Source organism: Piliocolobus tephrosceles, chromosome 11 (assembly GCF_002776525.5).
Source record: "Piliocolobus tephrosceles isolate RC106 chromosome 11, ASM277652v3, whole genome shotgun sequence".
Lineage (NCBI taxonomy): Eukaryota > Metazoa > Chordata > Mammalia > Primates > Cercopithecidae > Piliocolobus > Piliocolobus tephrosceles.
In genome coordinates, this window is record NC_045444.1 from 124333609 (window position 1) to 124403641 (window position 70033).

At 48.4% G+C, this 70033-nt stretch overlaps 3 protein-coding genes across 7 annotated transcripts in view; 1 reads left to right on the plus strand and 2 right to left on the minus strand.

Moving 5' to 3' along the window:
• The first annotated feature begins 2062 nt into the window (after nt 1-2062).
• ERFE (erythroferrone) lies at nt 2063-11680 on the plus strand. Its single transcript, XM_023228710.2, has 8 exons — nt 2063-2278; nt 4751-4873; nt 5894-5996; nt 6881-7140; nt 7220-7328; nt 7416-7506; nt 8436-8514; nt 9778-11680. Exons 1-8 carry the CDS (start codon nt 2084-2086, stop codon nt 9874-9876), a joined length of 1059 nt encoding a protein of 352 aa, XP_023084478.1. The 5' UTR covers nt 2063-2083; the 3' UTR covers nt 9877-11680.
• A 1468-nt stretch (nt 11681-13148) lies between these two features.
• Nucleotides 13149-45907, minus strand: ILKAP (ILK associated serine/threonine phosphatase). Of its 3 annotated transcripts, none has more exons than XM_023228709.1 (12): nt 45655-45904; nt 37166-37254; nt 36658-36714; nt 32231-32350; nt 30503-30629; nt 27773-27879; nt 26290-26383; nt 25914-26001; nt 24343-24464; nt 16230-16349; nt 13690-13771; nt 13149-13422 (listed from the first exon to the last, which is right to left on the minus strand). In XM_023228709.1, exons 4-12 carry the CDS (start codon nt 32322-32324, stop codon nt 13282-13284), a joined length of 975 nt encoding a protein of 324 aa, XP_023084477.1. In that variant the 5' UTR covers nt 32325-32350; nt 36658-36714; nt 37166-37254; nt 45655-45904; the 3' UTR covers nt 13149-13281. The 3 variants fall into 3 exon arrangements, with proteins under 3 accessions (XP_023084477.1, XP_023084476.1, XP_023084475.1); XM_023228708.1 differs by having other exon boundaries at nt 13152-13422; nt 26290-26380; nt 37189-37254; nt 45655-45907; XM_023228707.1 differs by having other exon boundaries at nt 13152-13422; nt 37189-37254; nt 45655-45905.
• A 21168-nt stretch (nt 45908-67075) lies between these two features.
• Nucleotides 67076-70033, minus strand: part of LOC111553783 — a 7685-nt gene continuing 4727 nt past the window's right edge. Inside the window, exons 2-3 of one of the 3 annotated variants that reach the window (XR_002735057.1) lie at nt 69626-69715; nt 67076-67456 (exon numbers count right to left, since the gene is read on the minus strand). Coding sequence is in view for 2 of the 3 variants with exons in the window: in XM_023228788.1 (XP_023084556.1) it covers nt 68032-68556; nt 69626-69715 (615 nt within the window). In the remaining variant the exon portion in view is untranslated. Of the gene's footprint in view, nt 68557-69625; nt 69775-70033 lie in introns of all 3 variants that reach the window. The other 2 variants (XM_023228789.1, XM_023228788.1) reach the window with 2 other exon arrangements.

Consider the following 70033-nt stretch of genomic DNA (forward strand, 5'->3'; position numbering starts at 1 on the left):
CAAGCTGTGGAATGTTTGCAGGTGAAATAAGTTCAGATATCTTGCTGGGCACATGTGACCTAAGCCAGTGTTTCTCATATTTCTCAAATGTGTCTTAAAGACTTGCATGTTTTATAGGAATTGAAATGTTTTCGTTGTATTGGTTTTAAAAAAAAAAAAAATCATTTGTGGCTTTTTGTTGAGATGGAGTCTGGCTCTGTTACCCAGGCTGGAGTGTAGTGGCTTGATCTTGGCTCACTGCAACCTCTACCTCCCAGGTTCAAGCAGTACTCCTGCCCCAGCCTCCTGAGTAGCTGGGATTACAGGCACTCACTACCACGCCCAGCTAATTTTTGTAGTTTTTGTAGAGACGGGGTTTCACCAGGTTTGTTCAGGCTGGTCTCGAACTCCTGACCTCCGGTGATCCACCTGCCTCGGCCTCCCAAAATGCTGGGATTACAGGTGTGGCCACTGTGTGCTGGGCCCATTTGTGGCTTTTAAAGGCAGGACTTCTCTCTTGTGTCCTCACCTGTCATTGAAAGACATCTTCATAGAGTAAGTCCATGGGACTTACCCCTGCTGGACAGATTCTCATGCTGGGCAGGGTATGTTTCTCTTTAAACGCCCTCCCCACCCAACTCTACACCATTCCCATATCCTATGGGAAAAGGGGTGGAATCACTGGGAATAATTACCTTCTGATCCCATGCTTTTCCTAAAGTATTAAGTATTTCCTGGTTTCCCCACCTGTCAGGGATGAGGCCAGCCAGGTGGAACATCGCATGAGTGGCCAGAAAAGGCAGGCGACAAAGGCCAGCTTGCATCTGAGGACTGACTTTGGCCCATCCCCAAGCCTGGGCGGGTACCACCTGCGGCTGCTGGTGCCCCTTTCAGTCCCTGCTGCCACATCCTGTGAACCAGGACAGGGTAAGGCCTCCTTTCCCAAGCGGGCTCTTCTCAAAAGAGGGGAACAGCAGCCCTCCGTGTGAGTGGGAGGTGCTTTTCCAGCGGAGCCTTCTCCGGTTCTTTAACAAAACGCACTGTGTACCCACTGGGGCAGGTGCCTCCGGAGTGGGGCAGGCGAGCCAAGCGTGCGACCCTCCTCGGCGTAGCGTCTTAGTGGCGGGGCAGATAGCCAAAAGGGTATGCCATATAACAAAGCCAGGGGTGGGCGGGGCTGGGGGCTGCCTCTTTCCTGGTAGGGGTGCCCAGAGGCCTGCCACCTTCTCAGGCCTGCAGGGTCTGGTCCACCTCTGGGGGCACCGACTCTGGTAGGCGGTGGGCAGCTTGGCTTCTGGTCTAGTCTGTCCCCACACCCCCACTAGGGCACAATAGGGGTCAGTTCTCCCAGCCCAGGCCCCACCAGGGCAGGGCGGTTGTCCTGAGTTGTTTCTCGGCTCCCTGCGTCCCCTTGGTCCCTGCAGGTGAGCCGGGTGGGGAAGAACAGTGAGTCTCTGCGCTCGGAGCACGCCAGCCATGGAGGGAGGGCGGCCTAGACGGGGGAGTTCCCCCCTGGGAAAGGGGAGCTGAGAAGGGGCCCGGAGGGTCTCCCGGCTCCGATTTGCTCCACCTGTGTCGTAGAGGCCTGGCCCTCGCGGGGCGCGTCCAGGAGAATGGGGAGGGGATACCTCGGGGGTCCCTGCAGAGGATGTGGGGGATAGAGAGGGGAGAAAGGATCCTCGGGCCCGCTGGGAGGAGGCAGCGCCTGGCTCTCCGCAAAGAAAATGGGGTCGTGAGGGCTGAGGGTCCAGGGCCGGGAGAAGAGGCGCCTCGCTCCCCAGGAAGCGGAAGCGCTGGAAGCGCGGAGGGACCCCAGAACTGGGAGTTGCAGGGGGGACGCGCACAGCAGGGGAACACCCCTCCCTCTCCCTGCCCTGCTCCCCGTGCCCCCCTCCCCCACCCCCCAGCCCCCGCCCCCGCCCCCACCCCCGCCCCCACCCCCCATCCCCGAGCCCGGACACTCCCCCATCCCCCTGCAGCGCGCGCGGGAGCCGGGAGGGGGCGCGGGCGGGCGCGCGGTCTCGGGCGAGGCGGGGGATTCAAGCGCGTTATAAGGCGAGGAGCCCGGGACGCCCGAGACGCCGCACTCGGAGCCGCCGCCCGCATGGCCTCGGCCCGCCGCCCCGCCGGAGCCCGCCTGCTGCTTGTCTACGCGGGCCTGCTGGCCGCCGCCGCGGGCCTGGGGTCCCCGGAGCCTGGGGCGCCCTCGAAGAGCCGCGCCCGCGAGGAGTCGTCGCCCGGGAACGAGCTGCCCTGGGGCCCCGGGGAGAGCCGCGCGGGGCCGGCCGCCCGTCTGCCGGTAAGACGCCCGGGTCCGCTCCGGACCCAGCCCGCGCCCACAAGCTCCGGCCCGGGAGGAGGACGGAGAGGCCGAGCCCGCCCTCATCCCCCAGAGCTGCTGCAATGCTCGGCTCCGGGGCTCCGCCGAGACTCAGGGCCGTGTAGACGCTGTCCTCAGCCCGGCGGGGAGCCTTGACTTTGGCTTTGGGGTAGTTAGACTTAAAGCAAGGTTCTGCTAGGTCGGCGAAAACCCCCTTTTCTTTTGGGACAGAAGGAAGTTGGGAAATAGATAAAGTGTAAATAACTTGAGTTGAGGAAATTGGGAAGAACGCATTTGTAAAAAGTGTAAGCGAATTACTGCCACCGCCCCCAATCTATTTGGTGCAGTTCTCTGAAAACAAAGTGTTTCCCTGCGGGTCTGGGGTCAGGGGGCTGTTCAGGGTGGGGAATGACATGTGGCTTTGAGTCAAGTAGCTTCTGGCCGTGAAGGGGTGATCTTGAGCTCTGCCCTGCCCCCTCCTCTCCAGGGTTTTGGAGCCTGGACTGCTGAGCGGAGGGCGGTCCGGTTGGGGAGGTGTGGCCCAGGCCTGAGGAGAGGAGAACTTCAGAGGAGCCCTTAGTGTGGCCGGGCCTTGGGTCAGGGAGGCAGGGCTGCTCCAGGGAAGCCGGGATGGGTGGCAGGTGCTCTTTACTCTGAAGATGCTCAGGGACAGTAGAGGGGAGAGCCAGGAGGGCATCTACTAGAGGGGACAGGGGTGCAGCTAGGCCTGGGGTCCCCCAGAGTTCTCTATCCCAGCCCTACCACCCCCAGCTGCTTTCCAGGGACTGAGAGCACCCTCTCCCCCTGCAGTTGGCCAGACCACCCAGGTGGGCACAGCAGCCAAATGTCAGGGCACGGTCAGCAGGAGGCAGATGGGGCTCAGGTGCTTCCAGATGGAGTTTTGGTTGGACCCTGTAGGGGACACGGTGACACCAGAGGTCCTCCTAGGCTCCAAGGCTTGTTTCTGAGAGACCCCTTGTAGCTGGAACCAGGGCAGCTGCCCAATACCCACCCTCACGGCTGGGGCCATCTCCTGGTATGCCAACTGACATGGTTCTGCCTGTTAACAGCTCTACCCCCAAACCAAACTGGGGTCAGAGACCATCCACAGGCTACAGGTACAGCTGGGCAGGTCAGCTGGGCACACCCCTCCTGGCTGGTGTGCGGCATCCTCACCGCATGTTTCCGCAGAGGACACACGCGAAGTGGAAGAGGGTCCTGGGAGGGGGTAAGTGGAGAGCAGCCAGCAGGTGGTACAGTTGACCCTCCAAGGCACAAGGAAGCGCTGAGGGCCCTGGGCACCCTGAACCCTTTCTCCATCCAACCGCAGGCTCCTCTGGCACCGCAGCCCCGTCTTCCCACCACAGCACCCTAGTCTGTGCATTGGTCAGCCAGCTCCCAAAAGAAGGCCCTACGTCCCCCCAGAGCAGCCAGGAACCAAACGCAGTGACTTGGCAGCCGGCTTTGTCTCTGATAAAAGGGCCTGGTCAGCTATAAAATCCCAGGTCCTTCTGTCAGCCCCCAGCGTCAGCACCCGTGACCTCATCTAAGCCCTCTTGGGCTGCTTTCCTTCCCGGCTGGCAGCCTTGCGTGGAGCCCAGATAGCCCAGTGGGTCCAAGTCCTCTCCCAGAAAGCTCCCTCCCAAAACTGTGCTCAGTGTCAGCATCAGTCAGGATGCAGCAAGGACAGGAATGGGAACTTCCAGAAGCTTCACTGTCCGTGCTTGAGTCAGTGTCTCAGAAGTGCTGAGGCAATGAATGTACCACGCAGAGGCCTCATGTCATGACAGCTCGCCTGGTCCTCTCCCCACTGGACTGTAACCCGAGGCAGCTGTGAGGGCTGAATGTGCCTCAGAACTTCTGACAGTGGGGGATGGACAGAGGAGCAGCTCACCTGGTCCTCCCCTACTGAATTGTAACTCGAGGCAGCTGTGAGGGCTGAATTTGCCTCCTTAGAACTTGACAGTGGGGGATGGACAGAGGAGGGCTGGCTAGTAGTTGGGCTCCCTGATAATCACAGTTGCTTCTTCCTGAGCACCTATAGCTGCTCTCGTGGTTGGATCTTCCTGGTGACTGGAGGATGGTGTGATCACTGCGGCTCCTCTGGAGGAAGGAGGCCCAGCAGTGCAGGGATTCACCCCTATACCCGAGCCCTGCACCCCATCTTCCTTCCAGGCATCTTGGGTCTGCCTCTCCCATGAGTGCCAAGTCCAGGCTGAGGTGTGGCCTGTTCCCTAGGAGTCGTCCTCCACGGGCCAAGGGGAGAAGGTGCGAGGGGTGGGGGCCCCTTTGGGAGCTGCCTTTGAGGCACTGCCTTTGAGGGCACCACAGGTGACAAGGACCAGGATCCCAGAGTACAGAAGGCCACACAGTCACCTCCTGCAAAGTGTCCCACCTGCTTGGTGGGAGCCCAGTGAGGCCAACCGCCCTGCTGGGCTGGCTGTGTTCCAGGAGCCCACCGCCGAGCGTGCACACAGCATCGATCCCCGGGACACCTGGATGCTTTTCGTCAGGCAGAGTGACAAGGGTGTCAATGGCAAGAGGAGGAGCAGGGGCAAGGCCAAGAAGCTGAAGGTGAGGCCGGCATCCCGTCAGCACCAGGCCGTGGGGGGCTCCACCTCCTCTCTCCTCATCCACTCCCACTCCTACATCCTGAACGTTTCTAATAGCACACCCCTCACGCCTCGGCCTGGGGACAGAGAACACAGAGAAGGAACCCAGGGGAAGCCCTGAGTTAGGGGCCTGGTCCCAACCATTTCCCCATACCCCTAAAATGCCAAGCACTCCCTCTTTTCTCCTCCCTCTGCATCCAGGCCAGGGAGGCTGGGCTAGCCCAGGCTGTGGTGAGAATGTTGTCCACGCTGGCGGGGGGGCCTGCAGGAGTACCTGGTTCCCAGGGACCAGGGACCAGGGGCACAGGGTCCTGGCGACTGCTGTGCTCTCACCCTCGCTCAGCCTTGGGTCTTGGCCTGAGCGGAAACTTGGTGCTTGGTCCTGGTGCTGCCTCCTACTTGGAGCCCCCAAAATGGCACATACGGGGTGTGGGCTTCTCTGTCCCCTGGGGGGGCCAGTCTCACCTGCCTGGGATCTGACCACATGATGGAAGGCCAGCTCAGAGCACATGAGGCAGGTGCCACAGGCTAGCCTGTCCCCATGGCCTGGCCTTCCACCTCTGCCCCAGCCTCCTGGCCCTGCCCTAAGCTTCTCCGGACAGGGGCTCACTGGCTCCTATTTCGGGTCCCAATCCAGCCTGGTGGGGACTTGCTGATGGTGGACTCCGGCCCAGTGCAGACCCTGAGATGCAAGTCCCCAAAAGCAGCCTGGAGCCTTCTTCCCTCCAGGAGGCCTGGCTGCAGGAGTAGGCTTCAGCCCTCTGCCTCCCCACTCACAGCAGAGCCCTTCCCTGCCAAAACCCCGCCTTCCCTGAGGGCCCCCACCTTCAACACAGTCCTTGTACTCACTCCAGGAGAAGCTTTCACTGTTGAAGGTAGATCCTCGGCTGGAGGTTGGAGCCCACTGGGGAGCTCTCTTGCCTGCCTCTTAGTGGCCAGAGCCTGCTCCTCATATGTCCTCACTGGCAAGGTTCCCTTTCAGTTTGGCTTGCCAGGGCCCCCTGGGCCTCCCGGTCCCCAGGGCCCCCCAGGCCCCATCATCGCACCCGAGGCGCTGCTGCAGGAGTTCCAGCTGCTGCTGAAAGGTAGGGGTGTGCACTGGCTGGCACACACCCCCCCCCACTGAGCCGGGCCTGGGAGGGTGTCCCGTGGAGCCGACAGGGCCAACCTCAGCACTTCCGCAGGCACCCAAGGAGGCACCTGCTCTGGGCTGGACTCAAGGACAGTGGAGCTGGCCCAGGTCCGGTCCCTGCCTTGTCTTGGCCCATGTCTGCCAAGGGTCTGGGCTGGGGGTGGGGGACCATGGCCAGGAGAAGGCTTCACAGAGGAAGGTGGACCTGGCCACTCAGCATGGCAGGTGCTCAGGGACCAGCGCCCATGCCCTGCCTGGAAGTCAGGAGAGCTCAGTGAAAGGCAGAGGCTAGCATATGGGGCAGCACCAGGTGGAGCTCGGCCTGGCACCCACAGTCACCACTGGCCCAGGCTGGGGCAACCTGCGCTGGAGGACGCAGAGGTGAGTCGAGCTGCGGAGTCCACACTGAGGCCTGCTGCCAAGCAGCGGCTCACATTAGTCATTAGAATTGAGCCTTTTTTCCCTTTTAGTTCAGTGTCCTGTTCGTTTAAATATAGCACCCTCTGCGCTGAAGAACCTCCTTGTACTTCCAGTAAAGTCCCAATCCCTTATTTTACCCTCAGCTTCTTTGGAAAATGTGGGTGGGGTAGAGGTGAGGCTGGAGACCAGGGGCGCTGGGGCACTTCTGCCCGAGCTTCCCAAATGGTGAGGGAAACGGAAGCCGCTGCAGGGTCAGGAAGCAAAGCCTCCGAGGCCCTTCGGGCCGAGGGGGCGTCGCCCTCGCCCCACCCCTGCGCCGGGCAGGCCCCTCGTCCTGCTTGCACCTGTCCCGCTTGCACCCACGCGGCGGGCGGATGAGGGGTCCCCGGCGCGCGGCCACCGCTCGCTCTGTGCCAGGCGCTGTGCAGCAGCGGGAGAGTGTGGAGTACGAACCCTGCACGCGCGGCCGCGCCGGGCCCGTCGCTGCGAGCCTCGCCCCCGTCTCGGCCACCGCCGGGGAGGACGACGACGCGGCGGGGGACGTGCTGGCACTGCTGGCCGCGTCCCTGGCCCCCGGGCCGCGGGCGCCGCGCGTGGAGGCCGCTTTCCTCTGCCGCCTGCGCCGGGACGCGTTGGTGGAGCGGCGCGCGCTGCATGAGCTGGGCGTCTACTACCTGGTGAGTGCTGGCGCGCGGCAGGGCGGGTGGCACCATGCGGCCAGGCGGGAGCCGGGATGACCATCCGTGCCCCTCGCAGCCCGACGCGGAGGGTGCCTTCTGCCGCGGCTCAGGCCTGAACTTGACCAGCGGCCAGTACAGGGCGCCCGTGGCTGGCTTCTACGCGCTCGCCGCCACGCTGCACGTGGGTGAGGCCCGGGGCGTGGGGGAACCGCCCGCCCTGTCGCCCACCCCGCCGCCTGCCCCAAATGACCACGTCCCGCCCTCCCCAGCAGCGCTCGGGGAGCCGCCGAGGAGAGGGCCACCGCGCCCTCGAGACCACCTGCGCCTGCTCATCTGCATCCAGTCCCGGTGCCAGCGCAACACGTGAGTGCATCCCGGCCCTGCCCGGACCCCACACCCGCATTCGCTTGGCCCCCACAAGCTGTGCGTGGTTAAACGAGGCACTGGACGGGGCTTCCGCCCGTTCCCACCCCGCCATGGCCTGGGTGACCCCACACCTTCCAAGTCTCCTGGTCTACTCCTGCCCCGATCAGGCCTTCCCTTCACAGCAACCAGGGGCTGTTAAAAATGACCTTTCCAGGCCACTCCCTGCCCAGACCTTTACCTCCTCCCCAGGTCCTAGGAGGCCCGGCTCCTCCCAGCCTCCGGCCTCCTTCCCACCTCAGGGACTTTCATGTTGGGGCCGGAAGCACCAGTGTTACTCCAAGAGGCCTCTCCAGACAGCTTTCTGGAGGGCCCCTCCTCAGTCGCCCTCCCACCCCTCACCCGGGAACTTTCTTCCCCATGATCGCATCCCTTGCTCCTGCACCATCTGGCTCATGAGTGCCGTGACTGAGCTCCCTGTCTCCCCACACCCAGAAGGCAGCCCAGGTACAGCGGAGATGCCCTGCCGATACCTGGAGCAGATGTGAATGAATGGATCAAGTCCAGAACTTCTTAGTCTGCCTTTGAACCCCCAGAGTGTGCTGGCCTGAACCAACTTTTAGCATCACCTTCCACCACACCCCCACTTCCGGCTGTATCAGCCAGTGTCCTGTTTCCCATTGGAGCCAGGGCTTTGCTGCCCCTTGCTGAGCCCTGGCCTTGCCTTTCCCAATACAGCAAGCATGCCTCTGGCCCTGTATCCTTCCTCCTTTTGGGGACTCGGTTCAGACACCACCTCCCACTGGAAGACCTGGCCAGGGCCAGGCACTTTGCTGGGCATGTGTTGGCTGCTGGCAGGATTGTGTGTTGTGGGTAAAGTTGGTGGGGTCTCATGGGGAAGGCTGACCCTCCTTCTGTTTTGGCTACAGCTCCCTGGAGGCCATCATGGGCCTGGAGAGCAGCAGTGAGCTCTTCACCATCTCCGTGAATGGCATCCTGTACCTGCAGGTGAGTGGGGCAGGCTTGGGCATGGAGGGGCACCACCTGGGCATGGCCACGGGTGGCTGGGTGCAGAAGGGTGCTGTTAGATGTTGAGGATCACCGGGTGTAGCACCCTCAGACTCCAGGCCTGGGAGAGGGTCCAGGACATGCCAGGCGCTCACCTTGGTCTGGGCACAGCCAGGCTTCAAGTCCTGATCTCCTTCCTCCAAACAGCCTTTTTCCCAGGGTGCCTGCCCACTTGAGCAGCTGCTCTGCTCTGCAGTCCCAATATTCAGACTTCCTGAGCACCTCATTCTGAGGCCCGGTACTCCCGGCCGCCACAGGTCTGCTGGAGGGAGGGAATGGAGGCCAGGCTGACTCTGCCCACGCTGACGCCCTGAGTCTCCTGTGACTGTGGGAAGCCAGAGATGTTGTTTTCCTATCTAAAACCCTAAGTGACTGTCTCTTTCTGCCACTGGGAATTTTGGCAAGTGGTAGAGAAATGGACAGAAAGGTGGAATTTACTGACAGAAAACAACTGAGTGCAGGTGTGTGGAGTAACAGCTGCTATTGAATTCTCCCAGAGCCTTGGAGAAGGTAGTGCTACTCCCCGAGTTAGCACGAGTTCACACAGCAGAGCCAGAAATGGAGGCCAGGCCACTGGCTCCAGAGTCTGTGCTTGCTGATGGGCATTCGGTGTTCCCGTCTGGGTGCCGCACAGCGTGCTTGGTGAACTGTCTTCGCCGCACCTGGCTCTTAAGATGCAGATCCTGAGGCAGCTCTGGGGGGATCCCGGAGTATGCATTTCTGGGAGTTCCCAGAGAAGGTGACGCTACTGGTACATGACCACGTTTGGAGCAGCCAGGCTAGAGTGCTGGTTTCATGGAAGGCCCTGCCAAATGACTGCAGGGCCAGGCCTGTGGGGAAGGGCCACCCTCCCACCTGACTTGGAGCCCTTACAGGCTCCGAGAAGCCCTGCAGCTGAGAAACCTGTTGGATTCCTGCATCCCACTCTGGCCCTGAGCAGGGGCTTGCTCCCACACGCGCGAACCACAGGGCACTGCGGGGAAAGCAGGAGAGGTGCTGGGTGGGGCACAGGGCCCAACCCGCGCGGGCCCTTGCTCTGTGACCTTGGCAGCCACATTACTCTTTGGGCCTGAGCCCTTCCCATATGCGGGGCTTGAGTGGGCAGGAGGGAGTGTGGCAAGAGGGAGTGTGGCTGGCTGGCCCCTGGGTCGCCTCTGCAGGCTGTTGGGGTGGCCCAGTGCCTCAAAGGCACCCTCTTTGCAGATGGGGCAATGGGCCTCCGTGTTCTTGGACAACGCAAGCGGCTCCTCCCTCACAGTGCGCAGTGGCTCCCACTTCAGCGCTGTCCTCCTGGGCGTGTGAGCAGCCACCACAGTCCCTTCCTCTCGGGTGCAAATGGAGCACAGGTCTAGACAATGTGTGGACAGTGTCGGAGTAGCAGTGGCCACATGCAGGAAGAGGCCCACCCGGAACTCTGCCCACGCTGGCCACTGCAGTTCAGCCCACAGAGCCACGGCAGGCAGGCCTACGAACGTGACGTGCAGCTGGTGGTCCCGGAGCCAGGGGTGATTCAGGACACCATCTTGAGCCGTTCTCCCGGAAACAGTCGGCAGGCCTGGGGACACCTGCTAGTCCCCAGCTGCAGGCCGCCTCTTTCCCGGCCTGCTCAGCACCTGCCCAGATGGCCTCTGCGTCTTTCCTGCGCCCAGCCCCACCTTTTTCACCTCTCTTCATGTTCTCATGGAGTGCAGAGCACCCCAGCCAGGGCCTCCACCTGGAAGAGGGTCAGCTGATGCAGGGCTGAGGGGGCTGCCACAGGGAAGTACGCCGTGTGTTCTTACTGCTCAGAAGGGACAGGGTCTCCCACCAAGCCCCTGGTCTCCATCTGGGCTCCTTGGTCTTTCCTGCCCCTCCCCTAACTCTGTTCCACCTGCCAGTGGAGCTGAGCACTGCTTAGCCTGGGCCAGAGGGACACTGGACAAGGGCCTTTGGGGGACAATGAGTCTGGGCCCAGCTTCCAGTTCTAATGTATGCAAGATTAACTCACAAATTCACCTCAGAAGGCCTTTCCAAATGAGAGCTCTACTCTTCCCCTCCTCTGCCAATCTTTTCACAGCCAAGGCCCCTTCCACCCTCTCCAGAGGAGGATGAGATCCCTTTCCCCCTCCCCTCTGAGGTGCTGACTCACTGCTAGGATCCACCCACCAGAGGAAAGATCTAGAACGTCTTTACAGATTGGAGACAGCCAGGCCTGCTGACCCATCCGAACAGCTGAAGCAAGAGACTTCCACCAGGGATGCCAGGGCCTGGGTTGGTCCAGCGGCTCTGGGATGAGCCTCCCAAGCATCTTTCCCACTTGGGTGGCGATGCGGCTTTGACATTGGACTGGTGGTGGATGAGAGACGGTCCCGAGAAAGGGTGGTCTCGGGAGGGCTGGTCTCAAGCCTGCTCTGCTCCTGTGGCAGTGATGGGACCTGGGGATGGGGACAGCAGCTCTCATGAGGAGACCTAGGCTGTGAGCCTGCAGCCTCCCACATTTTCCCTAAAGTGCAGGACTGTCCGAGAGTAGGTAGTGAAGAGGACAAGGCCCTCAGCGGTGACCTCCACGGCCTTCTACCTGCTGAGGAAGAGTTAACCCACTGTGTCCCCCACACAACAGGCTACGAAGAACCTGGTGCCTCAGGACCTCCTGGGAGCCAAGCTGGTCTGGCAAGGGTGCTCAGGCCTGGGAAAGAAGGGAGCAATGGCCAGTCACCTTCTAACTGGCCTTTGGATGAGGTGACCACCACCAGGCCTGAATGATCCCCAGGAGCCCACCTTCCAAACCCCAACTCCGAACCAAACATCTCCATCCCCAAGTGCAGTAATACACAAAAACCAACCACTCTGCCCTGGGGCAGGCCTGGCGCGATTCTCAGTAGGACTCATACCCACCCTACCTAGAAGTACTGGGCTGGCCTGGGTATTGCATCCCGTGTGTTTTGATAAGGGGGTGATGTGGCCACACCCTTATCTAGATTTCACTTTGTATCCACTGGGCACAGATATTTTAGAGAACTTCATCTTTTGCTCTTAAAAAAGCCACATATCCCCATCTCTTTCATTTTCTCAGTGTGTTATGCAGCAATTTATTAAAGTATTTATTGTCTAATACTGCCAGGTGGAATATCTATAACTGACTTCGTGGGGTGGTTCAAGTACTTAAGAACTGTGTGATACAACAGTTACAAAAGGCAGACTTTAAGATCCAGAATCAATCAATCCTTTAGCCCAGGTTCACTAAGCACGGTAAGGAGAAACCTGCAAGGTGAAGTGGAGATGGCCTCCAGCCTCTATGTGGGAGGGGCTCCCTTGAAGGCTGGGAGTGAACCTTTCTGGGAAACTAGGGTCAAGCCTTTCCGGGACGGTGGGACATAGGGATGTATGAGGCACAGACACCTGGTTTGCTATAGGAAGTTATTTACCAAATAAATGGTTCCATTTCCCGATTCTGGGGTACCAGGGCTCTTTTCTTCAATGATGCCACACTGGACAATGTCCCAGTCCTCAAACTAAAATGGGTACTTGGCTCTTAAAACTCCCTGGGGAAGGGGCAGCACCAACACTTCAGTTTTTATTTGTGGCTTTTACACAACAAACCCACAAGAGTCATCTAAGGTTTACATGAAGCATTTACCACTGAGGTCCTTGTAGCATGGATACCAATTCCACTCAATCAACTGGGTGATAAAACCATGTGTGTCAGTTGGGTGGGGGCCAGGGAACATTACAAAACAGATTCTGAAAACGTAAATTTTTAGCATCTTACATCATCCTGAGCCAAACACTTACACAAAAGGATCCAAGAGCTGCTTTACTAAAAACTACTTAGTCGTAATGATGACATGTTTTCTATATAAACAAGTGCTTGAAAAGTATTTTAAAGCTTATTCTTCTGAGATTATTCATGCACTCTTTTCATGCTTTTAACATCTTTCACAGAAAGGCTGAGGTGTTACTGCAAAGATGAACCTCATTCCAGCACAGGGCCAACTCCCCACACCTACTTCATGTGGGAAGCAGAATTGCCGGGCCATGCTCAGCAGCAGGCTGCCTGCTCCAACAGGAAGGTGCACACCTACACCCAGGGCGGGTCCAGATGGAAGCCACTGAACCTAGTCCTCCACAGACTCCTTCTGCCAGACTGCAGTTCTCACCAATGGAATCAGAATCGCTCATTCTGTACTGTTTCTGGAGGGTCTGATGCACAAGTAACCTTGTGTATCAGTCTATTTCCTGGCTGAGCCTGAGCTTATGCTATGCAACATTTTCCAACACTATTTCCATAGGGAAAACTGAAAAGAGGTAGAGGGTTCCAAAAGCCCCGGTCTGGTCCTAGCCTTGTCTCTAACCAGTCACCTCCTCGGTCTCTTCACTACAACATGCCACTTCCCTGACCAGCGTCATCATGAGAGTGAAAGCACAGCAAAATGCCTGTGAACTATAAAACATCACACAACCAGCAGCTTGCAGGCCGCTCTGAGCCAGTCCAAGATGCCTATAATGGTTTTCACAAGGGAAGACAGCATATTCAAAAGCAAACACAATCGCTGAAGGGTCAACAGGTGCTCACAGTGTAATAACTCAAAAGACTAGGAAAAAAAAAAAAGAAACCTTTATTTACAACCATGGGAGTCCCACAGGAGTACACAAAACACACAATGTGCACACACACAAAATGAACCTTTTAAGTCAACAGCATGCGTGCTCCTAGCCGCACACCACCGCTCAGTGCCCTATCCGCACCACCATCACGGTGACGTTGTCGGCCGAGCCCCGCTGCACCGCCTTGTTGGCCAGCCTGTTGCAGGCTGCTTCGTAGCGGGCATCGACTGCGGACTTCCCTTCCCGGGTCTGGATCTTCTCATCCTAACAGATGAGAACGGGAATGGGTGAATGCGGTGACCCTGCACCCTGTCACTTTCCTGAGACACTACTGCCAGGAAGAGGAGCTGCTCTGGTCTCCATCAGGGCTGGCAGGACGAACTGACTAGTGAGTCAGCAGGCAGAGTTCACACTGGAAAAAGGGCACAAGGGCTGTTCCACAATGGGAGGACATGGGGTCTCAGGACTTATACTTCTCTGAAAACTAAGACACAGTTGGGACAACCACCACTCCCATGTGAGATTTCTCACCTCGAGACAGGACAAGATGAAGTTCACGGCTTCTTCTGGGGTAAAGACCTTGAAGAGCCCATCACAGGCCAACAAAATGAACCTACACCACCAGGGAGAAATATAAATGGGTTTTAGGTCCAACCAAAAAAATAAAAAATAAAAAAAAAGGCCTGGAGATAAAATAAATATTTGTCCAACTATTCAAAGGCTAAGGATTTTTTTTTTTTTTTGAGATGGAGTTTCACTCTTGTTGCCTAGGCTGGAGTGCAATGGCGCAATCTTGGCTCACTGCAACCTCCGCTTTCCCAGTTTAAGCTATTCTCCTGCCTCAGTCTCCTGAGTAGCTGGGATTACAGGTGCCCGCCACCATGCCCGGCTAATTTTTTGTATTTTTAGTAGACACGGTCTCACCATGTTGGCCAGGCTGGTCTCAAACTCCTGACCTCAGGTGATCCACCTGCCTTAGCCTCCCAAAGTGCTAGGATTACAGGTATGAGCCACTGCACCTGGCCAGGCTAAGATCTGTTTAAACCCACTAAATTTCTGAGACAAAGGTTTCAACTTCTGAGACAAAGGTTTCAACTACTTACAAGTATTTGTGGATAGGATGTTATACATCAAAACTGAGACTATCTTTCTCTTCGCCAATTAACAGCATTACCTCAAACATTAGGTCTTATACTTTCTCAGACAAACACAAGAAAAATCACTGAATAAAAACATGGGTGTTATGGTAAATATACAAGAGTTTATAACACCATAGGCCTTCCACCACTTCCAGACATAAAGTGGAGAATGAGCCTGGCCTCAGTGAACATCCTTGGGTGCACAATGCACACCCTGGGGGCTGCATGCAAGTCCAAGGCCCAACAAGGGGTAGCTGTGTGTGTTCCTGTGTTTGAAAACCACGTTCTCCCTTTCTGAATCAAGCCCCTCTAGACTGCCCCTGGAATCCTTCTGAATGCCAGTGGATTCCATTTGACAGTTCTAGTTCTCCCAGTATTGGGGGTGGGGAATATGCTTCCCTACGGCTTTACGGTATAAGCCACATTCCTTTTCTCACTGTAATATCTGTGTCTGTTTTCCTTTCTGTTGTTGTTGAGGCAGACTTCACCCTTGTCACCCAGACTAGAGTGCAGTGGCACGATCTTGACTCACTGTAACCTCTGCCTCCTGGGTTCAAGTGATTCTCCTGCCTCAGTCTTCTGAGTGGCTGGGATGACAGGCGCCCACCACCACGCCTGGCTAATTTTTGTATTTTTAGTAGAGACGGGGTTTTGCCATGTTGGCCAGGCTGGCCTTGAACTCCTGACCACAGGTGATCCACTCACCTCTGCCTCCCAGGATTACAGGCATGAGCCACCACACCCAGCCTGTTTTCCTCTTTTGACTAGGCTTTCACTCAGCCACTATTTGCTGAGCATGTCCTCCATGCTAAGAACACAGTGGGGCCTAGTCCTGGCAGGCTCCTGCCCCTTCCAGTGTCCTCAAAGTCAGACCCTGAATAACCAATCACACAGACCCACGATTACAACCCAGGAAGGGGAGCTAGGAAGCAAAGCAGAAGGTGCATCATTCAGAAAACCAGAGGAGGCGACTGCTGGAAAGGTGATGGAGGACCCCAGGGTATGTGAGAACATAACAAACACACTGAAGGCAGATGTGGAGAATGGGGCAGTGGCTTGAGACAAGGCCAAGCAGGCCAGTGCCAAAGCAAGGCACATGCTCTTCATCCACAGCACTGGGGCAGCACTCAGAGAAGCACTCGGAGGACCAACCCGCCACAGTGCCACTAGTCTCTCGCCTCCCCTCATCAACTCAGTGCTGTGAATCCTGCTTCCAGGAGCTTTCCTTGTCCGCCTCCTGTTACTACCTTAGTTCCACCCTCACCATCAGGCCAGGGCTGCTGCACCGCTGCTCATGGGCCTCCCTAGCTCCAAAATAGCATCTTTAACCATCTTTAACTGTTGAGGCCTTGCCCTCAGCCAGCATGGTGCCATACGTTTAGGCATAGAGAACAGGAGATGAACAAGTGAACAGTCTCTTTCTCAACCAATCCTGGCTCTGTGCAAAAACCTCCTATGATTCTCCACCAATGAACAATTAAAATTCAAACTCTCCAGCATGGGACTGAGGGCCCTTCAGGATCTGCCCCTGAAGTACCCTGCTATCACTTTCCCACCACTCCCTCGGTCCTCCAAGCACCGGTCTGGCCAAGCTTTCACATTGTCATATGTTAATGCCTTAGTGTGTGTTCCCTGTGCCAGGAAGGCCCTTCTCCTCTCTCCGATAGGGATACCCCCCTTCCCCTACTGCTAAAGACCCCAGCACATGGCACATGCCTAGGACACACTGGACTGCAGCTGCCCATCCCCAAGTGTGTTCCCCGCCACTGTGGACCCCACCAGAGAAGAAACCACATTCTGTTTATCTCTGCACCCCCAGGGCCTAGCACCACGGACACCTTCCCTCCAACAAAGGCTTGATACAAACTGGAAGAAGTGAGGAAAAGAAAGCCACGTGCACGCACACCTATGCCTCTGATAGGGCCCTTTTACCTGTCATTGGGGGTCAGCTGGCAGCGTCTGATGTCGGGCACAGACGTGACACCGCAGCGCTTGTACTGCCCGTCCCCAATGGAGCGAGACACCTCTAGCACGCCCAAAACACGCCCATCCCTAAAATGAGAGGAAAAACATTTCAGACTCTACCTGACAGATTATGAGTAAACAGTACTTAGAATCTCACCTTAAAAGCAGAGAATGAAAGTGTGAAAGATACAGACTGTGGAATTCACATTATTAACCAGTACTGACATTTCTTGGTCTCCAATATGCAGGGGTGTCTGGGTGTCTAGGCCATTAACTGCTGCCCTGGGGTAGGAACCCTGCCCAGCTGCACATGGGTGGGAACAGCACCTCCAGTGGCTGCCAAGCAGTACTGCCCAGCTTAACCTTCGACAGGACTCAGCAGTTCTCATCACGCACCTAGGTCCAAAGTCCAGAATTGGATTTGACTGGACTGGGTAGGGGAGCCTGGCAGTGTTTTTGTATCTTAAAGCTCCTTGAGTGTTTCCCACATGCAGTGAGGGTTAACAATAGCTAGAACAGAGGGATATTTTGCATTTCAATCTAATTAGATTTGGAAAATCCCTGAGAGTGGCTATTCCTGGACTGTGGAGCACATGTACTTTGCATCAAAGTACAGGGATGGTTTAATGTTAATATAAATGACAGTGTCCTGCATAGCACCACAGTTTCACCCACTCTATTTTTAGGTAAGGGGATATGGAGGAGATGGGACAGTGATGTACAAATGGGAAGAGACATCTAAGGGACAGTCCTATTGCCAAGGAAAAACCATTTGGGGGAGCCTATTGCCCCAAAGAACAATTCTGGTCTGGGCTGTAGCACTGTCGCCTTAAGCAGCTGCAAGCTCTCTACCCTTCAGGCCCTTGTTTGTAAAGGGAGGGAAGAGAACCATACTCAAAAGTGCGAGAGGGCACTCCACAAATGCCACAGCTGTGCGTGGGTGTTTAGGATCACCACAGGGCTCCATGGACCAAGCAAGTTCAGAAGATGCGGTGCAGATGGATGCACATGGTAGGAAATGCTTCCTGGGCTGCTGTCCTAAAGGCAGAATTCAGCCTGGCCCTTCTCTGGGCCCCAGTTACCCTCTCAGTGGCTCACAGTTCAGTATCCATAACAAACATATTTTTTCTTCTTCAAAGACTTCTGCTGGTATCTGCAAAAAGCCTAGTGATCTTCTAGGATACAAACTGTTAAACAGCAAGAGGAAACAGAGTGCACAGGGAAGAGCTGTGGACTGAAGATGGGTGGGGGCACTTGGCCTTAAGAGTGCCAGTTCAGGAAGCAGCTCACAGTGAAGTACTATGAAAATCCAACAAAGCACCTCTCCCATGACCAGGTGACTGGGTGTCTGGCGTGGATTCCCCGCATTCCAGTCATAAACCCATCCTGTTTCAACAAGATTAAGATTACAATAACCACCTCTGCCACAGCAGGTCCCAGAAGCCCAAGTAGCCACCAGCAACTTCTGGTACTGCACAACACAGTACAGAAAATGTGAAACAACTCCTAAGTCTAAAGAAGGAACATGAGCAGCACCGGAACTGCCATCTCTCATTCTCTACTTTTTTTTTTTTTTTAAGAGAGACAGTGTCTCCCTCTGTTGCCCAGGCTGGAGGGCAGTGCTGCAATCGCTCACTGGGCTCAAGTGATCCTCCCACCTCAGCCTCCTGAGTAGCTAGAACTACAGGTGCCACCAAGTCCAGGTAATTAAAATTTTTTTTTTTTTGTACAGATGGGGTGTTGCCCAGGCTGGTCCTTAAACAATTGGCCTCAAGCAATCCTCCCACCTCAGCCTCCCAAAGTGCTGAGATTACAGGTATAATGTGGCCTCATTCTTGTTTTCAAAGTTCCACATACAGAGTAGTAATCTTACATTCACTGAACTGCTAGAGTAACAGGAGAAAGCACATGGACAGAATGATGGATCCCAGGAAAAGCGTTTGGTAATGATGTAGCAAGCTGCCCTGGCACTATACCTACACCCAATGCAATGTCCTACATAGATGTGCACATTCAAATACCTGTCAGTTCAACAAAGGCCAATCACAGAGTCCCAACTCTGAGATCGAGCATTACACAAAGGTAAATCCATGCCACGTCTACTTTGGAAACTGTTGGGTTCATTTCTTAGAAAGTCTGCACTACTATAGACACAAGAGAAAGCTGTTTCATTCACAGCAGGTTCTCCCCCACTGCCCAGTTTTCAAAGTTCAAACAAACTGCCCAAAGTTCATTCTCTTTCCCCTTCCCTCAGTTTCCCCCCAGCCCCGTAATTACAACACTTAACAAGTAGTGGCTTTTTTTTTTTGAGATGGAGTCTCACTCTATCGCCCAGGCTGGAGTGCAGTGGCGCAATCTCGGTTCATTGCAACCTGTGCTGCCTGGGTTCAAGTGATCCTCCTGCCTCAGCCTCCCGAGTAGCTGGGATTACAGGCGCCTGCCACCACGCCGGTTAATTTTTGTATTTTTAGTAGAGATGGGATTTCACCATCTCGGCCCGGCTGGTCTTGAACTCCTGACCTCGTGATCCACCAACCTTGGCCTCCCAAAGTGCTGGGATTACAGGCATGAGCCACTGTGCCCAGCCAAGTAGTGGCATTTTAAGTCTCAGCCTACCAAGCCAATCTGCCTGTCCCTTGGTACCAACCCTCATTAGGACTGTCCTCCTGCCCTTACGCACTTCCAACTTTTGCTTTGTGCTGCTTTATTTCTCTTCTGTTTTCTGCCAACCAGAAAACTGTTTTCCTACTGTTTGACAAGCTGTTCAACAGCGTCTTCAGATCTTAGCTATTTTTGTTGATATTTTCTGTTCTAATTCTTTCTCTAGAGAGAGAGAGACTGGGTGAGACTGAGACATCCTACTACTTGTGTGTTTAAGGCTAATCTGGCTGCTAAAGCAGCTGGAAGCTGCTTGGACTTCAGCTCCTCTTGCATGTCAGTAAAAGCAAGACACAGTTGGTCTCAATAGACTATCCACAAGTGATGTTTGCAAAGTTAAGATTGGGAGGAGGAAGCTCCATCTCCTGACCATCCAAAGACTTGTGGATGCCTAAATCCAACATATTCATACAATGAGTGCTACAAAGATAACCAAAGGTACAATGCTACAACAGTTACTTTTAGCTGCGAGAGGCCTGCACTTGATCAAGTTCTAGGCACACAGTACTGACATTTAAATTTAAATGCTGTATGTAAACTTCCCATCTGTTCAGCTGCCTTCCTTGTAAAATAAAAATGAAACTTGTCTTAATCTTCTCAGAAAAATTCACTGCTACATAGCTACTTCAATGTAAGAAAGCAGAAAAAAAATAAGAATGCACAAAGATTTACATATTTTTGTTAAGAAATACTGGAAAGAATCAAGAAATAGGATGAAGGGGACAGGGATGAAAGCATGATATCTATAAATGTCTTTTTACTCAATTTAGATTTTGAAGGATGCAATAGGGAGTTTTTCATTTTTTTTTATTATGGTAAAATATACATGAAATTTACCATCTTAACCATTTTTAAGTGTACCGTTCAGCAGCATTAAATATATTCACACTGTTGTGTTATCAGCACCACCATCCATCCCCAGAACTTTTTCTATCTTCCCAAACTGAGATTGTTCCCATTAAACACTAACCCCACAGTTCATCCCCCAACTGAGATTGTTCCCATTAAACACTAGCCCCACAGTTCATCCCCCACACCCCCCCAAGAACCACCATTCTACTTTCTGTGAACTTGACTGGTACCTCCTATGAGTGAAATGCTAGTGTTTGTCTTTTCGCATCTGGCTTCTTTTACTTAGCATAAAGTCCTCAGGTTCATCCATTTTGTAGCGTGGGTCAGAATTTCCTTCCTTTCTGAGGTTAAATAATATTCTGTTATATAGACATCTCACACGTTGCTTATCTATTCATCTGTCAATGAACATCTGGGTTGCTTCCCCCTCTTCCCCATGGTGAGTAACGCTGCTGTGAACATGGGTGTGCAAATATCTGTTTGTGTCCCTGCTTTGAATTCTTTTGGGTATATACCCAGAGGTGGAACTACAGATCCTATGCTAACTCTGTTGAATGTTTGAGGAACTGCCATACTGTTTTCCATAGTGGACACCATTTCACATTCCCATCAGTCATGCATAAGGGTTCGCATTTCTTCCCGTAATGTATAAAGGGAAAGAAACCCTTTATAAATTGGATAAACTGAAAACAATGAACTGAGTAAAAATAAACAGAAAACTAACTAATAATAGTAATAACCAAAGTGGCAAAATAACCACAGTAAAAAATAGTTAATTCACTTTTGCACACAGTGCCAACAGTACTGCTTTAGTGAGGTATATTCTAAGGACAAGAGAACAGCAAGGAACACAAACTAAAGTTAGGATATTTTTATTTTTTGAGGCAGGGTCTCACTCTGTCAACTAGGTTGGAGTGCAGTGGCACAATCATGGCTCACTGTATCCTAGAACTCCTAGACTCAAGTGACCCTCCTGTCTCAGCCACCCGAGTGGCTGGGACTACAGACGCATACCACCAGAAATGGCTCCTCGGTGCTATTTTCATTTTTTGTACAGATAAGGTCTCACTGCGTTGCCCAGGCTGCTCTCAAACTCCTGGTATGGAGCGATCCTCCTGCCTCAGCTTCCCAAAGCACTGGAATTACAGGTGTGAGCCCTCTGCTCCCCTAGTAGTGATACTTTTGATACTATGAAACTATTTTAACAAATAAATATACTGTTGTTAAGAACTAAGATTTCTAGCATTAAGAGAAATGAGCTACAAATATTAAACCAAAGAAGAGAAAACTCTGTAATGTTAAATATGAGTAAGAAATAGCACTCCAAGCTTGCAATTTAAAATGTGTTATGTTTCCTAGTTCTGTATGTCTTGAGTGGACATAGAACTAACGACAATACAACTGAACTGACCACCCAAGAACATGGATTTGGGTTCTTTTTTAAAAAAAATTTATTCCCTACACTGATGTAAATAATTTATTTTTTTATTTTTATTTTTATTTTTGAGACAAGAGTCTTGCTCTGTTACTCAAGCTTGAGTGCAATGGTATGATCTCTGCTCACCGCAACCTCCGCCTCCCAGGCTCAAGCAATCCTCCCACCTCAGCCTCCTGAGTAGGACCACAAGTGTGTGCCACCATACCTGGCTAATTTCTCTCTCTCTTTTTTTTTGTATTTCTTGTAGAGATGCGGTTTCACCAATGTTGCCAAATTGGTCTTGAACTCCTAGGCTCAAGACATCTACCCACTTCAGCCCTCCAAAGTGCTGGGATTACAGATCTCTGAGCCACTGCACCCGGCCTGGTTTTTGGTTCTTAAACATTAATATATACATATGAAAAGGACACAGGAACCAGCCAGCAGGAGTTTCCACTGGCCATATCTGAAATAAAGTGAGCAGCAGAAAACACTATGACTGTGACTACAACACACTGAATAGTCAATTGGCACACAGCGATTCACAAAGGAAGGATGGAGGGAAAGAAACAGAGGAGTGAAAGAAAAACACTAATTTTCACAACTATAGGTGATATCTTCCTTTCAAATTGGTAAAGGACAGAATGAAACATTTATTCTGCTTTTTTAGAAGAATCTATGATGTTCTCTTATTGATGATGAATAAGAAGTTTCTTTACAGAATGCCCGCTAATACATGTGAAAGGAATCACAGAATATGAAAATCATCTTTGACATCCCTGATGAAATAATGATTTAGGGATGCTAAGACCATTAGGTGAAAGGTTGACAGGAAACAGAATATTCACAAGGTACCAGTGAACCTCCCCAGATTACTTGCTGATGACACAAGGTAACAGGAGAATCTGGTTGTTACCACTGGAGCCAAGTGCTGGGATTTGGCAACTTAAGGGTCACATTATGTGCCTACTGAAGTGAAGGACTACTGAATATACAGCATCCCCCATAAAACATCTCATCTGAATCTAAATAAGGCCTTACACCTAACTTCCAGTTTATAGGAAATATACGGAAATAACACCATAAAAAAAATACGCAAGTTCAGAATGTTAGTGACTCTATACAACTGCTGGCCTATAACATGGTTCAAAGCCTGGTAAGAAATTAGTCTTGGCAGGGTGCAGTGGAGCACACCTGTAATCCCTGCACTCTGGGAGGCCAAGGCAGAAGGATCACTTGAACTCAGCTTAGAAAACAGAGAGATCGATCCTCTCTCTATCAAAAAATAAAAAAAATAGCCAGACATAGTGGTACATGCCTGTGGTCCCAGCTACTTGAGAGGCCAAGGCTAGAGGACTGCTTGAGCCTCAGAGGTCAAGGCTGCAGTGAGCTGTGATCGTGCCACTGCACTCTAGGCAACAGAGCAAGACACTCTCTCTCAAACAAACAAACAAACAAAAAAAAGAAATGCCAAGTCAAGTCCATGGTAGACATGAATGCTGACTAGACCCTGGTTTGAAACAAAGATACTTTGGGGATAACTCGGGAAATAAGAATTTGGACAGGATATTAGATAACCTAATATAACCTAAGGAAATATTATTATCTTAGGTGCGAAAACTCTCATTAATTATGGCAAGAACGTCCTTATCTTCAGGAGGTGCATGCTTAAGTATTTAGGGTGTTATGTCATCATATCTGCAACTTTTAAACAGCTCAACCTGACACACATCTATACAGACTAAACATGTAACAATGTTCACTGCTAGTAGATTTGGAAATGTTTGTTTTACTATTGTAAAGTTTCTTCTGTATGTCTGAAAAATTTAATAATAAAAGCTGAGAGTGGGGGAGCCAGCCCTGGCCTCAGGCACAACTGGCCTTACTTTCAGCCATAGGACTGTCAGTATCAAATTATTTTCAAGGAGTTAGGGCAAAAGCAGAATAAATGTAAAACTTGCAAGAAAGGGGAGAAGAGGTGATGCTTACACTCATGTTAAGAGTCACATTCTCAGCCATGTCTGTCCACAGTAGTTACCAGGACAGTAGTTACAGTGGCAAAAACTGGGCAAACAACACTGCTTGAGGCCTGAAAACAGGCCTATAATCCCATCACTGCTCATGCAAACTGCAGCAACCGTGAATGAAACTGCTTCTTACTAATCCAGGAGCTTTTTGAACAAACGCTAAGGGTTCCAACTACTCTCCAAAAACCTCCCTGTACCACTGACTAGATTCAGCCTAGAGCAATAAAAAAGGCTTCCCCAAATGAACAACAGAGAAACTACACTTCAAAGGATAGGTAACTGCAGTCTTATACTAAGAGATGACATCTCTCTTATCTCTGGCAGAAAATAAAATTTTAATAGTCAAACTGTACAATAAACCAGAAAATACTCCTGGTCAAATTCATAATGCAATGTTCTTGAAGTGGAATTCTAAAGAAAAGACTGATGCCCTCCTTTAGCTGCCTTGGATAGAAGCAGATAATAAAACCAAAGTAGACATATGGTTTTCAAAGATTTAAAGAGAGAGTGAAATGAAACTGCAAAAGACAAAGCGAAGACAGACAGGTTCCTCTGTGCCGGCTGTTCCCAAGAAGTCCAAAGACATTACTTAACCTGTCTTAACTACTTCAGATTTTCTCTCTGGAGAATTCACCTAAAACTGTAACTTACTCAGTGCGACAAGTGACAGGACAGTGTTTTTCGTTTTTTGTTTTTTTTTTTTTGAGATGGAGTCTCGCTCTGTTGCTCAGGCTGGAGTACAGTGGTGCGATTTTGGCTCACTGCAAGCTCCGCCTCCCAGGTTCATGCCATTCTCCTGCCTCAGCCTCCCAAGTAGCTGGGATTACAGGCGCCAGACACCATGACAAATGACAGTATTTAAGAAACCCCCTAGGCACAGAAAACACTGTGAACAGTAAATATGAATTTGTCCTTTTGCAAATGTAGGGAGGCAAGAGTCCTTCCACTTGGACACGTGTGAAATCTACAACAGTCATCCACCTATGTCACCAGTGTTAGATCTCAGACAGAGCCTCATCACACTGAAGACTGCCTAACAGGGAAAGTTCTACTCCTTCAAGGTCTCGGGATCCTTTTATAGCCAACAGCCCTCCTTCCCATGAGCTCCTCTCAGTCCCCTGGTTACCTGACGTTTCCTCCAGCCTTCTGTATCCTCATCCGCTCTTCATACTGAGTTGGATTATGCTCTTTGCTGAGGCTTAAGGCTGCATGTTTTTGACTCTCCTCATTATAACGACACAAGATTGCCTGGGAAGATGGAGATTATAACAGTCATGAAATTCAGTGGGCCCAGCATCTAAAGGTATCAGTTGAAGAAAACAGTTAACAATGGAGTTTCACATTCAGCCTCCTGCTGATAAACCTAAGTTCAGAGAATCAAGCAGCAAAGAAGTGTCAAAGACACAACAGTTAGGGAGAGAGTCGGCCCTGGTTTTGATATCAACTCTGGTGCAAACTCTGCTGAATAACTACAGCCAAGCGTTCACTCTGGCTGCTGTCACATTTGTGACATGAAAGGAAGCATTCAACAAGTATCAAGGTCCCTTTTGGCCTGGAGTCTACAAGGCCAGAGACATGTCCATGAGCCTATGGAAGGCAAAGAGGGCAAGCGTTGTGCATGCTGGCCGAGTGCCAAGCAGGCCGTCCACACCAGTGCCTCCAGGTGTTCTTACCCCTGCCAGGCTCATTGTATCTGTTTTACAGGACACTGAGGCATGAAGAATAAGTAATGCAATAAAGTCACAGAGCAGAGCCAGGATTCAAATTTGAGTCTGACTCCTAAGTCTTTATTTTTTTTATTTTTTGCCAATTTTCCTCTTGCTATTTTTGAAGTCATGTGGTCGAAACACGTGGGCTAGGGCCAGTCTACTACAGGGTCACCAGAATATAAACTCCACCAGGCAGGGGCTGTAATCTGTTATAGTCCCTGCTATACCCCTAGCGCTTAGTATTTGATGAATCATCCCCCTAAAAGGATCAGGGGGAGGGGTCTAAAGATGCTGCTTAAGTGTGGACAGAGTCACTTGGTTCCTGTGACAGCTGAAGGAGCAAGGAAGGCGGTTGAAAAAGTGGCAATGCAACGGAACGTATGGTCCTGACACAGAGGCGGCAGGGTCTGCATCCAGCTTTCCACAGCAGCACCCTCTAGGCTTTACAGCATCCCCATGACCGTCACCAGAGGGAACACCACCCTGGCCTTTCTCCCTCAGCTGGGGACTGGGCTCAGGGGATGAATGGACCTCATCTGTTATTTTCTAGCTACAGCTTTCGAGTTACTCTGAAATCACAGTAACTTTGAGAGGCAGGGGTTAAAGCTTTTCATTCATTACTGTCTAAGGTCAGAGAAATGAAATAAAAGAAGATCTAAGCTACTTACATACTGATTACATTCTGATCCACAGCATCACACACACAAACCACGGAAGGAAAAAAGAAACAAAAAAGACAGGATCTGGGTTTTAAAGCACAAGTCTATCACAGGGCGTAAGTCTCCCCCCAGAGAACAAATGGCCTCTAGCTGGGCTGCTGTTCCCTTACCCAGAAGTTGAACTGCAGCAGAACACTCTGCAGCAACCCTGGGAGAAGAAAGGTTTTAACCAGACATCATCATTTTAATCTTATTCAACAAGTACTTGCTAAAGTCTTTTCCCCATACAACGTATTGTCATCTAAGTGGGTGGCTCCAGAGCCACATACCCGACTATCTCCGAGGTTGGCAATATAAAGAATGTTGTCTACAGCCAGAACACACGTGGCAGTGGACCCATCTTTCCAAGCAGGCTTCCTGGGGGGGAAACACATCAGAAACACAGTCACCACCAACAGCCTAGCACTTTGGGACTAATTTCCAGAGTTGAATGGGAAGTATCTTATATTTCAAAATGGACCATTTCCTTGATACTTGCTTTTTTTCTGTTTTAGATAGATTTAGCTAATGGTTATAAGGGCTTACTGAGTGCTAGGCACTTTTCAGACAGTGAGCAATAGTGTTAAACCACATCAGAAGACTGAAATACATTGAGGAAAACACCACGAACAGTCCACTCAAACTTCTTCATCAAGTTATACTTACTGGCTGGAAGCTTGTTTAAGGAACTCTTCATCCGTATGCTTGAAAGTGTCCAAAAGGCATCTCTTCACGGTTCTCTCTACACTGATTACATCTCCTTTTACAAAAGGGCCAAAAGAAAACACTCTCTCAAGGAGGGAAGATTATCCTCCTCCCACTGTAATTTTGTTTCGTTTTTTGTATTTTTTTGAGACGGAGTCTTGTTCTGTCACCAGGCTGGAATACAGTGGCGCGATCTCAGCTCACTGCAATCTCCGCCTCCCAGTTTCAAGCAATTCTTCTGCCTTAGCCTCCCAAGTAGCTGGGAATACAGGCGTGCGCAACCACACCATCCTAATTTTTCTATCTTTAGTAGAGATGGGGTTTCACCACATTGGCCAGGCTGGTCTCGAACTCCTGACCTCGTGTTCCACCCGCCTCAGCCTCCCAAATGCTGGGATTATAGGCCTGAGTCACCAGGGCTGGTCATTTTGTTTTTGTAATTTCTGCACATCAATTGATTTTTAAGCATGATTAAGACCAATCCCTATTTCTTTAAAAAAAAAATTTTTTTTTTCTGAGACTGGGTATCACTCTGTCACCCAAGCTGGAGTGCAATGGTACAACTGTGGTTCGCTGCAGCCTCAACCTCCTGGGGCTCAGACAATCCTCCCACCACAGCCTCCTGAGCAGCTGGGACCACAGGTGCATACCACCATGTCCAGTTAGTTTTTGTTTTTGTTTTTTTTTTTGTAGAGATGGAGTCTCCCTATGTTGCCAGGCTGGTCTCAAACTCCTGGGCTTGAGGTATCTTCTGGCCTTGGCCTCCCACAGTGCTGTGTGAGCCACCGTGCCCAGCCAGAACAACCTCTGTTTCCTCACATATAACACAGTACCATTTGAAGTTGGTTTTACTAGTTTTCCAATAAAGGCAAGACACTAACTGAACCCAAAGACAATTCACAAAAGGTGCCTATCACTCAGAATCATAAGAAGTGCCACCCGAAGTCACCCTGCATGGCCGCTATGCCTGGAAGCCTTGGAGTCCACTCCTCGGCACCACTCTTTTTTTTTTGTTTTGTTTTTTTTGAGATGGAGTCTCGCTCTGTCGCCCAGGCTGGAGTGCAGTGGCCGGATCTCAGCTCACTGCAAGCTCCGCCTCCCGGGTTTACGCCATTCTCCTGCCCCAGCCTCCCGAGTAGCTGGGACTACAGGCGCCCGCCACCTCACCCGGCTAGTTTTTTGTATTTTTTTTAGTAGAGACGGGGTTTCACCGTGTTAGCCAGGATGGTCTCAATCTCCTGACCTCGTGATCCGCCCGTCTCGGCCTCCCAAAGTGCTGGGATTACAGACTTGAGCCACCGCGCCCGGCTGCTTCAGCACCACTCTTTTAAGACTCATCAATCATTCTCTCCTAAAGCCAGCATGACACATCTGGCTGCTTCATACAGCCATCCAAACAGCAATAACCAAAATGAGTATCAACTGATTTCGTTCTCAGTCTCACCTTTAGGAAATTTTCTGATTAAGTTCTGATGCAAATTCTGTGCGGCAAATTTTGAGGCTCGAATTCCTCCATGTCCATCAAAAACAGCAAAATATGAAACCCGAGTACTGAAATAATGAATTGAGAGTTAATCAAATTCTCACAGCATAAAACACACTTTTCCATTAAAGCTTTTAAATTTCATCTCAAAGAGTGAACATTAATAAGTCAGAGGAAGTCACATTGGTAAGACACCAGTCACACTGTTATGAATGGGGGAAAAAAAGGCTTTAACTGAGACAAACATTTAAGTAACTTTCACAGCATTTTATCTTTTTTTTAAAAAAAAAATACTTGTGTGTGGGCCAGGTGTGGTGGCTCACGCCTGTAATCCCAGCACTTTGGGAGGCTGAGGTGGGCGGATCATGAGGTCAGGAGATCAAGACCATCCTGGCTAACATGGTGAAACCCTGTCTCTACTAAAAATATAAAAAAATTAGCCAGGCGTGGTAGCAGGCGCCTGTAGTCCCAGCTACTTGGGAGGCTGAGGCAGGAGAATGGTGTGAACACGGTAGGCGGAGCTTGCAGTGAGTCGAGATTGCACCACTACACTTCAGCCTGGGTGACAGAGCAAGAATCTATTTAAAAAAACAAACAAACAAAAAAAAAAAAACACAAAAAACCATCAAGTCATTTATCGAAAAAAGTCAAAAACAGTTATGCATCACTTAACAATAGAAATGTGCTGTTAGGTGATTTTGTTGTGTGAACATCACAGAACATATTTACACAAGCTGAGAGAGCGTAGCTTACTACACTAAGCTACATACATGGCAGAGCCTATTGCTCCTAGGCTAAACTGTACAGCACGCTACTGCACAAAATACCATAGGCAGTTGTAACACAACGGTAGTATTTGTGTATTTAAGCATACCTTAACATAGAAAAGGTACAGTAAACATGGTATTATGGCCGAACACGGCAGCTCACACCTATTAATCCCAACACTTTGGGAGATGGCCAAGGCAGGAGGATCACTTGAAGCCAGGAGTTCAAGACCAGCCTGGGCAACATAGTGAGACCCCATCTCTACAAAATTTGTAATCTTACGGGAGCACCATCATATATGCAGTCCATCACTGACTTGATGATGTCATTCAGCACGTGATTGTGTAAGAGCAGTGAGGATATTACAGAATTGTTACTCAAATAAATTTTAAATATCTCATTTTAAAAACCTCTTACTACTCTTATTCCTATTCCCCTTTCAAGTTTTGCCAGAAAACCCTCATATATGGAATAAAAGACATCGAATAAACTATTTCAAGAAAAAAAAAATGCCTATGAGAAATGACATTTATTCTAGAGAGCTGCTTTTCTTTCAAATTTTTTGGAATTCCTTTTCAATTTAGGACATCCTGAGCCATGAGAAAAAAATCTCATCTGGTTTAGAACTCAGAGCTATTATCTTACTGCCTGTTATTTGCAAGGCATGATTTAGTGTTCCCAATTAAATTTACACTTAAAGGATCTGCCTTCTTGGGCTCCAGAGGTCCCTTTCCTGGTTTTAATGCAAATCCCAGGCTGGGTATGGTGGCTCATGTGAGTAATCCCAGCACTTTGGGAGGCCAAGGTGGGAGGATGGCTTGAGCCCAGGAGTTTGAGACAAGCCTGAGCAACTTAAGGAGACACTGTCTCTATAAAAAAATTCAAAAAATTAGCTGGCTGTGGTGGCACATGCCTATGGTCCTAGCTACTCAGGACACTGAGGTGGGAGGATTGCTTGAGCCTAGGAGTCAAGCCTGCAGTGAGTCGGAATTGTGCCACTGAACTCCAGCCTGAGCGAAACACAGCAAGACCTTGTCTCAAAGGGTGTGTAGTCCCCTCTACATATGATCAGCTGCTCTGCAGCAGCCATCACCTGATCTTCATGAGTAGACCTCATCTACAGGACAAACGCCATCAGCCCAAATGAGTCCAGCACACTGTATGTTAATGACCAACTGGTGTCAATAAATGTACGTAATGTATTTATTATGTAATTCTGAATTATGTAACCTGTGTAATATATATTATTAAATATGTACTATAATGTATGTTAACAGCCAACTTCATGTCTTACCTTCTGGTTTCTTTTTTTCCAGGCCCAAGAGCTTATCCAGAAGGCTTCATTTTAGTTTGTATAGTTGCAGCTAATTTTTCATTGTCTGTCATTTCCTTGACATCATTTTGACTTTTGTTCTTCCTGGGCCCTGATTATCTGTACTAGCTCTCCTTGATCACCATTCCTATTTTAATTAGTGGCTTCCAACTCTTATCTTCTAGGTCATGGAATAAAAATATTCTCTGCCAGAAGCTGCTCAGCTGCTGGTAAGGAGTAACACACGCTGCAGAGCCCTGCCACGGAGCGTCGTCTCCCGCTCAGCTGCTCAACCGCGACACTACTGACATCCCAGGCTGAACAGTACTCTGTTGTGGGGCTGCCCTGCGCTGCTAAGATGCTCAGCAGCACCCCAGTCTCTACCCCCAGACATCAGTAACAACTCCCTCCCGCACTGTGACAAAAATGTACCCGAACACTGACAAATGTCCCCTAGGCGGAGAGCAAAATCAACCCCAGCTGAGAATCACTGATGTACAATCAAGTGATGTGTTAGTCTTTCCAGTAAATACATACTAGCCAGTCCAAAATGCCAGTCAGAACCCAGGAGATGTTAATGCCGGCTGGGCTTCCTACCACATGAGACTCACATGAGGGACGATGGGGGCCTACACTCCTCGGTGATGTCGTTCAGGATGACGTGGGCATCCTGCATCTCCTCCCTCTCACCCTTCCGCTCAGCCACATAGCCCTTCAGACCAAAGATCACCGAAGAGGCTAAGGAAAAGAGAACAAAAAAGCCAATACAAAACTGTGCCCAACCCTCTGGAAACCCTAGTCCCAGAGCAAATGAGAGGGAATTATGACTGTCTGACTCAACAATATCCTAATGGTGCAAACAAATAAGCAATGCCCCTTAAGGCATCTTCCCAGCTGCAAATCTATAACTAAAATCAGAGCACTGTTGGACAGGGTGAGCTCTAAGAGGTTGCACAGGGACACGAGAGAGGAGTCAGTGAGCACAAAACAATTCTGTCTAGGGTATAAGTCAAAGCACCAGGGCAAGGGATGTGCTGCCATCCCAGAGAAGTGAGATTCAAATCAGGGGAAAGGATCACATGCAAATTAGTCTTGTGATAATTGAATAAGGACAAATGCAAGTCAGCAGAGTTTGTGTCAAAAGCCCTGTAGGATGCCCTGAAAATACGTATTTCCAAGCTCAAGGCTGGTGAAGAATTTGAACAGTAAGACTGGTTGCTTTTACTTCAACTGAGAAAGAAAAAGATAAAAGATTCCAATGCAGGCAGAGATCTATTTACATTTAATGGTTAGGCTCATTTAAGCTCATTTTCTGATAACTAATGCCAAATAATAAACACTGTGAAGAGCTGTCCTCTGGGAAGTGACAAGCTAAACTGAAGATGACACCTTCCCAGCAAAGCTACAAGTGGGTTTTTTCACATACCTCTGCCTGCATTGTACAGCTTTCACTGAGATAATTTATGGCAAAGGACAATGCAGTCACTGAAAATCCCACAGCTTGGGCCGGGCACGGTGGCTCACGCCTGTAACCCAGGCACTTTGGGAGGCCAAGGTGGGCAGATCATGAGGTCAGGAGATCGAGACCATCCTGGCTAACATGGTGAAACCCCATCTCTACTAAAAATACAAAAAAATTAGCCGGGTGTGGTGGTGGGTGCCTGTAGTCCCAGCTACTCGGGAAGGCTGAGGCAGGAGAATGGCGTGAACCCAGGATGCAGGAGGTAGCACTTGCAGTGAGCAGAGATCGCACCACTTGCACTCCAGGCCAGGTGATAGAGTGAGACTCCGTCTCAAAAAAGAAAGAAGAAAATTCCACAGTTCAGGAATACTTCAGTACCACAACTGAAGTATTTATTCTCTTTAGTTAATACTTTTTTCGTTTTCTTCCCCATTAACTTTGACAAGTTACACAACTGACTACAAATTTCAACGGCTTTTTCCAGGCTCAGGGAAGCTGCCTACAAAGCTAAATCACGTAATTCAAAGCACTAATCGACAAACTGCGAACAAAGATCGGAAGTCAGAGAGACACTAGGTGGTCAAAAACTAACCATTCACTGCAGAAGACTAAGAAAAAAAACCACCTGTATTTTTTAGCTCTTGAGGAACAAATGTAGGTTTCCTATTTGATCAAAGGTAGGATCAGAGATAGATGTACATGAAAAGTAGGAGAAAGCACAGAGAAACTTGGAAATTCATTTGCAAAAAGGGAACCCTACTCATTTCTTAAATACAGACATAAAAAGAAAGTATTATTAGAAAGCTGAAACTGGTTTTGCTCTGGGTTGTTTTAAAATATGAAGTCTAATACATTTGTTTTCAAACTGTCTGAAAACCTTTACAAACTTTCTTTTCCACAAGCTCTTCACTGCCATTCTTCTCTTCCTCGGAGGTTTTTCTCTTTGCTCCTTTCCCTTCATTCTTTACCATCTGGGATATTGACGGGGCAAGAGAACCTGGAAATAAAGTAAAAGCCGGACAGAAACACAGCTGTAGACTGTTGGAAAAAGTCACTAGCAGACTGGGCTTCATCCTAGCACTCAAAGACAAGGTCATTTCAAGCAAGGTCTGGCAGAGGCAGGCGGACCCAGGAGTTGTGTCTTCATGGTGGTGCGGGGGATGGGGCAGGTCCCCACAGTGAGAGAACATAAAGATCTAGGCCCTGAGTCACTCTGACCCTGCTGAAGGAGTTTGTAAAAGACTTTTCCCAGTGGTAAAAATACATATATATTTTTTTGGCCTGTAGCATATACATGTTTTTATACCCACAGGCTCTTAAGTGTTAAACAAACACTTACAAAATCTGTAAGCAAACTAACATATCCTAAACAAGTTCCAAAAAGTAGTACCCAAAAAGGCTCAAAATGAGGTAAATGGCAGCCTTTAAGAACTATAATACATCCTTTCAAAGGCAAAATAGGGCTGCCACAGCTGTTCCCACTAGCAAAAGGATGAATCTGTACTCAAAGCCGGAGCTAAGGGAATCTGCAGTGCACATGTGTTTGAAATGAGAAAAGTCAAGTTTCAAAGAGGTGTGCAACTTAACCTTTCAGTCTCAGCTGTCTTCACCTATGCGTAACATGGTAAGAATACTGTCATCTCAGAGGGACGTTTGAAAACAGGTGAGCACAGGTAAGAAGAGCATTTGTTACAGGGCCTAACACATCAATCTCCAATAAGGGCAGCTGTTGTCCTAATAAATGACTTGAAATGTTCTCTGCATTTAGGTATAAAAGTATGCAATAGCCAGATGCAGTGGCACATGCCTGTAGTCACAGCTACTTCCGGAGACTGAGGCAGGAGGATCACTTTAGCCCAGGCACTTGAGACCTGCCTGGGCAAAGTAGTGAGACGCTTCTCTTAAAAAAAAAAAAAAAAAACAAAGGATGCAAGTACTTACGTACTTACTCAACCTACTCTTTGCCAGACATTTCTTTTCCTTTTTGTTTCTGAGACAGGGTCTCATTCTGTCACACAGACTAGATCGCAATGGCATGATCATAGTTCACTGCAGCCTCCAACTCCTGTGTTCAAGTGATCCTCCTGCCTCAGCCTCCTGAGCAGCTGGGACTGAACGCAGGAACCACCACACCCAGCTAATTTTTAAATTTTTTTGTAAACACAAGGTGTCTTTTTTTTTTTTTTTTTGAGACGGAGTCTACTCTGTTGCCCAGGCTGGAGTGCAGTGACGCAACCTCAGTTCACTACAACCTCCACCTCCAGGGTTCAGGCGATTCTCCTGCCTCAGCCTACAGGCGTGCACCATCACACCCAGCTAATTTTTCTATTTTTAGTAGAGATGAGGTTTCACCATGTTGGGCAGGCTGGTCTCGAACTCCTTGTGTCAGACATTTCTTAGTGCTGAGGAAAAGGTAATGAAAATGTTCCTGCCCTCAAGAAGAGTAAATTACTTGCACAAGGACCTATTTCTGCAACAGTGTAACATGATACACATATGCACCCTGCATAATGCAACACAGATGTTTCCAACAGTATCTCTCCCAAAGGTCCCTATAAGTGTCCTGTGGCTTATTATGTGGGTTCCAGTTTTTCCCAAATGGATGTGAAACTATCTTCCTTTAAAATTCCAAAACAGATGGCCAGGTGTGGTGACTCACGCCTGTCATCCCAGCACTTTGGGAGGCTGAGACGGGCAAATCATCTAAGGTCAGAAGTTCAAGACAAGCTTGACCAACATGGCGAAACCTGGTCTCTACTGAAAATACAAAAAATTAGCCGGGTGTGGTAGTGCCTGCAATCCCAGCTACTCGGGAGGCCGAGGCATGAGACTCACTGGAACCCAGGAGGCAGAGGCTGCAGTGAGATGAGATCTCACCACTGCGCTCCAGCCTAGGAGACAGAGTGAGCCTCCATCTCAAAAAAAAAAAAAAAAAAAAAGAAAAAGGCCAGGCACAGTGGCTCATGCCTGTCATCCCGGCACTTTGGGAGGCAGAGGCAGGCGGATCATGAGGTCAAGAGATTGAGACCATCCTGGCCAACATAGTGAAATCCTGTCTCTACTAAAAATACAAAAATTAGCTGGGTGTGATGGCGGGCACCTGTAGTCCCAGCTACTCAGGAGGCTGAGATAGGAACTTGAACCCGGGAGGTAGAGGTTGCAGTGAGCTGAGATCGTGACATTGTACTCCAGCCTGCCAACAGAGTGATACTCCGTCTCAAAAAAAAAAAAAAAAAAAGAAGAAGAAAAGGAAATAATAAAATTTCAAAGACACCTTACAGCTTTGTTATTGACTTCTAAGCAAATTACACTGTAGTCAGAGAATGTAGTCTGTACAAAAAACAGATTATTGAGGCTTATTTTATGGCTTAGTACATAATTAACTTTTGTAAGTGGTTCCTGCCTGCTTAAGAATGTGTTATTGGGCCAGGCAAGGTGGCTCACACCCGTAATCCCAGCACTTCGGGAGGCCGAGGCAGGCAGATCACGAGGTTAGGAGATGGAAACCATCCTGGCTAACACGGTGAAACCCCATCTCTACTAAAAATACAAAAAAAATTAGCTGGGCATGGTGGCAGGCGCCCGTAGTCCCAGCTACTCAGGAGGCTGAGGCGGCAGAATGGCGTGAACCCGGGAGGCGGAGCTTGCAGTGAGCTGAGATTGTGCCACGGCACTCCAGCCTGGGCGGCAGAGCGAGATTCCATCTCAAAAAAAAAAAAAAAAAGAAAAAGAAAAAGAAAAAAGAATGTGTTATCGGCAGGGTGCAGTCGCTCACGCCTATAATCCCAGTACTTTGGGAGGCCAAGGCGGGCGGATCACAAAGTCAGGAGTTCGAGACCAGCCGGGCCAATATGGTGAACTCTCATCTCTACTAAAAATACAAAAATGAGCCGGGCATGGTGGCGCATGCCTGTAGTCCCAGCTACTCAGGAGGCTTGAGGCAGGAGAATCACTTAAACCCGGGAGGTGGAGGTTGCAGTGAGCTGAGACTGCACCACTGCACTCCAGCCTGGGTGAGAATGCGAGGCTCCGTCTCAAGAGAAAACAAAAAAGAATGTGTTATCTTCTCAAGAAATCTAAAACATAAGACCCAAGATTATATATCCAAAAAATCAAGCTTGCTAATCGTGTTATGTAAATCTTCTAAATTGTTACTACTTTATTGTCTTTTGTCCTGTAGATAAGAGACAGCTATGCTGTATCTTCATTTCTTTTATTAAATCCCTTAATAGCCTTCTTTAAACATATTAACTTCCTTTTTATTTTGGAGACAGAGTGTTGCTCTGTCACTCAGGCTGGAGTGCAATGGCGTGATCTCAGCTTACTGCAACCTCCACCTCCCGGGTTCAAGCGACTCTCCTGCCTCAGCCTCCTGAGTAGCTGGGACTACAGGCACGTGCCACCATGCCCAGCTAATTTTTGTATTTTTAGTAGAGACGGGGTTTCGCCATGTTGGCCGGGCTGGTCTTGAACTCCTGACCTCAAGTGATCTACCCGCCTTGGCCTCCCAAAGTGCTAGGATTATAGGCATGGGCCACCACGACCAGCCAGAACATACTAACTTTCATTACAATTAAGGGTACTATCTTTATTGGGAAGGTTTCAGGCTACACTGTGAGTGTGAGGATGCTGCAATTTTTTGGTATGGGTCTATTGCCCCGAAGATTGAGAATTCTTATGTAAGATGACTATAGTACTTTTTCCAAAATATAGAAAATATACCTGCATATGAAATGGGACTACCTGCATCCCCCCTGCCCCCACACCATATATCTCCCAACCTCTCCTAACCCTCACCTTCCCCAACCAGAAGAGCTCCACGTAAGTTCTCATGAGACAGAATCATACCTTTGCCACGATGGCAACGGGAATCTGCTCTACTCTTCCCTTCTACTTAATGAGGACATGTAAAGGAACATGTTCAGGAGAAGGTAAAGCCAATGCTACTAGCCTTGATACATTTGGGTCAAGCGCTCTGTTTAACAAGGCAAATCAGAATAATGAACTCCGAATTTTAAAAAAATGTTAATAACAAAGTTAAGAGTAAATTAGTGAACTCTTAATTCTTAAAGGCAGTTCCAACAATCTGAACCTCAAGAAGTTAATATCACCAGAAAGTAATAGAGTATTATCTTATCTTTGTGCTTCCAATTAATGTGCCTGTTTATAGTTTTAGTAAACCTTATACTGTATGACTTAATGGCATCCAAAATCCTGTTAAAACCTATACATAAATTTCACAGAAAAGTAAAATACTATGTATTATTTCCACCAGCACCTTGGATTTTTTTTCCTACCACTTACCTGAATCGCCACTGCTAGCGGGTGGGAGATCATCAAAAAGCAAAGGTCCCCCTGATCCTGAAACACAGCAGAACACTTAGTGAGCCCACAAAAAATATGTAAGGCTTAAGTTTCAGAATCCATCCCACCAGGACACCTATGTAGGTTACTGAAATAAACTCAAAACTCTTGCGTCAATCCAGTGGCAACTCATACTGCGGTGAATAATATCTTGAACCTATTTTAAAGTCCTATTATTTCAAAGGAAATAAAAATCTGCCTTAAAAAGTTAAATTGTACTTCAGGTAGTAAAATAAATACTCAAGTGAACCAGAGAAAACTGCTCCACATTTTCTTGCAGTACTTCTCAGGACTAGCGACTAGCAGATTTTTCTGCCTTACCTGATGCCATGGATTCAAAACTTAAAGACAGTCCAACACCTAAAACATCTGTGTGTTGAAAATGGGGGAAAGGGAAAAAGATTGAGACAACTACAATCCCAGGATGAGTAGAGACGTTGACACACACCTGGGAGAGCCTGAAGACTGTACCTGAGTCAGTACTGCTGGCCGGAGGGAGGTCATCAAAGAGCAGGGGTCCTTTCTGAGTTTCTTTCCCTAAAACACAGAACACCCGTTTAGAGAGCATGTGGCCATCATCCAGGACAGATTTTCAAAGAGGAAGATCATGTGGTCTCCCCTGCTTTGAGACAAGTTTGCTATTAGATTCTAATTTTCTCCTTCCTGTTGGACAAATTTTTAAAAAATATTTTCTTAGCAGCTTTTTAAATCTGGGCATCTGTTTCCAACAGCTGCAGTCAACATAAAAGCAATGAATGATGCCCTAACAGGCATTTTCAGGGCCACTGAGTATTTTGAGGAAAACAAGTATTTTCTTGATAATTTCATTATTGAAAGCATGAAACATTTAAGTCCTCCTTTAAAACAGAATCCTGGGAAGCAAAAAACTGATTCTAGACTAAGAAAACAATACTTAGGACTTCAAGACAGACGTTCAGAAATTTGGGGGCAGGGGAAGAGGGGAGGGACCTTCAAAGACCTACAAGTTTATAAAAATCCTATTTCAGTAACATTCTGCAAGGGAAGAAAATCTGTTGGAACCTGGTGTCCCTAGCCCCAGCACAGTGCCTGATTCAATAAATAGCTTTGGAGAAAATAAGGAGTTTCAGGTAATCAAAGACAGCCTCAGGAGAAAGTGAGGAAACTCTTTTAACAAAAAATGTGAAGATTTACATTCCAAAAGTATGTCTTAAATGTTTTATGCCCAATTATCTTTTTCCACATAAAATTTAACTACCTTTCCTTATTATCCAGCTTTTTCCTGAAATTCTATTTAAGCTATTAGATATCTGAACTGGCACACAAGAATCCAAATTAGAAGTATACATGTTCACCTCCTGCAAAATTCAACACACCAACCAAACACACAGGCTTCATCCCACCTCTTGTTCCTCAGAGTTCAAGTATAAAGATGTGCTCATTTAAACCAGATGCAGTGGCTCATGCCTATAAACCCAACACTTCGGGAGGCTGAGGTGGGAGGACTGCTTGAGCCCCGGAGTTCAAGACCAGCCTGGGCAACATGGCAAAAAAATGTCTATAAAAAAGGACAAAAATTAGCCAGGTGTGGTGGCAGGCGCCTGTAGTCCAAGCTACTCAGGAGGCTGAGGTGGGAGGATCACCTGAGCCCAGGGAGGCCAAGGCTGCAGTGAGCCATGACTGGGCCACTGCACTCCAGCCTAGGCAACACAATGAGACTCTGTCTCAAAAAAAAAAAAGTACTCACTTAAAAATCAATTCACTTTTTTTTTTTTTTAAACTGAGTCTCACTCTGTTGCCCAGGCTGGAGTGCAGTAATGTGATCTCAGCTCACTGCCTCCGCCTCCCGGGTTCAAGCGATTCTCTTGCACCAGCCTCCTGAGTAGCTGAGATTACAGGTGCACACCACCACGCCCTAAATAATTTTTGTATTTTTAGTAGAGACATGGTCTTACCATATTGACCAGGCTAGTCTTGAACTCTTGACCAAGTGTTCTGCCTGCCTCTGCCTCCCAAAGTGCTGGGATTACAGGTGTGAGCCACCACACCCGGCTAATTTTTGTATTTTTAGTAGAGACAGGGTTTCACCATGTTGGCCAGGCCGGTCTCAAACTCCTGGCCTCAAGGGGTCCACCCGCCTCGGCCTCCCAAAGTGCTGGGATTACAGGTGTGAGCTACTGTGCAAGGCCAAACACCAATTCACTTGAACAAATAAATTTATATCTCCCGAGAGGCTCATCCATATCATCTGTTTTGCCTCCATTTAGAAATGAGCTGGGTATCAACTTTCTTCTTTTAAACACAAAAACTTTAATTAAAATTTATAAACTTAAGGGAATGAAATTTCTCCCAGGGTCTTTGGGTCAGAAGTACCTAAAATACACAAGAAATTCCTGAGTTAACAAAAAATAACTATTTTGCTTTATATCCCTAATACAAACGGGAAAATGTATTCTCATCTCTCAGGATGACTCTAAACAAATTAAGTAAATACTTTCACTTTTCTTACAAGTGACATAAAGACTCTACAAGTGTACAAGAAGCAGAAGAAAGCCATTAAAAAGTATTTAGTATGGCCAGGCGTGGTGGCTCATACTTATAATCCCAGCACTTTGGGAGGCCAAGGTCAGGACTGAGGTCAGGAGTTCGAGATGAGCCTGACCAACATGGTGAAACCCTGTCTCTCCCAGAAAAACAAAAATTAGCTAGGCATGGTGGCGGGTGCCTGTAGCCCCAGTTACTTGGGAGGCTGAAGCAGGAAAATAGCTTGAACCTGGGAGGCAGAGGTTGCCATGAGCTGAGATAGTGCCACTGCACTCCAGCCTGGAGGACAAAACCAGACTCTGTCCCCATCCCACAAAAAAAGTATTTAGGATAACCATTACTAAATGTATTAATCCACTTACAAGAATTCCTAATATCCCGAAGTAGGTCACTTTTGCCCAAACGACACTGGATCTAACAATCAAAACGCCCGTTCTCCGGACAGACTCAAAACTACATGAGATGATCCAGACAATCACGCTGCATTCAGTGGGGTCACAGAGTCAGATGTCTTAGGACAAGGGAGGGGACATTTACAGGTAACAGCCCAACCTGAAGAGCAAACAATCCTTCCACTTGTACCACGTCATATTTTAATTTTTGAATTAACTTGCCCGTCTAAATCAGGTCTTTCTATTGTCACTGTAAAATGGGGGAAGTCTTCTTTTACCCAGGTAATAAATACATTTTCAGTTCTTGCAAGCATTCCTCACAATGCAACTTTCAGCTTAGTATTAATATGAGCCTGGCTCCCTCTCCTTTGGCTACAATTCAGTCAGATGGTGCCCCAAACTGAGCCCCATCCCCAGAGAACTGCCTATCACCTTCTTTCTCACTCTGGAATACTATGAGAGGTATTTCAATTAAACACAATGAGACCATCTTACATTTTGCTGGCCACAAATGGGAATGGGCTTCTAAAAATGGTAATACTGCCTGCCTGTTAGGCACTATTCTAAGAGCTCTATACATCTTAACTCATTTAATTCTTATGAGATAGGTACTATTATTATTTACCGATTTAAAAACTTAGGCACTGAGGTCAATTACCCATCCAAGATCACAGAGCCAGTAAGGAGTGGAGTCGGGATTCAAAGCCATGCAGTCCATGCTCTTAGTGAGGTACTCTGTGCCTCCATACGTGGGCACCCTTCCAGAAACTTCACAAACATCAACTCATTTTACCCTTACAACAATCCTATGATAATCCTGAGATTGTATAAAATCTCTGGAAATATCTTTTGCATCATCAAAAGGATCTAACTTACAAGCTTATACACGGATTCTTTAAAAAAATAAAAATCTATAGGTCATAGATACATAAGGAAACTACCAACTAGCCAAAACCGTAGATTCTTTTTTTTTAAATTGAGACGAGAGTCTTGCTCTGTGAGCTAGGCTGGGGTGCAGTGGTGTGATCACAGCTCACTGCGGCCTCACCCTTCTGGGCTCAAGCAATCCTCCCTTGTCAGACTCCCGAGTAGCTGAAACTGCAGGCATACACCACCATGCCCAGCTAATTTTTTAATTTTTTGTAGAGACAGGGTCTCACTATGTTGCCCAGGTTGGTCACGAATTTCTGTACTCAAGCAATCTTCCTGCCTCAGCATCCCAAAGTGCTGGGATTACAGGTGTGACCCACTGCTCCAGGCCCTTACATTCTATTTTGAATAAACTGAAATTCAAAGCACTGGGAGCTTGCAATCATTGGACAAAGTGTGACCTTGACCTAAAAATTTGGAAGAGGCCCCTCCCCCACTCTTAAAAATATTAGAACCTTAATGAGAAGACAAGACTAAAAATGTTTCTTAATCATAGTTAATCTCACCAAGAACTCCCCCCCTAACCCCAGTTATCTACATTCTGGAGCTAAGTCTACTGGAAGTTATATACTATGCTGAGAAAAATACCCTTGGGTTGATCATATTCAGGTTAAAGGTTGCTATATCCAATAAAGTTAAAAAAGGATGTTAAAATATTTTGCTTGAACTGTTTTTTATACCTTCCTTATACCTCAATTTTCTTTTCAACTATAAAATAAATCCAGGTGTTTTCCAAACACCACACAGGTATTATCAGAAAAAAGGGGGACGGGTTCCACCACTCCTCAACCACAGTATGAGTTTAGTATATCCTTTCCACTTTCCTTAATGCTCATGTACATGGATACATGCATTTTAATTTTTAGAAGACAGAGTCATCTCTACACAATACTCCAGATGTATTGTTCACACAACCCATCAAGGCATGCTCCAGGCCAATACACCCGAGTCTAATTCATTCTCTCCAACAGCAACATATGCGAAGCACCTCCACTCCTTTGACCAGATCCTTACGGATGGGTTCAAGCTTTTCCCAATTCTTCATATGACAAGTGACGCCACAATCAACAACCTGATACATGTATTCCTGCTTAATATGCTAGACTGCTCGTCATAGGATATTAGTTTAAATCTGATAGAAGCCAAAATTTGTGCCCCAAAAAGTTGTAATTTTCACTCCCAAAACACTTCATGAGAATGTCTATTTCTCTGCACATTCACCAATGTTACCAATTGTTGCTAATCTGATAGGTGAAAAGGTAACTAGTTCCTCAGCAACTTTCTGTTGAGGAGCCATTTGTATCCCTTACCTCTGGACCAGTAGAATACATCCTTTGACCATTTTTCTAGTGGGTTTTATTTTTTCCTATTAATTTTGTAAGCCTTTGTCATACCCTTCATAAGTATATTGTAAATATTTTCTTTGTCTTTTGCCTTTATAGTATCATTTGTCCTGCAGAAATTTTAAATTTTTACATAGTCAAATTTACTTTATTTTTTTATGACTTTTTTCTGTTCAACCCTGTAGTTTTACAATTAATCTGTTTTCCTGTAATATCTTAACATTTTATGTTCAAATACTCATTTTTTTTTTTAATTGTCGAGACAGGGGTTTCACGATGTTGCACCAGGCTCTTCTCAAATTCCTGGCCTCAAGCCATCTTCCTGCCTTGACCCCCCAAAGCGCTGGGATTACAAGTACAAGCCATCGAGCCCAGCCTCCAATTTTTTAAAAAGTATTTTTAAGATGGTGTGGCAAGCAAATATTTTACTTCATCCTCAACAACTGACCATCATTTTTTAATGTACTGGTGTAGCAACCAAATAAGTAAAAGAACCACCCTATAAAAGTGAAACCAAGTCACTGGCGAAGCAATTTTAAACCATGACACCTGTAACTGACGTATACGGATTGTCAAATACAAGCTGCCAATCCTAAAGACATCAAGTTGGCACTTTCATGGCTATGACATAGAAAAGTTCCATTTCTGCCTGATATGAACAAACACTTCTTTTTTTTTTTTTTTTAGGTAAAACATATATATATCTCCTTTAAAAAACTTGATTCACTCAGCAATTAAAACTTTTAAGGGCTTGATAAAACTACTAATTTAGCAAAATACCTGAAATGTTTAGTGCATTCTATGTATCTTTCCAGATTATAAAAATTTAAGAGGTTTGGGGTGGAAACATTAGCTGCAATGTTTAAAACAAAAATAAAAAGATCTGAACAAAATATTAATACATTTGATGTGATATAAGCAGTGTAGTATTCACCCTTTGGACACTTAGTGCTTTCCCATAATTCATTTAAGACTGCATTTTCCCACTTTTAAACACCTGTTAATGGCTCAGCCAGGCACAGTGGCTTACACCTGTAATCCCAGCACTCTGGGAGGGCCAAGGTGGGCAAAACACTTAAGCCCCAGGAGTTCGCGAGCATCCTGGGCAACATGGCAAAGCCTCGTCTCTACAAAACATACACAAATTAGCCGGCTGTGGTGGTGCACACCTGTAGTCCCAGCTACCCATGAGGCTGAGGTGGAAGAATCACCTGTGCCCGGGGAGGTCGAGACTGCAGTGAGCTGTGTTTGTGTCACTGCACTCCAGCCTGGGCGACACAATGAGGCTGTCTCAAAAATAATAACCCTGGCTAACATCTATAAAACACAATACATTCTACCCCACACCACGTGCAGCACCATACATACTATACTGATTTGTACAGTAACAGTGGGAAGTGTCACTCCTTTTTACAGATGTAGGAATAGCCACAGAAGGCAAGAGTTAGTAAGTGAAGAGTTGGATTCTAAACCAAACAGTCCAGTTACATTTCCTGAACAACTTTTATTGTGCTCTGTGAAAATAACTAGGTCTTTTATTGTTCACTGCATTAGAGATTTGTGATACCCACATATCATGTGTGAGGGTCATGATGCACAGTGTATGCTCATTATTCCATTCACTTTAGCAATATGATTTATTCAAAGTATGGTATTTTTTTAAAATCACAGTATTTTCACAAGTATGTGAAACCAGATTCTGTTCTTGTACAAACGATTTTAACCTGTCAAATCTCATCTTGTTTGTAGCTAACTACCTGCAATGATAACCGTGGATCCCAATTGTCACTCATTTTAGTACTTAATCTCTCTCAGCTTCCAATCATCTACAAATTGAGTTCTTCTTCGTTTTAAAGCTATTTTTACAAATACACTCAGCCAAGCTGAAAATTATGAGATTTTGAGTTGCCAGGTTTTTTGTCAGTAAAGGGAGCCTATCCCCGAGCAGAACCTAATTGCAGGTAAAAAGCAAGGGAGACTTTAAAACTCATAGGTTTACAGGCACACTGGTGAATCCAAACGCTGCTCCAAATATATTGATAGAAATTATACTCCACCAACAGAGAAAAAAGAGTGCTACACAAAGTCAATTTTTAGCCACAGCTAGAACCGTGGTTATTTTGAAAATGAATGGCTGAGTCAAGTTCAAAGGCTCCAGGATCAGTTACTGAGATGCTCTGTACCATCAGAATGGTCAGTGGGGGCAGGGCGCGTTGGCGCACACCTGTAATCCCGGCACTTTAGGAGGTCGAGGCGGGCGGATCACCTGAGGTCAGGAGTTCAACCAGCCAACCCAACATAGTGAAACCCCGTCTCTACTAAAAATACAAAATTTAGCCAGGTGTGGTGGTCGGAGCCTATAATCTCAGCTATGAGGGAGGCTGAGGCAGGAGAACTGTTTGAACCCGAAGGTTGCAGTGAGCTGAGATCTCGCTGTTGCACTCCAGCCTGGACAAGAGCGAGACTCCGTCTCAAAAAATAAAATAAAATAAAATGTTTTCTTGCCCAGAATTACCGCAAATCACAAGGCTTCTCATCCTTAGAAGCTTAATTCAAACACTGCCTCCTTCCCCAGTCTCTCGGTGCGCGACAATCCCTCCTCAAGAGCCCTCAGCATTTCCCACAGTCATTAACTTTTGCCAGTTTTAATTACCGTAATTAGCACCCTTCAGAAAGCAGCTCTTAGCGAAGGCTGGGCCTTACTCACTTCCGTCTGCCCTACAACAGCAGTTCCCAAACCACTGGTCTCCAGCCCCCGCTGGGTCGGCCTGGGGATTCAGTAACAGATTCGGAAACCCCACTCTCAGGGATTCGGATTTATTGGGGCTGAGGTGGGCCTGGAAATCTGAATGTCTTAAGTTTTCCAGGTTTTCTACCCCCAAGTTAAGTTTGGTAACAAGGCCCTAAACTACAACATCAAGCTGGAACTCTTGCATATGAAATATTCACGCGTTTTGACAAATGAAACCCGGAGACTATAACCCACGGGACGCAGGGATTAACCCGGGCCGTTCCACGCTGCTAGGATGCTGAGCTGAAACCACAGCCCACAGGGCCTCCCACCGGCAGGGGCCAGGGCTCAGCAGATGAGCGGACTCCTTAACTTTAGGGAAAGGGGGAACTTCCCGTGGTCCAGGAAAGAAAAAAACAAAAATGTTAATTATCACAAAATCATAGGATGGCGGAGGAGGCATCCTGTCTTCCAGGTTTCAAAAACACGAAGGATTAAGATGGTGATTAATTCAATCTCCTGTGCAAAAACACGCCAAGCCCCTGAACTTGCACCGGCCCGGAACGCGGCCGTTCCACAGCCCGCGGGTGAAGCGCGGCCCGGAAGCCGCGGGCTGGCGGCGCGCAGGGCAGCCCGGGCCGCGGGTGGAGTCGTGTGGCACGGGGGTCCGCGGGGCCGCTGGGCGTTCAGAGCTGGTCCCTCGGGTCGGCCCACGCGGCCGCGCCAGCGCCTTCCACCGCCACGCAGAGGGGCTGTGGCCGGGGCGGCGCTACCCCTTCCTTCCTGCGTAGCGAAAATGGCGGAGCGGCCTCCCCGAGCTCCGCGAGCAACTGGGCCTCTCGCGGGGCGGCCAGTGGGCCGGACGGGGCCGGGCCAGGCAGGAGCAGGTCCAGTGCTGCCCGCGCCGCCCGCCGCCTCCCAGCGCGGGCGCCGCCTCAGCCGCCCCAGGCCTCAGGCCGCCGCCATCCCGCCCGCCCTCCCTCCCTTCCCTGGCCTGCCCGGCGGCAACGCCGCTTACCGGCAGCCGGGCGCGGCGAGCGCTCGGGCTCCGGCAGGTCCCCGAACAGGTCCATGGCGGAGGCTGGACGGCGACGGCAGCAGCAGCAGACGCTCAGCCCGCGAGTAGCGGCGGGGCTCCACACCCCGGGCGGGCGGCGACGGCAGGCGGGCGACAGGCAGGGGCTGCCGGCGCCGTCAGTCACCTGCGGGGAGAGCCCCGGACGCCACCAATCGGCGCGCGGCGTGGCCCGGCCGCCCCAGAGGGCTGCGCGCGGGCGGGGCGGGCGGCTAGAGCGGCGGGGCGGGGGGGGGGGGGCAGTGCGCATGCGCGTAGACCCCTCCTGCCTGGACTGCGAGCCGGGCAGGCGGCGTCGCCTGGGCCCTACGGTGTTTCCCGCCTTGGCGAATCCCGGGCCCCTCCTGCTTTTTCCTTGGCCGAGGTGTCCGATTTCTGTCAAGTTTCGTTGCGTTCCTGTCCAAGAAGGCCTGTCCTGTCAATCCAAGGGGAGCCCCTGATGCCTGGGAAGGCTTTCTGGAACTCTTGCCATCTCTTCGGCTCGTCCTTTCACCACGGCGTGCCTGGTTCCTGGCCTGTTTTGGAGGCTGAAAAACCGAGGCTTGGATGGAGTGGCCCTGGGCGTCAGGACGGAAACCCCAAAAGATGCTGGAGGGAAAGGAGGCATTTCTTGACCTGTCTTTACCCACTGGTCTCTGTGGGGAGCGGAGAAGAGGGACTCCTCCTTGATGGTGTCTCCCTCTATGGCTATAAAGAGAAAGGCGGCCACTGACATCGGAGACCTGGCCTGGTTCTGCAGCCAGGACTTGGGGTTGGTCTGGCACAAACAGCTAGTCCTGGGTGTTCTCTTTGAATATGGACAATTTCATAAAACACCAACATCAGGCCATAATACAGATCAAGACAAGAAAACAGACCACTGTGTAATCAAGTCTGAACACAGACAAAACAGGAACACTGTCCAAGCCGCAAAAGTGGCCAAATTTCCCTCGTCTCGGCCAGTAAGAGTGATTGCTGCTTCTTTACCATTACATGTTTAGCCTTTGTCTAGTCCTCCTGCCATCTAGATAAGCTTCATCAAGATATCCAATCATAGAATCCTTCTCTTCCTGACATCCAGTCCAGAGCAAAGCCCCGTTTCCATAAATGTTTCCACAAATCAACTAACACAAACCCAATCTTACGCGTCCGTTCCAATACCCTTTACCCAATTTCCCCAGGTTATGTGGTCTCCCTCTATGCAAAGAGTTCAGCCAAGTTCATTCCGGGTCAGATGCGTTTCTGGCGCTCTCTGGCTGTAGGACATGGAGGGAGCCCAACAAGGCTTCATGCCTCTCATCTACATGGCTTCTCACTAGCAACTCTTTGAGATCTTCATGCTGCCTCCTCCATTACAGCAGAAACACTCAAGTAACAATGCTTGTAAGAGTTAAAGAGGAAAAGAATACAAAAAGCGGCTCGACAGTCAAAGACAGGTTTATTTCAGAGAATAAACCTGAGAGGGGATTCTGGCCAATTTTGTTCAGGAGCACTCTCTCTTATAGACTAAGCGTTCTCTCTTACAGAATAAGGACATTTAAGGGTTTTGGAAGTGGGGGAAAGTTTATTGCAGGGTTGGAATGTCTCTGGTTGGAGAGGAGGCTATTTCGGGATTAGCATGTTTCTCGTTGAAGAGGGGTTTATCTTAGGGTTGGAATGCTTCCGATTATGCTGACATTAGCCATTAGGCTGATGTTTTGGGGTGGGATTTAGGTGGTTTTTTAATCAAGGGGAACTTAGAGTGGTGGTGTTTGTCCAAGATGGCGATGCTCCTGCTCTGCCAATCCAGTCTCTACAGTTGTGAAAAGGACTAGGGGCAGCACGTTTTTTCTGGCTACTTCCTGCTGGGGGAGCGAGCAGAGAGTTCTTTGGTTTCAGATCGATTGTAGGAGTAATGCTGTCTGTAGATATTTTTGGGTAATTGTCTGTGAGATGGCCATGATCCTGCTGGTTAAAAATCTTTTAAAAAGGTTAATTAAGCAGGGTAAGAACATTATTCCTAGGCATATTTTTTGGAGAGGGCCCAAGAATGGGATGACCCATGTTAGGACTTTGTTTTAAAACCAAGAATTTATTTGGTTGTCTTGGTATTCTCTTAGCTTTTTAGCCCTTTTTTTTTTTTTTTTTTTTTGAGACGGAGTCTGGCTCTGTCCCCCAGGCTGGAGTGCAGTGGTGCGATCTTGGCTCACTGCAAGCTCCGCCTCCCGGGTTCACGCCATTCTCCTGTCTCAGCCTCCCGAGTAGCTGGGACTACAGGCACCCGCCACCACACCCAGCTAATTTTTTGTATTTTTTAGTAGAGACAGGGTTTCACTGTGTTGGCCAGGATGGTCTCAATCTCCTGACCTCGTGATCCGCCCGCCTCAGCCTCCCAAAGTGCTGGGATTACAGGCGTGAGCCACCGCACCCGGCCTTAGCCCTTTCTTTAAGTTTTTTTTAGCAGCCTCTCTTACTGGACCTGATTGGTTGAGATAGAAGCAACATTTTTTACCCAGTGAGAAGCAGAGGTCTCCTTTTTCAGATGTTATAACATCTAATTCCCATCTATTTTGGAGGACTACTCCAGCCAAAGAGTCTAGTTGGTCGTGGACTCTTATTAGGCTTTGGGCCATATCTTCTAACGAACTCTGCAGTTCTGTTGAAAGAGCTTTCAAGTATGTTAAACAGGTGGCAAATCTACCTGCTCCCAACCCAAGCCTGGAGATTATACCTAGGGCAGCCATTAAAGGAATGACGTGGATGACCCTCCTCTTCCTAACATATTGGACGGATGGAACAGGTAAAGATTGATTAGGAGGAACTAGTCCAATGGAGGGAGAAAGATAAACTAGGGTACAGGTTCTAGTCCAGTTGGTGGGGAGACTAAGATATATGTGTTGAGGCCACACAAAAATAACAAGCCTTTGTTGTAAATACAAGCGGAGACGTGGACAGAAAATAAGTGAATTAAAGATGAGGTGTTTGTTCTTTCCTGTGGTTCATTACTCCAAGTGGACAAGGAGGAGGCCAGGGAGACACCTACTATACTAGAGGTATAGGAAGATTTATTTTTTACAGATTAATGTGGTCGGATGTTGCAGCATTGATATTGAGCCACGGAAAAAGATGGGCACTAGGAGCAGCACAGTTTAGGCTAGAGGCATTGACTGAGGGAGAGGCTGTCAAACGAGCCAGCTGCAGAAATGCTCCATTTGCTTCAGGTGATACTTGGTAGTTAACCTGGTTAGTGTGATGGTCAGAGGGGCATTTAACAATGATAGTTCAGTTGCATAGGTTAGATGTTAAGGACCCTACAGGGAAATTTCCTTCCAAGGCTGAAAAGCGAAGTGAGGCTTGTTGTAAGAGGGGGGTGTGTTTAGTTATGGACCCTTCGAGGGGAGGGCCCTGGGGCTTAAGGCACTGTAGGGAGTTATCATAGGTTTGAAATAATTTGTTGGCCTGATTGGCCCTGGAAGTGGGATAATCGCCGACCAGAGTGTCAGCTCTTTCAAAAAAGGAAGCTCCTTTTTGGAGTTTGTAAAGTAGGGTTGTGTTTCCTGTTCAAAGGTCATGAAGGAATGTAGGAAGGGCTGTGTAAGCTGAGGAAGACGGCGATAAACACATCCAGCACTCCAGAGCAAAGGAAGAGTTCGCTTGCCTCAAGAGAGATTGTGTAAGGTTTATAGAGCGTTCTAGTTTGAGAGCAATGAAGAGTGGTTGTATTGATGAGGTTGATGTGATTAGGGAATTTATATTGAAAGAAACAAGCAAAAAGAGAAAAAAGTTATTTGGGTAGGAGTAAAGTCCTGGAAAGTTCCTCGAACTTAACCAGCAGGATCATGGCCATCTCACAGACAATTACCCAAAGTTCCCATAGAGCAGTAATGAGCTGATCAGGATGTATAATGGGAGCTTCATAAGGGTACCACTGAAGGTGTGTAACAAGGTTAGGAAGTGATGAAAGTTTGGGAGAGAAAGAGACATAAGCAGCTTATGTGGATTTCTCTTCCTTTTCCTCAGAGATTCAGGTGAGGCGAAGGGAAGTGGATCCTGGGAGACACAAGAGAAGGCTGAAGGGTTTTTAGACTTGGTTGTTTGGGTATGTGGTGAAGGGAAGTCTGTTTTCTTGAGAGAAGTACAATGAAACCAGTTGGGGAGTCCCTGGAGTTTTGCTGCTGTGGATGTGGTAAGGGTGATCTGGTAAGGTCATCAAACATTTAGGTGTGAAGGGGGAATTTAGGGGTAGGACTGGGATCTTTTACCAGAACCCAGTCTCCTGGCTGTAGGAAGGGATTAGAAGAATCGGTGATGGGTTGTGGCAGGTATTTGTCAGCATATTCCCAAATGAAATGGCAGATGGTATGTACAAGAGGGGAAATGAGAGGGGTTGGTGGAGGTGGGGCCTGACCCTGAGGTGGAGCAGAAGGGGCAAAGGGTCTCCCATACATGAGTTCAAAGGGGCTGAGCATTAGAGATTAACGTTGGAGCACCCGAATTTTTAGAAGGGCTAAAGGCAAAAGTGTATCCCAGTCTTTATGTGTTTGGTGTGGGTACCTGGTGAGGGTGTTTTTGTAGAATGCCATTCATTTCTTCAACCTTTCCTGAAGATTGAGGTGGAGAGGGGAGGTGCGACTTCCAGGTGATTTGTAGGGCTTGTGCAAGTGTTTGAATAATTTGAGAAATGAATTCAGGGCCTTTATCAGATTGAAAAGACAGAGGTACCCCGAAGCTGGGGATGATTTCTATTATTAATTTGTACAGTAGAAACTCGTTTGTTGGTTGTGGGAAAGGCCTCGACCCATCCCAAGAAGGTATCAACCAGAACTAGAAGAAATCGAACACTTTTTACTGGGGGCATACGGGTAAAACCAATTTGCCAGTCCTGTTCTGGAAGGTGTCGCTTGGCTTGACGGATTAGGAAAGAAGGGGGTCTAGTGTTGAAGTGGGGGGAAGCTTTTTTACAAATAGAGCATTGACGGGAAATGGCTTTTAACTGTTTCTTTGTATCTGGGGTTATGTGTATATGGGAACTTAAGAAATGCTGCAGAGGGGAATGGCTGGTGTGGAAGTGGTTGTGAATGACCAATAGAAGAATTGTTTTTTCAGGGTCAAGTAGGACTAATTTGTTTTGTATGAACCAGTATGGGGGGTTAAATTGTGCCCCCACTGTGATTAGTTGTTGTGTTTGGTGTTCTGGATTAAAGGAGGGGATATGTTGTGTGAGGAGAAATAAGTGTTGGGGAATTGGGTGGTTGGTTGAGGTGTGTTTTGCCCAATAGTCAGCCTCACGGTTCCCTAAAGAAATGTGGCTTTTGTCTGATTGATGTCCTTTGCAATGGATAACCACAACCTTTTCTGGAAGTATAGCTGCCTTTCATAGATGATGGATACATTTTCCATTAATGATAGGGGTTCCCTTAGCTGTGAGATAGCCCTATTCACTCAAAATTTGGGCATTGGAATGGATAATGTTACAGGCATATTTAGAAGCGGTGAATATATTCACTTGTGTGTTTTTTGCTAGAGTTAGTTCTCTTATTAGGGCAACTAATTCTGCTTGTTGGGAGGATGTGCCCAAAGGCAAGGGGGCAGCCTGTACAGCTTTCTAGGTGGGAGAGAGTGGATATCATCATGCTATCCTTTCAATGATGGCAGATTCTGCTTGGAGGGGAGAGTTTTTTGATGTGCTCCCATCTATAAACCAATCTGGGACTCCTTTTATGTGAGTACAAGTAAGGCGGTGATACATAGAGAACTTTCAGTTAGATCAGAGCGTGACTGTTGATTGGGGTCTAAAATTGGTGTTGAAAGTAAAGAGTGGTGGGGTTAGTCAGGGACCATCGATGAAGAGAGTTAGAGGGTTGAAGGAGAGTTGAAAATAGGGTTTGCATGCAAGAGGATGAGCTGGAGGTGAGCACCTTATGGCTGAGCATATCTTGTAGACTGTGAGAAGAAAATACCTGAAGAGGTTCATAAAACATGAGATTTTGTGCCTCAGAGATAAGTATTGATGCTGTTGTGGCCAAAATGTTTAAGCAAGGGGGCCAGGTTTTATAAATGGGGTCTAGTTGTTTTGAAAAATATACCACTGGTTGGAGGGAGTTTGCCATGGGTTGGGCTAATAGTCCAAGGACCTGATTATGAGAACTGTGTAAATACAGATTAAAAGGTCTTAGGGGGTTTGGAAGGCCTAAAGCGGGGGCCTGTAATAACACACGTTTTAGGTGAGAGAAAGCATGATAAAGATCTGGGGTGGGAGTGAGGAGTTGGTCAAGATTTTCTTTTGTGTGTTCATAAAGGGATTTAGTGACCATGGCAAAATTTGCTATCCATATTTGGAAATACCCTCTAATCCGAGGAAGGAAAGTAAGTCCCTTTTTGTTTTAGGAAATGGGATTTGTTGAACACCTTGCTTTCATGCTGACAGAATTTGGAGTTATGATTAGTCCTAGGTATGAAACTTTTGAACCTTTCTTTTGGATACTCAGTATCCACATTCAGCCAAAAAATGTAAAAGCCTGGTGGTGTGTCAAATACAATATTCTAGGGAGGGGGTGCAAAGGAGTAAATCCACATATTGAAGCAAAATGCTGGGTTGTAGAGGTAGTCGGGAGAGGTCTAATTGAAGTGCCCAACCGAAATAGTGAGGGCTGTCCCTAAACCCATGGGGGAGGACAGTCCAGGTGAGTTGTTGGGAGTAGCCTGTGTCAGGATCAGCCCGAGTGAAAGCAAAAAGGTTTTGAGAGAAGGGATGTACAGGGATAGTAAGAAAGGCATCTTTGAGGTCTAATACAGAGGAGTGGCTCGTGTTGAGAGGAATTCGTGTAGGAGGGTGTAGGGACAAACAGGAATAATAGCGGAGTTAATTTGTCACAAATCCTGAACCAGTCTATAGGAACCATCCAGTTTTTTTTTAATTAGAAGAATAGGAGTATTGTGGGGAGAATGGGTGGGGATTAAAATACTGGCCCCCCAAATCAGGAGATGATGGGCTTGAGTCCCCGCAATCCGTCAGGGTTGAGGGGACAATGTTGGAACCACTATATAGTGCTTAGGATTCTTCAGTGAAATTTGGGTTGGAGAATGGTGGGTAGCTATTATGGGGAAGTTAGCATTCCATATGATGGGGTTTACATGGCTGAGAAATTTGAGATTTAAGTCTGTTTGATGTGGAGTGTCTGAGGAGGGCTTCTGTTCTTGACATAATAATAAATAGGGGTGTCTTTGGTGTAGGGCTGATAAATGAATGATTCCCCCTGTTTATGTAGAATGTTCCTTCCTGATAAAGGAGTGGGACAGTGAGGAATGACCAAGAAAGAGTGAGTGAGGGTGACTCCCTGAAATGAGTAGTATAGAGGCGGGCTTTTGTACGGGGTTTCTTGTATGCCCTTCATGCCAACAACAGAAATGGATGAACATTCTAATGGGCCTTGATAGTTAATACCAATAGGCTTGCCCCAGTATCCAAAAGAAAGGAAATAATCTTACCAGATAACATCCCAATTACCCTGGATTCTGTGGACTCACTAGACATGGGGGCAAAGAATCCTGGGTACCTTCAGTCCTCTGCTGTCAGCACCAGCAGTGAAGAGATTACCTCCTCTGATGGCCGGGGGCTTCATTATGAGCCACACCCAGATGGGGAAGGTGTCCCCATTGGGGGAAGTCCATTTTCCAGTGTCCCCAAAGACCACAAGTTGGGCATGGCTTGGTGGGGGGCTGGGAGTTAAGACAAGCCTTTGCCCAGTGTCCAGGGTTGCCACATCGGAAACAGACTCCTAAAGAGATGGCAGAGTTTCCTTTTGGGTTATCAAGAGGCTTTTGGACAGCAGAGGTGAGCATCTGGTATTTTAAATGGAGATGCTTGTCTTTTTGAATTTTTTGTTCCTCGTCTCTTGTTAAAGACACAGAAGGCTGCATTTAGGAGTTCCCACCGAGATGTCTGGGGACCCTCGTCTAGTTTTTGTAATTTTTTTTCTGGATATCTGGGAAATAAATTGGAGGTGGAAAAAGTTTGATCTTCTCTAGATTCTGGGTCCAAATTGGTATATTTTAGCATAGCTTCAGTGAGGCGTGATAAGAACAGGGCAGGATTTTCCTGGGGCTCTTATGTAATTTAAGTTTTTCTTTTTCTTTTCTTTTCTTTTTTTTTTTTTTTTTTTTTTTTTGAGACAGAGTCTCACTCTGTTGCCCAGACTAGAGTACAGTGGCGTGATCTCAGCTCACTGTAACCTCTGCCTCCCGGGTTCAAGCGATTCTCTTGCCTCAGCCTCCTGAGTACCAGGATTACAGGTGCCTGCCACCATGCCCAGCTAATTTTTGTATTTTTAGTAGAGATGGGATTTTTTTTTGCCATGTTGGCCAGGCTGGTCTCAAACTCCTGACCTCAAGTGATCTGCCTGCCTCAGTCTCCCAAAATGCTAGAATTATAGGTGTGAGCCACTGCACCCAGCCTTTTTACTTCATTGATCTTTTGTATTGTCTTCTTCATTTCAATTTCATTTCTTCCTGTTCTGATCTTTATTGTTTCCTTTCTTGTACTAACTTTGGCTTTTGTTTGCTCTTGCTTTTCTTTAAGATGCATCACTAGGTTATTTATTTGAAGTCCCTTCCTTCCTTCCTTCCTTCCTTCCTTTTCTTTCTTTCAGACAGAGTCTTGCTCTGTCACCCAGGCTGGAGTGCAGTGGCATGATCTCGGCTCACTGTAGTTGCTGCCTCCCAGGTTCAAGCAATTCTTGTGTCTCAGCCTCCCAGATAGCTGGGATTACAGGTGGCCACCACCATGCCTGGCGTTTTTTTGTATTTTTAGTAGCAATGGGGTTTTACTGTGTTGGTCAGGCTGGTCTTGAACTCCTGACCTCAAGTGATCCACCCGCCTTGGCCTCCCAATGTTCTGGGATTATAGGCATGAGCCACTGCACCCAGCTTGAAGTTTTTCTTCTTCTTAATGAAGGCATTTACAACTATAAACTTCCCACTTGGTATTGCTTTTGCTGTATCCTATAGGTTTTGGTATGTTGTATTTCCACTATAATTTCTTTCAAGATATTTTTCAATTTCCTTCTTAATCACCTCATTGATCCACTGGTCATTCAGAAGCATATTGTTTAATTTCCATGTGTTTGTCTAGTTTCCAGAATTCCTCTTGTTATTGATTTCTAGTTTTTTTCCCTTGTGGTCAGAGAAGATACTTGACATTACTTCAATTTCTTTGACTGCTTTAAGTCTTGTTTTGTGGCCTAACATGTGTTCTATCCTTGAGAATGATCCATGTGCTGAGGAGAAGAATGTGTTCTGAAGCTGTTGGATTAAATTCTCTGTAAATATCTGTTAGGTCCATTTGGTCTGTAGTGCAGATTAAGTGTGATGTTTCTTCGTTGATTTTCTGTTCAGATGATCTGTCCAATGCTGAAAGTGGGGTGTTGAAGTCTCCAACTGTTGTTTTTTCATTTTTTATTTATTTTTATTTTTTGAAATGGAGTTTTGCTCTTGTTGCCCAGACTGGAGTGCAATGGCACGATCTTGGCTCACTGCAACCTCTGCCTCCTGAGTTCAAGCGATTCTCCTGCCTCAGCCTCCCGAGTAGCTGGGATTACAGACATGTGCCATCACGCCCAGATAATTTTGTATTTTTAGTAGAGATGGGTTTTCACCCTGTTGGTCAGGGTGGTCTCAAACTCCTGACCTCAGGTGATCTGCCTGCCTCGGCCTCCCAAAGTGCTGGGATTACAGGTGTGAGCCACCATGCCTGGCCTCCAGCTGTTACTGTATTGCAATCTATCACTCTCCTTAGCACTAATAATATTTGGTTTATATATCTGGATGCTGCAGTGTTGGGTACATATGTATTTACAATTGCTGTATCCTCTTGCTGAGTTGACCCCTTTATCATTATATAGTGATGTCTATTTTTATAGTTTTTGTCTTGAAATCCATCTTATCTAAGTATCACTACTCCTGCTCTTTTTTTTTGGTTCCATGCATATCTGTTTCCATCCTTTTATTTTCAGTTTATGTGTGTCTTTATAGGTGAAGAGTGTTTCATGTAGGCAACAGATCATTGGGTCTTGTTTTTTAATCCATTCAGCCACTCTATGTCTTTTGATTGGAGTGTTTAGTCTATTTACATTCAATGTTATTATTGATAAGTAAGGACTTACTCCTGCCATTTTGTTGTGTTCTGGTTGTTTTTGGTTTTCTTTTCCTTCTTTCCTTCCTTCCTGTCTCCCCATGGTGCCTGGTCCCCTACACCCTTTTTTGGAGACAGTCTTGCTCTGTTTCCCAGACTGGAGTTGTTGCCCAGGCTGGTCTTGAACTCTTGGGCTCAGGCGATCCTCCCACTTTGGCCTCCAAAAGTGCTGGAATTACAGGCATGAGCCAACACACCCAGCCCTGTCTTCCTTTTATTACCAGTGAGTTTTGTGCCTTCAGATGATTTCTTATTGCTCATTACTGTTCTTTTCTTCAACAAAAGGGATTGATGAATTCTCTTTAGCATTTCTTGTAGGACTGGTCTGATGTTGATGAAATTCCTCAGCTTTTGTTTGTCTGGGAAAGTCTTTATTTCTCCTTCGTGTTTGAAGGATTTTTTCACCAGATTTTACTATTCTAGGGTAAAAGGTTTTTTGTTTTTGTTTGTTTGGTTTTTTTTTTTCCTTCTGTACTTTAAATATATCATGCCACTCTCTCCTGGCCTGTAAGATTTCCACTGAAAAGTCTGCTGCCAGACATGTTGGAGATTCATTGCATGTTGTTTGTTTTCTTTCACCTTGCTGTTTTTAGGATCATTTCTTTATACTTGACCTTTGGGAGTTTGATTATTAAACGCCTTGAGGTAGTCTACTTTGGGTTAAATCTGCTTCATGTTCTATAACCTTCTTGTACGTTAATATCGATATCTTTCTCTAGGTTTGGGAATTTCTCTGTTGTTACCCTTTGAGTAAGCTTTCTACCCCCATCTCTCTCTCTACCTCCTCTTTAAGGACAACAACTCTGACGTTTGCCCTTTTGAGGCTATTTTCTAGATCCTTTAGGCATACTTCATTCTGTTTTATTCTTTTTTCTTTTGTGTCCTCTGACTGTATTTTCAAATACAGTCTTGTATTCAAGCTAACGAATTCTTTCTTCCATTTGATCAGTTCTGCTATTAAGAGACTCTGATACCTTCTTCAGTCAGTCAACTGTATTTTTTAACTCCAGAATTTCTGCTTCTTCTTTTTTTTTTTTTTTTTTTTTTTTGTTGAGACGGAGTCTCACTCTATCACCCAGGCTGGAGTGCAGTGGCCGGATCTCAGCTCACTGCAAGCTCTGTTAAATTTGTCTGATAGGATTCTGAATTCGTTTTCTGTGTTATATTGAATTTCTTTGAGTTTTCTAAAAAACGGCTATTTTGAATTATCTGCCTGAAAGCTTACATATCTCTGTCTTTCCAGGATTGGTCATGGTGCCTTTTTAGTTTGTTTAGTGAGGTCATGGTTTCCTGGATGGTCTTGATGCTTATGGATGTTCATCAGTGTCTAGGCATTGACTAGTTAGGCATGTATTGCAGTCTTCACATTCTGGGCTTGTATGTATCTGTCCTTCTTGGGGAGGCTTTCCAGGTATTTGAAGAGACTTAGGTGTTGTGATCTATGTTTTTGGTCACTGCAGCTGTCACTGCATTAGGTACTACTGTAAGCCCAGTAACACTGTGGTTCTTACAGACTCATAGAGGATCTAAGATCTGGAAGAATTCCCTGGATTACCAGGTAGAGACTCTTGTTCTCTTCCCTTACTTTTTCCCAAACCAAAAAGTCTCTCACTCTGTATTGAGATGCCTGGGGCTGGGGAAAGGTGACACAAGCACCCCTGTGGCCACCACCCCTGGGAGTGTACTGAGTCAGACCTGAAGCCGGCACAGCACTGGTTCTTGCCCAGTGCCTGCTGTAACTGCTACCTAGCTACCATCTGTGTCCACTCAAGGTCCGAGGGCTCTATGATCAGCAGGTGGCAATGCAAGCCAGGCTTGTGTCCTTCCCTTGAGATTGTGAATTCCCCCAGGCCCCGGGTGAGTCCTGGGATCCAGGGCCTGGAAGCAGAAACCATAGAAATCTACTGTTGCTCTATTACTACTGCAGCTGAGCTGGTGCCAAAACCACCAAACAAAGTCCTTCCCACTCTTCTCCAGGCAGAGGAGCCTCCTCTTACGTCCACCACCACCACAGGCTCACAGCGGGTACTGCCATGTTTATTTCAGGCCCAAGGGCTCTTCAGTCAGCTTGTGGTGAATGCTGCCAGCCCTGGAACTCATCCTTCAGGGAAGTGGGCTCCCCTCTGGCCCGGCGTAGGTCCAGAGATGCAATCTCAAGCCAAGGCCTGGGATCAGGGACCCCAAGAGCCTGCTTGGTGCTCTTCCCCATTGTAGCTGAACTGGTACATAAGTTCAGGAGAAAGTCCACTTTACTCTCCCGTCTGCTTTTCTCAAGCAGCAGGGGCCCTCCTCAGCCGCCACAGCTGCGGATGTCCTGGGTCATACCTGAAACCAGCATGTCTCAGTCTCACTCAAGGCCCGTGGCTGTACTACCTGGTTACCACTGCTGATTATTCAGGTTTCAAGGGCACTTTCATCAGCAGATGATAAATCCTGCCAGACTGGGTCCTTCCCTTCAAGGCAGTGAGTTCCCTTCTGGCCCAGGGTGTGTCTAGAAATGTCATTGGGGATCTAGGGCCTGGAATGAGGTCCTCATGACTCTGCCTGGCGTCCTATCCTACTGTGGCTGAGCTGGTATCCAAGTTGCAAGACAAAGTCCTCTTTGGTCTTCCCTCTCCTCTCCTTAAGCAGAACAAAGGGGTCTTTTTTGGAGATGTGGGTTGTGCTGCCTGGGGTTGGGGGAGGGGCGATGCAAGCAGTCCCTTAGCGGCGCCATCTGGTGTCTCACTAGGTTGCGTGTCCTCCATGTTCACCGGCTCTCAGCCCAGCACAGCAGCAGGACTTGCCCAGGATTTACAGTCCTTGTAACCTAGACTGCCTTTCAAGTTTATTTAGGATCCCATAGCACTTCCGCCCGCAGCGGCAAGGCTTGCTGAATCTCAAGTTCCAACTGCTGGGATGAGTGATTCCCCTCTGGCCAAGGCTTGTTTAAGTGCTCCTTCCATGGGTGCCAGCTGAGTTCTGCCCAGTGTTGGCAGCACTGCGTGCCAATGCAAAGTCCCACGATCACTGTGTTCTCTCCCCTCCAGCGGCACAGACTGTCTCTCCGTGCTACGTGGCCAGCTACTTCTGGGGACACTGGCCAGGAGTGTTGTCGGCAATTCAAGACGGTCTTTCCTACCCTTTTCCTTGCCTCTTTCAGTGATATGAAGTTAGAACCAGGTACTGCGATTGCTCACCTGATTCCTGATCTTTGGTTCTTATGGGGATAATTCTTTGTGTAGATAGTTGTAGAACTTGGTGTTCCTGTGGAGAGAATGATGGGTGGAGGCTTCTATTTGGCCATTATGCTCCACCTCCTCAACCAACATCTGACTACAACCCGCTGAGTGACCCCAAGGAAGGTCTGCCCGGCTAAGCCCTTTGTGTATTCCTGACCTACAAAACCACAAGAAAAAAAAAAATCAGCCTTGCTTTTTTTGAAGGTGCTGAATTTGGAGGTGATTTGTTACACAATAGTAACTGGAAGATAAATTTGGTACCCAGAGTGGGTACATCAAAGAGTCAAAACAGGCTGGGCATGGTGGCTCACACCTGTAATCCCAACACTTTGGGAGGCCAAGGTGGGTGGATTGCTTGAGCCTGGGAGTTTGAGACTCACCTAGGCAACACAGTGAGACCCCCATCTCTACAAAAACTAAAAACATTAGCCAGGCATGATGCATGCTGTGTTCCTAGTTACTCAGGAGGCTGAGATGGGAGGTTTGATTGAGCCCAGGAGGCTGAGGCTACAGGGAAGCATGATCGCACCACTGCACTCTAGCTTGGGCAGCAGAGTGAGATCTTGCCTAAAAAACAAAACCCAACCCAAAACATATGATATTGTCTTTGGGACTGGGCAGCAGGCAAAGGCTGGAAGGGCCTTGAGAAGACTGTTAGTAGAACCTCAATGGGCCTCGAGGCGGTTAATGAGTGCTTAAAAAGATAGAAGAAAATGTTATGGAAAGATTGAGGCTAGGCACGGTGGCTCATGCCTGTAATCCCAGCACTTTGGGAGGCCGAGGCAGGTGGATCACAAGGTCAGGAGTTTCAGACCAGCCTGACCAACATGGTGAAACCCCGTTTGTACTAAAAATACAAAAATTAGCCAGGCGTGGTGGTGTGTGCCTGTAATCCCAGCTACTCGGGAGGCTGAGGCAGGAGAATTGCTCGAACCTGGAAGGCAGAGGTTGCAGCGAGCCAAGATTGCAATCTCAGCTCATTGCAACTTCTACTTCCCAGGTTCAAGAGATTCTTCTGCCTTAGCCTCCCAAGTAGCTGGGACTACAGGCACCCGCCACCATGGCTGGCTAATTTTTGTATTTTTAGTACAGATGGGGTTTCACCATATTGGCCAGGCTGGTCTCGAACTCCTGACCTCAAGTGATCCACCTGCCTCGGCCTCCCAAAGTGCTGGGATTACAGGTGTGAGCCACCACACCCAGCCTGTTTTCAGTTCTTTTGGGTATATACCTAGCAGTGGAATTTCTGGGTCATATAGTAATTCTATGTGTAGTGTTTTGAAGAACCACTAAACTATTTTCCAAAGTGACTGCACCATTTTACATTCCCACCAACTGGCTTCTGTATTTTTTTCTTTTACTCTCAGTACACACCAGAGATTTCTGTATTTTTGATACAAAATTTTATGTATACCTACTTGTTAAACATTATAGTTCATATTGTTAATGAATGTAAATCAATATTATAATCTCTACAATTAAATACTATATTAAAATATATTTTAAATTCATACTAAAAGTTTTTAGATAAATACGGTGTTGAGACTGGGCATGTTACTCACGTCTGTAATCCCAGCACTTGGGAAGCCAAGACAGGCAGATCACTTGAGCTCCCAAGCTGGAGACCAGCCTGGGCAACATGGAGAAACCCCAACTCTACCAAAAAAAAATACAAAAATTAGCCAGGCATGGTGGCATGCACCTGTAGTCCCAGCTACTTGGGAGGCTGAGGTGGGAGGATTGCTTGAGCCTGGGAGGTGGAGGTTTCAGCATCTAAAAAGCCAAGTGGCTGAATGCAGTGGCTCATGTCTGTAATGCCAGTACTTTGAGAGGCCGAGGCAGGATTGCTTGAGGACAGGAGTTGGAGACCAGCCTGGACAACATAGCAAGATTCTCTCTACAAAATAATTTTTTAAAATAAAAATAAATAATTAATAAAAAGCCAAGAGGTACAATGTTCAGGAGAAGAAGAAAAATACGTGCAGAAATATATAAAAATTATAGGAGACCACTATAAGTTTGGCTAGAAAGACAGTATTTTGGCTACTGAAAATGACTTGAGTCCTCTAATGTTGATATTATCAGAACAGAGTTGTCATCAAAGTCAGCTAACTAAAGCGTCTGCTTCAAAACATTAAAGAGAAATTTTAGAAGTTTCAGAAACTAGCGAATATGAGATTGAGCAAAAAAGTGAGAAGATACCGGCAGGGCCCAGTGGCTCATGCCTGTAATCCTAGCACTTTGGGAGGCCAAGGCGGGCAGATCACCTGAGGTCAGGAGTTCGAGACCAACCTGGTGAAACCCCGTCTCTACTGAAAATACAAAAATTAGCCGGGTGTGGTGGTGCACACCTGTAATCCCAGCTACCTGAGAGACTGAGGCAGGAGAATTGCTTCAACCCGGGAGGTGAAGGTTGCAGTGAGTCAAGATTGCGCCACTGCACTCCAGCCTGGGTGACAAGAGTGAGATTCCATCTCGAAAAAAAAAAAAAAAAGGTGAGAAGATGCCATTTGAAACGAATTGCAATAATTATCCACTGTGGCTGCTACTTTGTGATAAAGTAAAAATGATCTGAATAGAGCACATACCTGAATAGATCACAAAGGAAAAGATTTAGATTTTAGGGAATCTACTTCACACAATGGACATTTCTAGAGTTTTCTTTTTTTGTTTCAGAAATGGGGCAGGGGAGGGGGCGTGTCACTAAGTTGCCCAGGCTGGTCTTGAACTCCTGGCCTCAAGGGATCCTCTGCATTGCTGAGATTATAGGCATGAGCCACTGCACCTGACAAAACATTTTTCTTTAATGTTCTAATGGCAAATGAATTCATTGTGACTGCTCACGTGTTCCAAAAAAGTTGTCCTTATTTTTCGTGCATGCTTTTCTGTAGTAATGCAATAAAACCAAATTTTTGCAACTTAAAAAAAAAAAGTTTCTGAAGATTGGAAACAGTTAAATAGAATTCGTGACCATGAAAATTTTGTTTTATTGTGAGGCTTTCTTTTTTGTCTTCTTCTGAGACAGGGTCTTTCTCTGTCACCCAGGCTGAATGCAGTGATGCAATCAATCATAGCTCACTGCATTTGTGGCTTCAGACTCCTGGGCTCAAGTGATCCTCCTGTTACAGAATCTTTGGGGTGTCACTTTTATGGCTGGAAACCTCTGTGGCCGGTGGCATCTTTGCCTGAGTTCTCGTCCTGCATCCAGGAAGAATGAGAAGCGCAGACAAGTAGAGGGTGAGCACGACAAAGAGGAGCTTTATTGACTGTTAGAACAGCCTGAAGAAGCCCCGCAGCGGGCAGCTTCTCTCTGTAGGCAAGTCGTCCTGCTGAGTGTTCATCTCTCAGCAGAGAGGAGGCCTTGGAGTGGTGGCTCCTCTCTGCAGGGGGATTGTCCCAGTGTCTGCCCAGCTCCTAGCAGAGAAGAGGCCCTGGAGTGGGTTGCTCCTCTCTGCCACTGGTAGTCCCAAGGTCTCTAAATTCTCAGCAGAGAGGCTAGCTCCTCTCTGCAGCTGGTCTTCCTGTCATGTGCTCAGCTCTGGCTGAGCCAGGGCTTTTATTGGCCTTAGAGGGGAGGAAGTGCATGCTGATTGGTCCAAGGGCAGCCATGGGCAGCCTGGAGAAAGCATCACAAGTTCCCACTCCAATGCTCCAGGACTGGCAGCCTGGCCTCTAACCTTCAGGCCCTCCCTGGCCTGAAGGTGGGGCCTCACCAGGGACCTGTCCTCTTTTGCCCAGGAATCTGTCTGCCTTCTGCTGCTGTTCATGGCACCAGAGCTCAGCCCCGATTTTGCTCTGAGATTGGAGCAGGCACCGGGAACAGGGAGAGGCCAGGCAGTTCTGGGCCTGTGAGGGCAGGGGGGCCTTCCCGGGCCCCCAAGAGTGCAGCGGTGCCTGAGTCTGCAGCGTGCTTTGGGTAGCTGCTGCTGGGCAGGGAAGGGGCCGGTGGGGTTCCTGCCTGCTCTGTAGAGTGGGAGGCCCGGGTCTGCAGGCGCAGTGTGGGCAGCTGCAGTGGCACCAGGGAGCTGCTCCTGCCCCAGCTCAGAAGGGGCAGGGGCCCTGCTGGTTGCTGGCTCCTGGCAGCAGCAGGCCGTCTGGAGCAGTCACTGCATCACTCCCTCCTCAACCTCCCAAGCAGCTGGAATTTCAGGCGTGAGCCACTGCACCTGGCTGGAATTTCAGGCGTGAGCCACTGCACCTGGCTGGAATTTCAGGCGTGAGTCACTGCACCTGGCTCATGTGATGCTTTTCTAAAATGAAAGTATCTTTTAAAAATATTCAAATTGACGGTTTAATAAATGATGCTTTGCAGAATACAATAAAACAAGTGAAACAAAAATAGATTATTTTGAGTGATTTTAGATATTACATGTTAGGCAAAAAATATTTTACATCTTAGAGGATCACAAGACATTATTGGAGGTCCAAATGGTGGCATGTTTTTAACTTTAGGTGAGTTTATAGCTAATCATAAAAAAAGGGAACCAGGAGCCGTGACTCATGCCTGAAATCTCACTATTTTGGGAGGCCAAGGTGAGAGGATCACTTGGGGCCAAGAGTTCCAGATAAGCCTCGGCAACATAGCAAGACCCACTCGGGGAAAAAAAAAAAAAGCCAGGTATTGTGGCATATACCTCTAGTCCTAGCTATGCAGGAGAATTGCTGGAGCCCAGAAGTACAAGGTTAAAGTGAGCTATGATGGTGCCACTGCACTCCACTCTGGGCAACAGAACAAGACTCTGTCTCCAAAAAAATAAAATAAAAAAGGATGTTGTGTCTAATAACATTAAAACAAATGTGTGCTGCTACTAGAAAATTATATTTGATTTGAGATATTATTAAGAATAAAAGAAGCAAATACGTTTGCTTCCTTTTTTAAAGAGACAGGGTCACATTCTGTCTCGCAGGCTGGAGTCATCACAGCTCACTTCAGCTCCACCTCCTAATCTCAAGCAACCCTCTCATCTCAGCCTCCTAAAGCACTAGGATTACAGCCACAAGCTGCCACATCTGGCACCCCACTGTTTAAAAAAATTTTTAATTTCTTAAAGGAGATGGGGTCTTGTTGTATTTGCCAGGTTTGACTTGAACTCATGGCCTCAAGTGATCCTCCTGCCTCTGCCTCTCAAAGTCCTGGGATTACAGGCATGAGCCACCAAGCCCAGCCCCTCACTTTTGATTGCGCACCAGATGTAGCCCATTGTGAACAAGTGTGTCAGACTGTGAGCTTGCTCACATGAAGAATAATGCCATTAACAGTAAAATAAGTTGCATTGACTTTACTGAAATCAGAGAAAAAACTAAGTCTAGCCTATGAAATTAGAGGTTGGAAAAAGGTATTAACATAAAACACGCTTTTGGCCAGGGATATGATCATGGAACAACTACGGCAGGTTATCCAAGGGTATATAAGCTACTATTTCCCTCCAAAAATGATTATGCCAAATTGTGTCTTCCTCGGCTCATAATTTTTTTTTAAAGAGACAGGGTGTCACTCTGTTGCCCAGGCTGGAGAGCAGTGACATGAACATGGCTCACTGCAGCCCCAAACTGCTGTGCTCAATCAGCTCTTAATTCATATGCAAAAATTCTGCTTCTGTGAAATGAACTTTGATGACCTGTTTTAACATTGTATGTTTGTGTTTGTGTGTGAATTCAGTGAACAGACAGAATATTCTTACATCTGTTTTAAAAAACTACATTAAAAACACAGATTCCCCATGGAGATCAAGATCAAATGCAACCAAGGCACTTCACAAACTAAAACTAAAGGTATTTGTAAACACTGAACTTTTTGGGTTTTTTTTGAGACAGCGTCTTGCTTTGTCGCCCAGGTTAGAGTGCAGCGGCGTGATCACCTGGCTAATTTTTAAGCTTTTTGCAGAGACAGGGTCTCACGCTGTTGCCCAGTCTGGTCTTGAACTACCGGGCTCGAGCAATCTTCCAGTCTTGGCCTCCCAATGTGCTGCTGGGATTACAGGTGTGAGTCACCGCACCCAGCATGAGAAGCTTTTTAATACTACTAGTCATGGTGACATTTTCTTTTTCTTTTTTTTGTTTTTTTTAAAGACAGAGTCTCGCTCTGTCACCCAGGCTGGAGTGCAGTGGCGCCATCTCGGCTCACTACAAGCTCTGCCTCCCGGGTTCACGCCATTCTCCTGCCTCAGCCTCCTGAGTAGCTGGAACTACAGGCACCCGCCACCATGCTGGGATTACAGGCGTGAGCCACCGAGCCCGGCCACGGTGGCATCTTTGAAAGAAATTTTAGTCAGCTGAACTTAGTGAAAAATTATTTAAGATCATCACTTGGTCAAGAGAAATTCACATGACAATTCTCTCAACTGAAAACCGAGACAGTAGATTTTAGAAATATTCATGAGTTTGTTTCCGTTTATGTAAGGAGAGTAAACTTACTGTTTTTGTATAAGTAAAATATTTAAACTTAAAATATTTTGAGTTTTGGCCGGGTGCGGTGGCTCAAGCCTGTAATCCCAGCACTTTGGGAGGCCGAGACGGGCGGATTACGAGGTCAGGAGATCGAGACTATCCTGGCTAACACGGTGAAACCCCGTCTCTACTAAAAATACAAAAAATTAGCTGGGCGAGGTGGCGGGCGCCTGTAGTCCCAGCTACTCGGGAGGCTGAGGCAGGAGAATGACGTGAACCCAGGAGGCGGAGCTTGCAGCGAGCTGAGATCCCGCCAAGGCACTCCAGCCTGGGCGACAGAGCAAGACTCCGTCTCAAGAAAAACAAAACAAAAAAAAATATTTTGAGTTTTAATATGCACATTTTCCTTTTTTTTTTTTTTCCACTTACTGAAACATTGTGGAAAAAAAATTAACATTAAAAAACACATTTTTTGACCGCGTGTAGTGGCTCACACCTGTAATTCCACCCAGCACTTTGGGAGGCCAAAGGCAGGTGGGTCACCTAATGTCAGAAGTTCGAGACCCGCCTGACCAACATGGTGAAACCCTGTCTCTACTAAATATAAAAAATTAGCCAGATGTGGTGGTGGACGCCTGTAATCCCAGCTACTTGGGAGACTGAGGCAGGAGAATCGCTTGAGCCCAGGAGGCAGAGGTTGCAGTGAGCTGAGATTGCACCATTGCACTCCGGCCTGGGCAACAAGAGCGAAATTCCATCTCAAAAGAAAGAAAGAAAACCACATACACGAAAAACACATTTTTTTCCTTTTGCCTCAGGCTCCAGTATCTCTCTCCTGCACAGGAGGGTACTGGTTGGAAGGTATGTGAGGGACCCTTCTGATGGTCATGCTCAGGACCTTGAGAAGGGTCTGAGGCACAAACAGCACACACTTGTCAAAACTCAGCAGGTGCTCACCTGTGAGCAGGGCATCGCACCGAACGCCGAGCTTTCCATCCAGAGGAAAACCCGGTGGCAGATGGATTCTAATGATGTGCGCACTGGAGTGTTAGGGAAAGCCGCCTGAGGTCTATAATTTACTTGGAAATGCATAAAAAATAAAATGGATCAATGCAGGGAGGATTAACTAGATGTGACAAAGTCCAGTAACATATGAATGGTACACTCAGGTGGTGGGTATCTATCCAGATGTGCAATATAAAATTCGTTCATCGCTGCTGTGAGCCAGCAAATGTCTGTCGCCAGGTGCTGGGGGCGAAAGGAGGTCTAGGCCTCCGCTCCTGTGCTTCAGATGCCGGCACGTCCCGGGGGAGCTCCTGCCACCCCTTGGAGACTCTCCAGGTGGCGCGGCTGGGGTAAAATACAGTATCCTGAGGGAGAAGTGGCCAAGCCTTCAGGGGATGGGTCAAGTTATGGCAAGAAAGGGCAGAGAGCAGAATGTGGCACTGGGCAAGGGGAGACACGGAGCATCCTCAAAACAGCGGAGGGCCTGGCCTGGGCCTTCCTCACCCACCCCTGCCCCCCTCCGAGTCTGTCCTCCTTTTCCCTCCACTCTGTCAAGCACGAGGCAAGGCCAAGGCTGACAGATTTGCCGGTGAAGACATTGAAGACCTTTGCAGATTTGGTTTATTATTTGCACAGACAACCAAAGAAAGAATGGCCGAAGGTGCCCAGTCCCCATGGACCTTGTGCAGGGCAATGCCGAACAGTGACCACATGACTGCCACATGGATGGCAGGACACCGGGCCGCAAACAGCTGCAGCCACGCTAAGTGCCCAAGGTGACCTCAGCAGAGCCTGGGAGGCATTAGGAGCCGCAGGGAGGCGAGAGGGCCCGGCTGTGCCCAGGAGCATGGCGAGGTGCTCTGCTGAGAGCAGGGTGCAGCTGTGGCCCATGTGGATACGTGCCAGGGCGCCAGGGCAGAGCTCTCCCCTGACTCGCCCCGGGACTTTCCCTCAGGTTCCTCCCAAGACGACACCATCAGGGCCTCTGGAAACAAACAGATTGGGGGTCCCCTCTGTCTGTGAGGAAAACACAAGTCACTCAGAAGCTTAAGATGCTCTGTGTCACTCAGGAAATGGGACTTAAAAATGGTCAGACCGCTTGGAAAGGCTTAAGAGAAGGAGGGGCGTCGCAGAGGCCCACTCAGGGTGCAGCTATGTCAAGGGGTAACAATTCCAGTTTCAGTTTTTAAAATGACAGTGAAACACCAGAGTAAGGACAGAGCGAAGAGAGCACCGCCCTCCCTGATGAGACCAGACCCACTCCCGGAGGGGAGGCACAGTGGCAAGAACGCAGAGGCAGACGGCCACGTGGGGGCTGCGGTGGGCAGCCTGTGAGATGGCCCTCAACGCCCCCAACTCCTGCTGTCTGTCCTGTGGAACCTCCTCCCCTGGGCTGAACCCACACAAACAGAACACAGCAGAAAGTGGGGGAACTCCCTTTGGCTGCAGGAGCCTGCCTTTAGGGCTTGCTGAGCTATGCGGGAGCCGTGCCAAGGAAAGGTCCGTGCAGCAGAGAACTGAGTGAGGCCTCCAGCCACAAAGCGGAAAAGATCGAGGCCCTCACTCTAACCGCCCGTGAAGAACTGAGTCCTGCCCACAGCCGCGGGGCCAGCAGAGACGCGGAACCTCCCCGCCCGGAGCCTGCAGGCCACTCACAGTCCGGGGGGTCCTGACAGGCCTCGCGAGGGACCTCGAGGCAGAGGCTCCTTCACCGGGCCCGGATGTCTGACCCACAGACACTGCGGAGCTACATTTGTCTGAAGGGGCTAAGCTGCGGGGCGAATTGTTACACAGCAACCGACAACTTTCTGTTCCCTGTTTCTGTTCTTTTCCTTCAACAGGGCTGGGTGTGGAGTGGCCCGCTCCCGCCAGCCCTGCTCTGCGCACCCTCCTGGGCTGAGCTGTGGGGTGAGCCGGGCCCTGTCTTCCTCCCTGCCCTGGCTCTGTTCCCCCAATGCCCACCCCCGAGAGTGGGGAGGGCGGTGGGGCGACGCGGACTCTGAGAAGCCTTCCAGTTCCAACTGCCAGGAAGCTGCTGCCCAGGGAGCCGCGAGGAGCGAGGTCGGGCATGCGCGGGCTCTGCCTCTGATGGTAAGAAGGGGAGAGAGGGAAACGGAGTGAAGCCAGCGAAGGCCGCAGGCGCCGCAGGGCAGACCCCAGGCGCCAACACAGCCCAATTTCCGGCAGCGGGAAGGCCCTGCGCTTCACTCCTGCCCAGTCACTGGGAAATGCCCAAGTCAAGATGGGGCGCATGGTGGCGCCTGGCGTCTGAAAGGCAAACCCCCCTCCTCTGTCTCATCCTCCAACCTCTCCCTGTCCTGCGGGGCTCACATGCAACCTCCTCCAGGAAGCCTTCCTTCAGGAGCCTGCCTGTCAGAGGTCATCTCACCTTTTTCTCAGATCCCATGCCCTGTTGGTTGTTCTCTCATTGCCTTGTTTCCTATACACAAATGGTCAGGAAATGTCTGTCCCTCTGAAATTCCACTCTCCTTAAGGCAGAGGCCCTGCTCCACCAGGAGCAGCTAAAATTTCCTATTGAGACTCCTGGCTACAGGGGCACAGGTTGCCCCCAGGGATCTGTTCTCAGCTTCCCGAGGGCAGGGTGCGCCTCCTCCTACCTTCCCGCATGCCGCGGGTGCCACAGAACCTGTCCAGGGCCAGGGGAGGCGCCCACACGCTGTCTGCACTTGTAGGACACAAAGGCACAGCCCTCTCTCTCCAGAAGTCCAGGGACTCAGCCTTGGTGCAGACTGGGTCTTAGGCAAGGAAAAGCCAGAGGACAGGGTCTGCAGGGACTTCTGGACGGGAACCAGCCAGCAGCCAGGCTCCTCAGAGGCGCTCGAGGTCTGCGGGTTCTCACCTGATCCTTAACTAGAAAACTAGGGCTGGGCTCAGGGCCCCCCAGGGCTATTATGTTCCATGCCATGTGCGCTCCCAGGGGAGGTGGTACTTCTCCCTCCTGACTCTGTCCCCACCTCCCTAAACAAGCCTGTGGCCCTCTAACAAAGCCCAAAGTCCCATGAAAGATCCTGCCTGGTGCTGGTCCTCAGCTACACGGACTGGGTAGCCCTTTTTAACAGGGAAGACAGCATCTGGTTGCCCCCTCTCCAGTGGCCTTCTCCACAGGGCTGGCCTGACTCCCCACAGCACTCACCTGGACAAGTGGGGGCCCATTTCCCGGCTGGCCGCCCGCCGTCCCCCGAAGGTCTCTCTCCGCACGGTGAACATGGGAGCCAGGGTGTGCCTGCGTGAGGGAGGAACATGGGAGCCAGGGTCTGCCTGTGTGAGGGAGGTGCTCAGGCCCTGCAGGGCGGGAACAAGGTGGAGGAAGTCGCTGGCCCTGCAGAAGCTGGACCGTCACCCCCTCCACACCCACTGCCAGGGAAGGGGCAGGAAGCATCAGGGGAGTCACCTGCTCTCGTCTGAGAGGGAGGCAGAGGCAGAGGGAGGCTAGAGAAAGACAAAGAAGGCAAGGCAGAGGCAGAGGCAGAGGCAGAGGCAGGGAAAGCCCCGCAAAGGCGGGCTGGAGGAAGAGACAGAAATGGGGATGAAAGAATGAAAG

Bases quoted from the DNA above. Each gene is read 5' to 3' on its own strand.
- ERFE (XM_023228710.2), top strand. From the start codon at position 2,084: ATGGCCTCGGCCCGCCGCCCCGCCGGAGCCCGCCTGCTGCTTGTCTAC. The intron at 4,874-5,893 runs GTGAGGCCGGCA...GTTCCCTTTCAG, and splicing joins GCAAGGCCAAGAAGCTGAAG to TTTGGCTTGCCAGGGCCCCC. The intron at 7,507-8,435 runs GTGAGTGCATCC...TTTTGGCTACAG, and splicing joins TCCCGGTGCCAGCGCAACAC to CTCCCTGGAGGCCATCATGG.
- ILKAP (XM_023228707.1), bottom strand. From the start codon at position 45,709: ATGGACCTGTTCGGGGACCTGCCGGAGCCCGAGCGCTCGCCGCGCCCG. The intron at 36,715-37,188 runs GTACAGTCTTCA...GCTGTGTTTCAG, and splicing joins GGCCAGCAGTACTGACTCAG to GATCAGGGGGACCTTTGCTT. The intron at 32,351-36,657 runs GTAAGTGGTAGG...CTTTATTTCCAG, and splicing joins CGCTAGCAGTGGCGATTCAG to GTTCTCTTGCCCCGTCAATA.